This window comes from Primulina huaijiensis, chromosome 8, assembly GCF_012295235.1.
Source record: "Primulina huaijiensis isolate GDHJ02 chromosome 8, ASM1229523v2, whole genome shotgun sequence".
NCBI classification, from domain to species: Eukaryota; Viridiplantae; Streptophyta; class Magnoliopsida; order Lamiales; family Gesneriaceae; genus Primulina; species Primulina huaijiensis.
This window is the reverse complement of record NC_133313.1, coordinates 15,517,218-15,589,306: the sequence shown is the minus strand read 5'-3', so window position 1 is coordinate 15,589,306 and position 72,089 is coordinate 15,517,218. Positions and strand designations below refer to the sequence as shown.

The 72,089-nt window shown below is 35.8% G+C and overlaps 3 protein-coding genes and 2 long non-coding RNA genes across 7 annotated transcripts; 3 read left to right on the top strand and 2 right to left on the bottom strand.

Annotated features, from left to right (window-relative positions):
- Positions 1-22,272: 22,272 nt before the first annotated feature.
- LOC140982736 (DEAD-box ATP-dependent RNA helicase 15) lies at positions 22,273-27,216 on the bottom strand. Of its 3 annotated transcripts, XM_073449404.1 has the most exons (12): positions 27,069-27,216; positions 26,797-26,930; positions 26,320-26,420; positions 25,129-25,301; positions 24,805-25,036; positions 24,556-24,674; positions 23,942-23,998; positions 23,682-23,866; positions 23,366-23,510; positions 23,188-23,271; positions 23,009-23,072; positions 22,273-22,662 (listed from the first exon to the last, which is right to left on the bottom strand). In XM_073449404.1, the coding sequence occupies exons 2-12, from the start codon at positions 26,910-26,912 to the stop codon at positions 22,652-22,654; spliced, it is 1,287 nt and encodes a 428-aa protein (XP_073305505.1). In that variant the 5' UTR covers positions 26,913-26,930; positions 27,069-27,216; the 3' UTR covers positions 22,273-22,651. The 3 variants fall into 3 exon arrangements, with proteins under 3 accessions (XP_073305505.1, XP_073305502.1, XP_073305506.1); XM_073449401.1 differs by having other exon boundaries at positions 26,797-27,128; XM_073449405.1 differs by lacking the exon at positions 27,069-27,216 and having other exon boundaries at positions 25,129-25,404; positions 26,797-26,924.
- A 636-nt stretch (positions 27,217-27,852) lies between these two features.
- On the top strand, positions 27,853-31,792 carry LOC140983272 (uncharacterized). The gene is made up of 5 exons (XR_012176398.1): positions 27,853-28,357; positions 30,120-30,820; positions 30,901-31,046; positions 31,115-31,180; positions 31,260-31,792. It is a non-coding gene; the product is annotated as an uncharacterized lncRNA (long non-coding RNA).
- A 188-nt stretch (positions 31,793-31,980) lies between these two features.
- Positions 31,981-32,498, top strand: LOC140982552 (uncharacterized). Its single transcript, XR_012176303.1, has 3 exons — positions 31,981-32,067; positions 32,140-32,308; positions 32,398-32,498. It is a non-coding gene; the product is annotated as an uncharacterized lncRNA (long non-coding RNA).
- Positions 32,499-33,410: 912 nt separating this feature from the next.
- On the bottom strand, positions 33,411-34,449 carry LOC140982106 (uncharacterized). The gene is made up of 3 exons (XM_073448522.1): positions 34,325-34,449; positions 33,885-34,200; positions 33,411-33,785 (listed from the first exon to the last, which is right to left on the bottom strand). Exons 1-3 carry the CDS (start codon positions 34,447-34,449, stop codon positions 33,411-33,413), a joined length of 816 nt encoding a protein of 271 aa, XP_073304623.1.
- An 18,966-nt stretch (positions 34,450-53,415) lies between these two features.
- Positions 53,416-54,498, top strand: LOC140982105 (SPX domain-containing protein 1-like). The gene is made up of 2 exons (XM_073448521.1): positions 53,416-53,706; positions 54,067-54,498. Exons 1-2 carry the CDS (start codon positions 53,416-53,418, stop codon positions 54,496-54,498), a joined length of 723 nt encoding a protein of 240 aa, XP_073304622.1.
- Positions 54,499-72,089: the final 17,591 nt, after the last annotated feature.

The window sequence follows — 72,089 nt, the reverse complement described above, 5'->3', positions numbered from 1 at the left end:
CATCTGCTACGATTTCTGACATAGTATTCATCACAATGTCTTACAGCGTATCAATCCTCTTGGTGACTTTGTTTTCTAGAAAATCAAAACGTCTGCCAACTAATGCTTGAGTTTGAAAGTGAGATTCAATCGACAGTATGTCTTTCTTGATTTCATCCATCTGGAGAAGAAGATAAGACACCATTTGATTGATGAGATTGAGTCTATTTGTGGTAAACTCATTGTTGGAGTTTAGCTTCAAAGAATGTGCAAGTTGAGTTGACATTATATCAGAAATGGAATTCATCAAACTGACGATGTTGGCCTGAACATTCTGGATTTTTTCAAACAGAACATCAGTATCTGAGATATCAGGGGACATGACTCTGGAAGATTTTGGAATTGGCACCTTTTCTTGTTGAGTAAAGATGACCATAGTGCCGTCAGTTGCTTCTGTTTCATGCGTCACCATTTCTGAGATATTTGCAGTTGTAAGTTCCTGGGGAGGAGAAGAGACAAAAGAAGTAGAAGGTTCTTCAGTTTGTTGAATAACTGGCTCTTCAGTTGGTTGATGAACTAGCTCTTCAGGTGGCACTTCTTCAGTTGTAGCTGAGTGTAGCTGATCCTCTTCAGTTTATTCAAATATTGATTGTTCAGTCATAATAACTGACTGAACTGGCTGCTCGGTTTCTCCAAATATGACCTTTTTGGCAGGTTCTTCAGACAAAACAGCTTGAACAGCTGGTTCTTCAAAAATAGGATCTTTTGATTCCTCAGTTAAAATAACGTCTTCAACTGATCTGGATGTTTCTAGCTGAATATCAGAGGTGACTGATTTGATGACCTCGTCAAGATTGGCCAATGATAAATCAGTTTTGGAATAAAGCTTCCGATCAATAGTTGAAGAGGTAGGTGTTGAGGATGATGAAGATTGAGCAACTGAAGTGGAAGGGGCAGTTGCTTGTTGAGCAGTTTCAGCAACTTTGTCCTTGGGGGGTTCTTGAACTGATTCTTCAGCTGGATCTTCTGATGATAAATCTTGAGAGGCTTCTGGAATGACAAGTTCTTGATTCATTTCTCAATTTTTAATCTCCATCTGCAACAAGAGAAGATCCGAGTCCAGTTGGTCATGCACAGCTTCGTCGTTGTATGCAGTTGGACTAGTAGGATCATGGTTTAGTCGTAGTTGAGCAACTATAATCTGTAGCATCTTTGCTCTCAGCTGATTGAAGAAATAGTTCTTTCTCCCCAGTGCTTAAACAATTGTAGATGCCTTCACTACCTCCAAGAAAAAATTTTCGAGCTCAATAAATTTCTTCAGTTTGGACTTTCTCTGTAGCTCCTTGGCAAAAACGTATGTTCTGAACTTTACCCATTCATCGTAAGTCTTGAGCTTGTTGGCTGAAAATTCATTGATATTTTCCCAAATGAGATCAATGTGCGTTTGAATTGTATTGGTTGACCTGGGCTCTTCTTGTAATTTGCCCTTGCCTTTAAAGTCAGTCAGGGCATGAGGAATGCTCAACCCTGAAGTAGTCGCATCAATTTGTTCTTTGATCACTAGCCCCTTTGGTCTGGCAGGAGCTAGAGGGGTGTAGCCAGTGATAGTGATCAATGGAGCCTTAACTCCAGCAAGTTTCTTCTGATCACCTGATTTGGTGACCTTTTTCTTCGGTAGAACAGTAGATAAAGGTAACTGATCCTCAGTTGAGGATTCATTTGGAACATCTTTCAGAGGGATAGCCTTGATAGGCTGTTGAGCCTCTAACTGCATCAGTCTTTCAGTTGGTATTGTCCCAACAACACCAGCAGGTTTTGTCTTCAAAGTCCTTGGCTTCTTGAAGACCTTAGGAGATGAAGTCTTTTCAGAGTCAGTTTCACTGATGACCAACTTGCGTTTAAACATCTTCTTCTTAAAAATCTTTTGTTTCTGAACTGACTTGGAAGCCTCTTGTGTCCAAATCTCCTTTTTCACTTTCAAGAACTGCTCAAGAGATATGTCCAGTTTTTGATTTGGTGGCTGGACATTCTTAGCATTGAAGATTTTCTGTTTTGATGACTTTTCAGAGTTATCAGTCAATAGTCCTTTGACTTTCAGCAAATAGCTGAGCTGCACCGCAAAACCCCTTGATTGCTTGGACACTTGAAACATATTTCTGATGATGTTGAAAATAATGTTCTTCCAATTCATTCTCCACCCAGCCATGATTGTAGTCATAGCTTGAAACTTTTCAAGAGTTAGTGCAGCAAAGGATCCAGCTTTCACTTAAAGCCCTTTGGCAACAATATCTGCTAGCAGTTGGACTTCGGGTTTCGGCTTCTTCTTGGGATCGGAAACTTTGATTTTCCGACCATCAGCAGACAGAAGGTTTTGCATCTCCTCATATCATATGCCTTTACTTCAGCCAGATTAACTAGCCCGTCGAAAGGCAGTTGAAATAGGTTGCAAAAGAAATCCTCTTCAATGATCAGCAGCTGACCATTTACAGTTGCTGCGATACTGTCGGTTGTAGTGACGTAGCCGTTGGTATAGAGATCTTGAGTCTCTTTAGTGTAGATTTCTTGGGAAGATAATCCCAAAAACTGTTTCAGACCAGCTGCTTCTAGTTTGATGAAGATGTTCTTCACAGCTTCATCTGATACAGTCATAACCGAGTCAAAGTTGATTTCCATAGCGTTCATGACGTGAGCTGGGATCTGATTTGCCATTTGAATGAATGTTTTTCTGCGAGAAAGAAAACTTGAATTTGTTTTTGCTCTGTAAATTTGAAGAAAGCGTAAGGAGAAAAACTGAAGTGGAGCGGGTATAGTACTGATGTAGGTGACTGTTCAAATTATTGGACACATGTCAGTCTAGGAAAATTTGAATTAAAAGCGTGTGTGCGTGTGGAAAAAGCGTATGAGAAAATTTTATGGATTACGTGGGTCCACGTTCCAAGATACTATTAGTTGAAAGACAGCAATTAATGCGTACACAAACAGTCACATCACTTATTATGGAATATTTAAAGATTAATCAGTTAACTTACCAGAGAAGATCAGTTGGGTCAACAACTGAGTGATCATTTGTGAGCTGATTCAGTTCAGTTGAAGAATAACTGACGATTGTCTTCTCAGTTAACCTTTTAAATCCGATATTCCCCTCAATAAATGCATATAAATAAAAGATAGGGTAAGAAAAACTCAGTCTGGATAAGTCAAAAGCTTTCAGTTGACTTGAGTCTCTTCGTCTTTTTCTATTCTTCCGATAATAGCCTGACTATAAATATGAGTAAGAATATTAGATAACAATAAGTCAGCAAACATGTCTAGTGCAAGCAGTTCCAACTTACTGGTTTCTTCATCAACACTTCATCAAATAGAGATTTTGAAAGAAAGCATCGAAGAGAAAGTCTGGTTAGGTGTCATGTCTTCTTGGATTAAGGTGCATGAACTACAGAGTATACGTCTTCATGGAGAAGTCCCAACAGCCAGACAAAGAGCTATTTCTAGGAAGTATTTCTGGAGATTTGATGTCACCCATGTCTCACAGCTAGTTACTGATCAAGTTCTGATGCACATTATGTTGTCGAAGGAGTGGAACACGCTTGAGAAGATCACTTCTTCAGAATCTTATAAGAGATTGTACTGTCAAGATTTGAATAACTGGTTAACCCTCTGGCAAGATGCCGTAGAAAGGGAAATGGATCGTGTAGTTTGGTTTCGATTTTGTTCAAATTTACTGAAGTTTCGATTTATTATTGTCTCTTTACTTTTCTTCAATAATAACTGATATCAGTTGACAAATAGTTCATTTAACTGAATCAGTAATAACAAATAAAAGACTAATGGTTAAAAGTGAATATCAACTGATGCAATGATAACATAATTGATATCAGTCGTCAAACAATTCACTAACTGAATGAGTAGTAACATATAAATGACTAACTATTAAAAGTGAATAACAACTAATGTATCAGCAATAAACTTATTTAATTAAGATAAATCAATTAAACCAAGTATATTGCGAATGTGAGAAAACTTAGTCTCTGGTAATGGTTTGGTGAAGATGTCAGCAGCTTGTTGTTCAGTTGACACATATTCCAGTCTGATAGCTTTCTTCAAAGCATGATCTCTGATGAAGTGATGCCTGACATCAATTTGCTTGGTCTTTGAGTGAAGAACTGGGTTGTAAGTTATCGCAATCGTGCTTGTATTATCACAAAATATGGGAGATTCTTTAGCATCAACTACATAATCTTGCAGTTGTTGCTGAATCCAAAGCAGTTGGGCACAGCGGCTTCCAGCAGCAAGGTATTCAACTTCAGTTGTGGAAGTGGCTATGGATGTTTGCTTCTTGCTGAACCATGAGATCAGTCTGTCTCCTAGAAACTGACAAGATCCACTGGTGCTTTTACGATCTAGCTTACATCCTGCATAATCTGCATCTGAATATCAAACTAAATTGAAAGAAGAGTCTTTAGCGTACCATAATCCTACATTTTGAGTGCCTTTAAGATATTTTAAAATTCTTTTGGCAACTAAAAAATGCGATTGCTTAGGATTTGCTTGAAATCTAGCACACATGCAAACATCAAATACAATATCAGGATGACTAGAAGTTAGGTACAATAATTAACCTATTAAACCTCTGTAGAGTATCGTCTCAACTGATATTCTCCCTTGATCATTGTCCAGTTTGACTGATGAACTCATGGGAGTGCTAGCAGCTGAACATGTTTCCATGCCAAATTTCTTGAGCAATTCCTTCGTGTATTTGTTCTGACTGATAAAAATATCAGTTTCCAGTTGCTTCACTTGAAGTCCGAGAAAGAATGTCAGTTCATCCATCATACTCATTTCAAATTTGTCATGCATTAACTTGGCAAATTTATCACATAATTTGGGGTTAGTTGACCCAAATATAATATCATCAACATATATTTGCACAAGTAAAATGTGATCATTCTTAGAAAATTTGAAAAATGTCTTGTCAACTGATCCAACAGTAAAATCATGATCAGTTAAGAATTTTGAAATTGTCTCATACCAAGCTCTTGGAGCTTGTTTAAGACCATATAAAGCTTTGTTCAAATGATAGACATGATCAAGAAAAGAGTGATTGATAAAACCTGGTGGTTGTTCAACATAAACTTCTTCCTGCAACTGACCATTCAGAAATGCAATCTTTACGTCCATTTGGTAAACTTTAAAGTTCTTGAATGATGCATAGGCAAGGAACATTCTGATTGTTTCCAGTCTTGCAACTGGTGCATATGTTTCATTATAGTCAATTCCTTCTTCCTGCCTATATCCTTGTACTACAAGTCTTGCTTTGTTGCGTGCAACTGAACCATCTCCGTTCAGTTTATTTCTGAAAACCCATTTTGTACCTATAATTGTTTTACAAACTGGTCTTGGAACTATGTTCCAGACATAGTTATGGGTAAACTGATTTAGCTTCTCTTGCATTGCATTTATCCAGTTAGAATCAGCAAGAGCTTCGTCAGTCTTCTTTGGTTCCAGTTGTGAGACAAAACCAGAATGAATGAACAAATTAAACATTTGATTTCTTGTTCTTACCGGGTCAGATGGATTACCTATCACCAATTCTGGAGGATGTGATTTCTTCAATCTGGGTTCAGTATTTGTTGCTTCCATATCATCAAGTGTTTTTGATGGCAACTGAATGTTTTCTGTTTCAGTTGGAGCTGTATCAGTTGGTAACTGGATATCATCTGTTTGCTCCACCAACTGATTATCAGAAGTAGGTTCCTATTCAACTGATTAATCTAGTATTTCTGGTTCAGGTGTTTCAAGGATATTCCTTTTGATATGATTTTCTTCTTCATTATCATCCTCTAAACTGATCTCTGTAAAACGATCAACTAGCTCAACTGGATCAGTTGGCTTATCAGTTAGCACAGTTTCATCAAAAACAACATGGATAGATTCTTCAACATTTAAAGAGCTTTTATTAAAGACTCAATATGATTTGCTAACTGAAGAATACCCAAAAAATATTCCTTCTGCAGATTTAGCATCAAAGGCTTTTAAATGATTTTTGTCATTATCAAAAATAAAACATCTGCAGCCAAATATTTTGAAATAAGAAACCACACTTTTTCTTCCATGCCAGATCTCATATGGTGTTTTCACATGATTTTTATTAATCATCGATCTGTTCTAAGTGTAACACGCAGTGTTTACTGCTTCAGCCCAAAACCTTTGAGAAATACCAGAATCAGCAAGCATTGTTCTAGTAGCTTCTTTAAGGGTCCAATTTCTTCTCTCAGCTACACCATTTTGCTGAGGTGTTCTAGCTGCTGAGGTGTTCTAGCAAAACATTTTAATTGTAAAGTTACCATGGATAAGCTTACCCTTACCCACAGTTTTACCTTTGAAGTTGTCTCCAAAATTGATGTTTGGTCCAGTATATTTGATCAGTTGAGATAGCAAATTTGCATCTCCTGTCTTATGCCGCCAACACCCACTGTCTAGATACCAAGTTGATTCTTTGTTTAACCCTGTTACCTGCAATCACACATAGTATATAATTTTGGTACCCATATTCATTTGGGTCCTAAACAGATTAGTTCTTTGGGAACCCAGACTTAGACCAGTCTAACCGACTTCCTAGTTGCTGTGTTCCAAATGGTTTTTCTCGAATTCTTGGCAATATGTGTGTGGTGTGAGGATAAAACAGTATGATTTGTATCCTTCTTCAACTGACTATTCTTTTGATATCGTTTCTGAACTGGCTTACAGTTGTAGTAATTGTAATAGTCATTCCTTGAGTACTGATTTTTGCGACTGAATCGTTTAGGTGACTAGTTCCTTTCATCAGTTGAACTCTCAGAGCTATATCCAATTCCATACTGTTTGCCTTTGTTCTTACTTTCAGTCAATTGAGCAGCTGGTTTACTTGGTTCTGAGAATTCATTTACCACAGTTGAAATCTGGTCATTTCATAGCAGACTGCTCTCTTTAGCCAAAAGCACTTCATGTTTCTTTTTGAATGATTTCTTGTCATCCTTGGTCCTTCTTCTGTGCTCATATGACTTCTTTCCTTTTTCAGTTGATCATCGACTGTCCTTCTTTGGCTTAGGACAGTTTGCTATGAAATGACCAGATTTGCCACAGTTGTAGCAAGCATACGATTCTTCTTTGGACTGATTCTTCTGATATTGCTTCTGGAAGTTTCCTTGATTCTTCTTCACAAACCTTTCAAATTTCTTGACAAACAATGACATAGCATCATTGCTCAGTTGATCAGCAGATTTTTCAACTGAACCAGTTGGTTCCAGTCTGACAGCAGTTAAAGCAGTTGTGGCAGTTGGTGTTGAAGGTTCTCCTTCTCCGGTTTTCAGTTCAAACTCGAAATCCTTTAGATAAGCAAACAATTCATGAAGTTCGATCTTGTTAAGATCCTTTGACTCTCTCATTGCCATGGTCTTGACATCTCATTCCTTGGGAAGACCTCTGACAACCTTCAGTGTCACCTCTTTGTTCGAATATATTTTTTCAAGTGCATTCAGCTCATTGATAATACCACTGATCCTCTCATCATATTCGTGCATGGATTCTCCAGCCTTTATCTTGATGTTGTCAAATTTTTGAAATGCAACTGATAGCTTTTTCTCTTTTGTTTGCTCGTTTCCTTCACATAGCTGGATCAGTTTCTCCCATACCTCTTTGGCAGTTTTGAACATTTTGATTTTGCTGAAAGTGACTTTATCCAGTGTTTTGTATAAGATATCATTTGCCACATTGTCTAGGTTGACTTTCCTCTTGTCCTCAATTGTTCATTCCTCTCTGGGCTTTTCTATGCGATGAGGTGCCCCATCAGTAATGGCAACTGCTGTATTTGCTTTTAAGATCTTTATGGGACTTTCAGTAATGACATACCACATGTCGTCATCTTGTGCAGCTAAATGAGCCTGCATTCTGATTTTCCAGTCGTCAAAGTCTTCTCTCGAAAACATTGGTATTTTATTTAATGAAGACATGTTGATCAGTTTTGTAAATAAGAATATTCTGAGACAAGATTCAACAGCTCTAATACCACTTGTAAGGATCGGTTGATTGGTTGAGAAGTGTTTAGAATGAGGGGTTGAATAAACACTTACGATTTTACAATCTTTTCGAATGAAGTGTCAGTTCTGTGACAAACTGAAACTTATGAATCTCTTCGGTCAATGACAATCAATTTAACTGATAATAGTTGCAGAAGTAAACTGACTGAAAGATAGAAAAAATAACTGAAGTAAGAACACACAAAGATTTATTGATGTCCAGATGCTTCAAATGCTCCTACGTCACCCCTTCTATCACAAGGATAGGATATGCACTAAAAAATTTTGATCGATACAAAACTTGTACAGATCCACTTCATTTTGGACTTAACACTGCCAAAACTGAAACTCTTAGTTTATAAAAATTTCTCACAGTTCTTCGACTGATCTTAGCACAATTGATCTAGTTAAAGATCGAATAAACAACAAAACAGTTTGTGATAAGCTTGGAATGTAGCCTCAAATGCTACAAATAAATCTGATAAGTGTGAGCTTTTTGATTCTTGAATAAGAGCGATAAATTTAGAAGGGTAACAGTAAGCTTGAGAGAATAGATAGATCGATTAGATGTGTTATTTTTTTTCTCAACTGCTCTTCTCACCTATTTATAGGCTTCTCTTCAATGGTAACATTAAATATAATTTGAATTTTTATATCCGTTGATTGCCACGTCAAAATTCCTCTGACATTCGTACACTATAAGCTCTGAAATGCAGCGTTCCACTATGAGTTGCAGTCTGCTTTGTACTGTTGTCGGTTGGGTGTCTTTTTCTCCAACTGATGACATGTACAGCTGAATGATCAGCTGATAAGCAATCGCTGGTAAGCTCATAGCTGAATATTTCAACTGATTAGTTTCCAACTGATCAGTCGGTTGTCTTCGTGAGTTCAGTTCAGCTGGTTTCAGTTGCCTTCGATAAACTGCGCATTAATCTTGAGTTAGACAATTGTCAGTTGATTTAAGTAGTTCAGTTAGTTGATCAGTTTAGTCCAATTAAACACTTAGTTTGTCAAACAACCGAAATTAAGTTTCAAACACCTCGGCTATTTATAGTCTTTGCTTTCAACGGTAACATTGAATGCGTTTGAAACTTTTATATCTGTTAGACGCGTCAATATTCTTCTGACAACTAAACACTGTAGCTTTTCTGATATGCAGCGTTCTCACTATAAGTTGCAGTCTGCTCTTGTACAAATGTCGCTTAATAGCTACGTTCCTTAACTGATGACGTGTCTAGCTTATTTACCAGTTGACTCTTTATAGCCGATAGGATTAACTGATTGTTGTGCAACTGATCAGTCTTAACTGATCGTTCAGTTGACTACACAGCTTCAGTTAGCTTCGAACACTTCAGTTGCCTTTAATATTTTGCGCATTAACCTTCAGTTTAGGCAACTATCAGTTACACATTTTCAGTTCAGTTATCCTCAGTTGTCTTTATCAGTTCTTCAGTCTTTTCACGCTCAATTTGTCAAACTCCGAAATTATAATTCCAACAAAAACATTAGAAATATGGTACTAATATATTATATTTGAGTACCAATTGTTTTAGATATGGTAGTAACATATGATTTTTAGAACCCAAACATTAATTGCAAGTGTTGATATTAATTAAATTTATTCAAAATTTATACTCAAAATCTTATCTTTTGTATCACGTTTAAACTATTTATTGCTCAGATATCATATATTACTATCGTATTTTTAATGTTTTGTATCGATTTTAACCCGTGAAGATACATGTGGGTTCAGGAAGTGCAGAAACATTTTTTGTGGTTCAGTGAGTGCGAACACATATTTTTTTCTGACAGAAACTGAATACAAATTTGAGTTTGAGGATTTAAAAGAAATTTACCTTTGATATATTAAGTTCAATTTTTTTACATTATTATTATTTTTAAGTTGGATTTATTGTATAAGTTATACACAATAGTTGTACTTTTTTTTAGGTGGTGTTTGCAAAAAATTATTTTAAATATTTCATCGATTCGAACCAATGAAATATTTGAAAATTGAACATAGAAGCTAAAAAAACAAACATCACTAAATATTGTATTCCAAAAAAAAAAATAGTTTTATTGTTTCAAAATTCATGAGTTTTAAAAAATTTTCATCTATACCTAACGCCAACAATGATCATTTTTTTATTTGAGTAGCACGAGTCTTTAAATAATTAAGCATGCTCCAAACCAATTTTCGTGATTTCATAGATGTGTTTTCAATCATTATTGTAGCATTAAATAGAAATCCAATGAAAATTGTATTTTATTGATGTTATTAATATTTTATTATTTTATTTATTATGATATTTATTATTCCATTTACTGTAAATTTATGTCTTTTCATTTTCCAATATCTAGTTTTATTTTGTGTTGTTATATTCGTGTGATTGGCTCTATTTTTTCGTTATGTTATTTTTGTTCTTGCCCTTGTTTATGTTATACGGGGTCAGAAGTGGTCTTTTTTGTAGTGTGCGGATTGCAGTTTTTGTACTGACTACGATGATGTGTTTCAAGTTTTCTTTCTTTCTCTTTTTGTTTTTTTCATTTTCCCTTTCTATGTTTTGTTAAGTTGTCAATAAGAGGTCGTAAACTATCTATGTTGTGTTATTTAAATGGAAACATCATAAATTCATTTTACTGTTGTTAGAATATGTGCTCAGTGAATGGAATAGTCTGCGGTTATCACTTATCAAATGTAATAGTCTGCGGTTATGGTTGTACACCATTAGTCCTTTGACACGAGACAACGTAGAGACTCTACGTATTAGCATGCACTTTGATCCGTTTAACGCCTCCATTGAGGATCGTCAGGTGAAGAAGTTCGGTGTAATTTCAAAATACATAAGAGCCAATACATTGTAGTCATGAATTCATCATTCGCCTGCGGGCGAAGATATCCTATGTGATCTGATGAATTACTAGTATAATGAATCTCTGGTCAGACTAAGACATGAGCATTTTGGAAATGTGTTTCCTAAGTTGAACATATCATGTCACTGTTATTACTGAAAGATACATCACATCGTTATCGAATTTAAATGCAACTATCGGTATATGAATGATTGCAGATTCGATCGGACCGGGATATATAAGTTGAAAGGACCGTATTGTACGCTAATCATAACTTAAGGTTCTTACACACACTATCAGTGATACCTAAGCGATAATGATGCGATGATATTAGATTCTATTACCATGATCCAATGGGTGGAATCAGACTTGAGTTGTGACATTCTTGATCAAAAGGTTGATGAAAAAAATGAGGCTAATTAGGGTAAGCTCGAATAAGAATAAATGTTATTCTGAATCACAAGAAGTTGTGAACCCACAGGTAGATATATCCCTAAACCATTGAGTGTCACACAAGTATCAGATTCTGTGTTTCCGTTGAGATAGTCAAGTTCAAGGAATTGAATTTGGCGACTGTAGTTTGATAGAGATCAAACAAATTGCTTATAAATGAGTTTATAAGTGGATTCTATGTAATACAAGTTGTAGAAGTTAGCTTAACAGCTAATTAAGTTAGGAGAGTGAAGGGGTTCACAAAACTGATTGCTGCCAAAATAGATCAGTGAAAATTTTGATCTTCAAAATTGTTAATTGTTATTATATGAATGAGATTTCTACCCTCGATAAATCGACGCAATCTGATTGTCGATCGAGATTATAATGAGTTCACAATAATTTATTTAGTAAATTTAGAATCTATTAATTAAATAATAATGTTTCTACTGGTGAGAACTAAATGTACATAGTTCTCATGAAATATTCTACAGACGTCTAGAATTGATTAATTAATTAAAAATTAATAATGGTTATTTAATTTTACATATATATGTGTGTGTGTGTGTAAAATTAAATAACCATTTTTGTGAACTCATATTATCAACCTTCGATAACCATGTAAAATTAAATAACCATTATTATCAATCTTCGATAACCATGTAAAATTAAATAACCATTATTGTGAACTCATATTAGCAATCTTCGATAATATATATATATATATATTCTCCTCACTCACAAGAAAATTTTCGTCACCATAGGATATTTAGAGAAAAATTTTAGCCACTTCCCTCCAAAGTGCACTGCAGCTCGCCTGATTTTTGAAATTCAAACAATCTAATCTCGACGAAAATTTTGTTTAGATCTATAGTGTGATCTATTTGAAGAATCCAGTCTCTGATCGTAGACCTTATTTGACGATTCAAGAAGGAAGAAGAACCGTTCGTAGGGTTTTACAAGAAGGACCAACTCCGCTAATCCCGAACTAGTGTGATTTCCAACGTTGATATAACGATCATGGACCATTAGGCTGAACCAACATGAGCCTTAGCACATACTCATGCACCACCATGGGTCGTTAGGATGATTCGGAATGAGTCGTAGCTCATGCTCATGCACCGTAACTCATAGAATATGACACCCCTAAAAAGTGGTTTCTTTCGCCTTCCCCAACACTTGAACCCAAGACCTCCAGGCTTAAGTACCTATATTCTTAAAGTGTCGGTACCGCCAGAAAATCAGTTCACGTAGACCGCATGCAAGAAAATTTAATTGCTAAAATATTATAATTCAATGATTTTGGATACATGAATGATATATTTTGAGTGACTAAATGATTAATTGTGTAATTTTGCTCGATTTCATAATTTAAAGATTTTCAGGTGAATTTCGATGGTTGTCTAGGGACGGAGGATTGGAGACGATTAAGATGTTAAAGATTTAAAAGATAAAATTTTATTTTTAGTTAAGAAAATATTTATTTTAAATAATTTAAGAATTATGTCATTTTTAAGATCAAATTTAAATTAATTAGTGGGAGCAATGAAATTATATATTTTATAAGGGATTTTTTTGGAAATAGATATTTTGAAATCTTTTAATTTGAGGCCTAATAATTTTATGAATCTTAATTGGCCTAATTTATTAATTAAAAACTAGGGTTAGTTAAGTCCATTAATTAAATAATTCGAAAGCCTTTTGTTTTTTTAAAATAAGTAAACCCTAAACCTACACACACACACACACACCCCTACACACACACAAACACTCACGTAAGTTGCAAGTGACGACCGAAACTTGGAGCTCTTGGGCAAGTGAAGTTTCAAATTTTTTTCTCCTTTGTTCTTCGATTTTCTTCCCCATTCTTCCTTCCAGCATTGATCACCCAACTCCTTTGCATCCCAACGTGGATTTTCGATGGGTTTTGACAAGAAAAAAAGGGTAGAAAAAGGTAGAAATCGTTCTCCGTTCGTCACCGACGTTCCACCGCTTCGATATTCGTATTTCGAGCGTTTTAAACGTAAATACACGTTTCTAAATCTTTATTTTCCTCCATTCAAATCATAATATATCTGTTTTATGTTTGAAACCTGAAAATTATATTGATCAAATTATTTGACGATTGAATGAATATTTTCAAAGTTTTGATATTTTACACTTGTTTGAGTCATGTTATGAATTTTAAGGGACACACTGCCATTTAGAAATGTTAAAGGGTTGGAAAAAGAGTCGTCTAAGGGTTCCACGAGGTCTGGACGAAATCGAGACAAGGGTCATGCATGAGGCGGGTTCGGTTAGGGTTTTTATGTGTATACTTTTCATGGATCGATGGGGGCTGCACCAGGGCTCCACCAGGCGAGGTCAAAGCCCTGCGCAGGCTGTGCCCAAGGGCTAGGGAGAGGGATAGCAGGGCTGGACTCACTGATGGACAAAGGAAGGGAGTTGCAGCCACTAGGATGGAAGTTTAGGGCTCGGTTCTTTTGGGTGGCTAGGCGAGGAGGCAATGCACGGTTAGGGCTGGTCCAGTAGGGTCAGTAGGGTCCAGGAAGGTAGGCTAGGGTCTGGTCCAAGGTGACTCGAGGGTGGCTCGGGTTTTTGGAAAGGCGTGACTTAAGAATGGAAGAAGGGTTCGAAAATGGCTAAGAAAAGAGATGGGGCTGAAACTGTGGTTCACGGGGGATGGTTCATGGTTCACGGGGTAGTTTAGGGATGAAAAGTCTAAGCTTAAAATTTGGGAAGAAAACATTAAATTTTGAATTAATTCGGGTTCAAAACACTTTACGGTCTAGCTATTAAATAATTAAATCGAAAAGCTCGGGTTTACGTCTAAAAAAATATTAGAGGTCATATTTAAGCTTATATGATGCTTCAGGATAGGTTCGAGTCAATAAAGTAAGAAAAATTCAAAATTGAGAAGTTCGAGGTCCAGGGGTAAAATGATCATTTTACGTCTCGGGTAGTTCGAGAGGTCTGGCAGTGTCCCGAAAAATCATAATACATGCTATTGATATTTTAAAATGTTTATGATGAAAATATGATATTTTTATGATATATGCAAAGGTTGTACGATTTACCCGAAAAAAATGTTATTTTATGATTTTTGGAAGAAAACGATATTTTATCAATAAAAGGAGAGGAAAAATATTTCGAAGGAAGTTAATTGACTATGACACAGAGGATATGTGGGGATCTGTTTTAAGAAGAATCGGTGAACTTAAAAATGAGAATATCGTGAGGGAAGAGGCCCCAAAGGAAGCCCGTTTATGATAGAAGGCCTTAGAGGGAGCCCAACGATCGTATTTCCATATTTGACAACGGCCCAGGGACGAGAGTTGTTGATGACACGCCCCCAGGTACTTGGTGTATAGATTGATCAATTGATTAGAGGATGAATGATAAATGATAGTCACTTTCAAGGATCAAACTTCACACAAATGATATATGATAAGGAAATGATTTATGATGTTATATGCTAAAATGATTTACGTTGAGGAAGTTGAATGATATTTCGTGGTTAAATGATTTACGAAAATGATATATGCTTACGAGTTTTTTTACGCCAGCTTATTTTATTAAAAGATTTATTTTAAAGCACCAATGAGCCGTCTTGGACTAAGCATGAGGCTAAACCCGAGGACCGCCCATGTTTTTAAGAAATTATGCAATGTTTCAAATACTCTGATTTTCACGTTTTGTTTACGATGTTTAATCAAGTATTTTTCTTTAGAAAACTTTATTGAGGATCTCTTTTATTCCAAATATTTTGGATGAACAGTTGGTTGATGACCGAAATTTGAAAGTTTATTTTGTATTTAAGAAAATTTTTATTTTTTCGCAAATTTCAACTAGTTAAAAATTACGGTACGTTACAATTAATCTACCATATCTAAGGAAGACATTGATGCTGCTATGAAGAACTTCTCTGTTTCAGGAGAAGAAACTTTCGTCGTCTTGCTTCAAGAAGCTTTTGAATATGGAACTTAAAATTCTTGCGGGTATTGTTCCCAAAACCATTCTGGTCAAGGCAGTAACTTTTGATAGATTTACAAAAGAAAAGGTACAGGTGATGACGACTATCACGTCTGGAACCAAAGTGAATTGGACATCTGTTATTTTCAAATTTATGTCTGAAATGATTCTGAAGAAAAGCACTAGCTTACCTGTTCAGCTTAGTAAACTTCTGAAATATGCGGGATTTAGTTTTACAGGGAAAAAAAGATGGTACTTCTACCAGTATGGTCGATGCTGAAAACGTGGTTGCCCTTCGGCCAATCATCAGTGGCAGGCTCTAGCATTGTACATCTCTCTTTCCCACATCATCGAAGAGGAATGGTCATTCGAGATCCTCTTCTAGAATCAACTGACTACGGCATCAAAGTTCTCATTTCCACTTACGAAGGTAAAGGGAAATTGAAAGTAGTCTCTATGGAATTAGAAACAGTCCGACCCTTATCATCTATTCAAACTGCAATTAACCTACACATTGAGGAGTTTGAAAGATTTGTTTATGAAGAGATCACCTATTTTGATGAAGGGGTTCTTATTCGAACCACTCAACATCTCTCTTTTTTCAAGGAAAACGAGGATCTTATACTGTTTGATGAAAAGAAAAGTGTCTGATGAATCTCAAATTCATTCGGTGGTTGAAGCAATGAACATAAGGAATTACAGTCTTCTGAAAATCAAGATCCAGAAGCTAATTGCCGCTTTAGCTGTATTGAGATCTAATTATGATTTTCGAAGCCCGACATCATTTCATGATCATGCCATATTTCCTCAACTTTCAAATGATTTAAGGATTTTTGAGTGTTTTGTCTCCTCATCGAGCAAAATTTGAGATAGGATGCAGTTGTTGGGATTACTGAGCAATTCAAAGTTATGTTAGTTGAGGAACGGACCAAAACCCTTACCATGAATGAGGTATCTAGAACTCCTACACATTCATTGTACGTATTACTGCTGCTGTGAATCAACCTCAGCCCACTTCTTCTCTATCTTCTGTAAGAGATTATTCTGCAATAGAAGAAGTGATCAATTCCATTGCCTAGGAAGCTTTTGCCCAAGTAACTATTGTTGTTCCTGCTCCTACCGTGATTAGAACCCATTGTTCCACCCTCTTTCATTACTGCAAAAGATAATATTGTTGTTGCTACTCCCATTTCATCCATCCACGAATATGCGATTCCTGATCTTGAGATGTTCTCATTTGAAGATCAACAAGAAATGAAGGAAATTATTTATGCAGATCAACAATCCAGTCAATTTGTGACTATTGAAATTGTTCCAATATCTGTTGCAACAGAACCTCTTATTGATTCATCTTCTGCATTGGTTCCATTTACTGAGAATCCAGTAGAATCTCCTTCTACTGAGATTCAATCATTTTTAGAAATTGAAATTGAAGAAGTACAAGGTAGCTACACGAAGCTAACATAGATCACCAAAGCTATATCTTTTGAACAACCCGGTGCAAAAGCAGCTTTTGAACTATTTAAAGAATGTCTAATGAAAGAATTTGTTCGTATTTATGAGGATGTTTCTCGTATGTTTGTTCAGCTCACTTTCGCTTTTGTGTCTGGGACAGAGGCTTTGGAAACTTTGGATGCTCTATATGATGCAAATGTACATCAGTTTGTGTCATTAGAGGAAACACAAACTGAGGTTTTCTCCCCTCATTTTGATGAATGACTTAGGGTGGCTTTTTCCATGGTGAGAATGCTCGTTGGTCAACTCTTCTTCCATGATTCATTGTTTTAGTAGAGGAACTTTCACCAAGGTATTGGTTCACCGGCCTTTTGGTTATAGATCTTCCATCATACCTTGCATTCCTCCATCTATCAAATATATTTCCCCTAGAATATTAATGATCATTCCTCTGGAAACTTTCTGTTTTAGTGTCTCTAAATTCAGATATTATTTTCCTTGGCACCCAACATTTCCTTATAACACTTCTCGGCCTGACGGATTTATCTCCCACCACATTCTTACTCATTTCGTTGATAAAAAAAACACACAAATCTGTGTTGGCAGCTTATGATATGGAGGATAACCTGCCCCCGGGCATTAATCCCCGAATTGGGCGTTGACGTTTGTCATATTCCTCCAACTCATACATTCCAGGCAGCATATTAGGAGATGTCACATAAAAAACTTGATTAACCGTAAGTTTGTCATTATTGCGATTTTTGTGGCTTGTCCAATACCCATCATCTCTCTTGTGTGTAGGAGTATACTTGTCTTCCTCAGGAGAAACAAAAACCGGTGATTCCCCCAAGCGGAGAGCTTCGCCTGCTTGAGAATTCCCCGATCCTTGGCCTTGATCCATAAACTGCTTAGTCTCAGTGTTTTTGAGTTTTTCATCCACTGATGGTTTATTCCCCGCTTTTGGAGATATACTCCATTCTCTCATTTCTGTTGTCATAAATTTTGTCATAACAAAAGTAAAGGTATCAGTAATTCCTATGAGTTCACTGTTCATGTTTTTCTCCAGAGACGTCATAAAGTTCACGGGAATTTCCTGGCCAATGGAAGATGCAACTCCTTCTTTCATGGCTTCTTTTTGAACTCGTGTGCAAGTTGTTTGACTGATCTTCTCGCACCATCAATATCTTCTACCTATGAACGATAGTCCTTCCCCTGAGGCTGGGTAATTCTTTCATGCTTCAGAGTATGCTTTGGAGGCATTGGGTCCCACCGGGTGTGCAAAAATTTGTTTGCACAAAAAAATTGCGGGCGTGCCCTTGTCAAATATGAAATGATCTAACTTCTATTATCAAACATTGTGTGTCTTGATTGAAAAATTCGTTATAATTCTCTCAGTATGACTTCAAAGCTAATAATTTGGCTGAGAAATATAGTGAAATTGCAGAAAACGATCCATGAACATCATCAATTTTAATTATGCTATTATGAATTTGATTTACATTTCTACAAGAAAATTGGAGGAAGATATGTCGAAATTTAAAGAAACTAGACTACTGAAAATTGAAAATAAGCTAACTATTAATTGAGAAAATTATTACTCATGTTTGTTTTTGTTCCATTCTTCCCATCGGTTAGCCATCTTCCACGGACATCCACATGGATCGTGGGTAAACTTCCTTAGTCATGCACCTTCTAGAACCAACTGCAGCTCTAGTGGACTTTTATAGCATTTGGGTTTTCACATCTGATGAGCTTTTGTGGTCGATGGGTTTTTTGCATAATTTGGGTCCGACACACAACTATTTAAGAAACAATTAATACGAGTTTAGTAAAATCATATTTGTACTAATAGATGCATCATATTATTTTATCTAAAAACTTTATAGTCAAGTCTGAATCAATGTAGTTAAAAAAATATATTATTAATTACTTTTATTCTAGAAGAACATTATCATATGTGTACACTTTTAATTTATATTTAATGTTAGGAAACTTGTAGTGTAAACTATTTCTTTAGTTTGGAAAATCAACACAAAAAATCATAATATAAATGGAGAGAGTAGTATCATATGAACTGTTTAATCATAAAATTAGCTAGATGGTGCAACTTCTTATAATCTTTTTTCATGACGTGAGAACTCGCAGCCATTATCATTATTTGTGCATTGGGTAAATTCTCGNTGATGGTGAAATTTTGAAGAAGGAAATAAATGATTAAACACAATAACTGTATTCCATATTTGATTGCGTGGCATTCGGTGCTCTGAATTTGGACACCGCTCAACTTTTTTTCATTGGATTCTTAATCTTTATATACAGTTGCAAAATTAAAATATATACGATTTCAGTTATTTATATTCGTGAAACGGGTTGATCTGATTCATTTTTATAAAAAAATATATAATATTTTTGGTATAAAAAATAATATATTTTCATTAACTAATCGAATTAAAGATCTGACTCACAAAATTGAACATAAGAGTTTTTGTGACATACAAAAGAGTTTCAATCCTATCATGCTAGTAGAAATCATAGTATTTTTTTTTAGTTAGGGAGCGGTTTAATATAATTAAATCCTTAATTTGAAAATTCGTTCTAAATTTAGGATCTTGAAGTTGATCGAGCCGCACCGCATCGGTTTTTTCTTGATGCGATGGACACTTCATTTTTTTTTTTTTTAAATAAGCATAAACCATAGTTTTAAAGAAGGCTTTATGAAAGCAATTTTGAATATTTCGATCACTTTTATGAAGCTTAATATAATATTAAATGAATTAAATATTATATTTAAAATTTTAGTGGCTGGAGAATGGAATGGGATAAAACGTGTAGAATAAATAATTAAACAAAATGTTGACTTTTTTACAAAATTATTGAGACTTTTTCCAATATTTATTTGGTCTCCGTACAATGGCTCCCTTGTCCATCACATTTCAATTTTCTACAAAAACATCGACAAATAATGTTTGATTTTCAGACGCACTTTTATTTAATTTTTTTACACACTACAAATTAATTTTAGAGTAAAAAGAACATTTCACCCCATTTTAAAAGGTTAATAAATAATTGAGATGGATTCAATATTCATCGTCCATTACAAAAATGGATTAGCTTATCCTTGGAAGTAATTCTCTTCATATCCTAATATCATTATATTATGTGGATATATCACATTTTAATGAAAAATGACATCATATGTTGGTTATACAACGACTAAAATGTTGTCACATAATTTAGGAAAAAAAAATTTCAAATATAACATAGAAAAATCTCACAAAACTCGACAACTTTATCGACTCAATATATCTAGATCCAGAAGTCATCTATCAAATGCTAATTGATAATGTGTTTGGTCATCGAATCGAAATATCTATGTAGACATATTTGGTCGAGTAAAGGAAGATCATTGACTTTTGTTGGTTGAAAAAAAACTCAACTCAACCCGACCTACCATGATCTGCAAGTTGTCAGGCAGACCAACTCGTAAAAAATTGTGAAAATTGCTAAATAAAAAACTAGTTATACACATATTTTATAATACATATATTTTTTATTACATTTAATAAAATAATTCAACAATAAATATTGTTAACTTAAGAGTGCCTAAAATCTAATAAAAATAGGGCTCTATAATTGTTATGAACCATTATATTCTTTTTCATCTTTATGCTTTTTAAGTTCATCGTTAAGCTCTAGAATATTCGATTATTCAAGAGAAATTTTTGTTTTGATATTTGCAAATAAAATATACAAAGACAAATATAGTTAAAAACTAAATTATAAAAAAAAAATAATATATCAACTAAGTAAATAACATAAATTATGGGCTCACTCGACCCCACACATAACCCAAACAGGCTAACTTATTTTGACCCACTTTCAAATGGGTTGATAAAACCTTAACACAATCTGCCTTTTTATCATGGCTGGTGGGTTGGTCCGGCGGGTCAAAGCCAAATAATACATGGATAAGTGTGTAAAAGAACTCAATGAAGTTGAATACCAAGAAAATTTTAAGGTCCGAAATCGAGCTAGAATAAGTGTAATCGGGTTCGATTTAAAACTCAAAATCTTTAATATTTTTCGCACGGATTCGATTCAAATTGTAGCTGAAGTTCAAACTCCACTCGCATATTCAAGAGCTATTCAAACCAGTGTTCTAAAAAGCTCGTTTAAGCTTGAAGCTCGACAAAAACGCCTTGTTTCGGAAAAAAGCTAAAAAAAAAGGGTCAAACTAAACGCCTAGCTTCGGAAAAAAGCTAAAAAAAACGATCAAATTATAGTTTGATCAAATTAAACGTGATTAAGGCGTTTAATTAAGCGTACTTAAGCACAATTAATCTCATATGTTTATTTTTAAATTTTTTTATTTTGAAAGTATGTTTTTTTATTTTAAAATAATGAATTAGGTTTATAATTTATATGTTTATTTTTAAATTTTAATTATGATTAAGCGTGTCTGACAATGATTTGACAAATATTTAGGATTTTTTAATGTGATCTGGTTGTAAAAACAAATAAATATTATAATTTTGAGATTTTTATGTTTTTATAAATATGAGAATTAATGCACCAGATTTAAATTTATCATATTTATGTATTATTTTATCTATTTATTGGTTTGAGATAATTACAATTACACTAAAGATAAAAAAACGTTTTTCATGCTTAAGCTCATGTTAATCTCGCTTAAGCTTGAAAAGCTTTGAACTCGACATCCTCGCTTCGAGACGCTTCACGCTTTTTAAAACCTTGATTCAAACTACCACTTGCTTAAACCGACAAAATCTTTCAAATTCCACAATTAATCACAATTTTTTATAAATATTTTAGATTTTTTAAAATATATTAAATTTTATTTGTATATAAAATTCAAAATCATATGATATTACAAAAATTTTACATTTTAAAAATTATTTATTTTATAAATTATTTTTCCAGATATATTTTTTAACGTGATTTATATATTTATAAGAAAATTTTATTTTTATTAAATCTTATATAAATTTTCATGCCATAAACAAATAAATTAATTTTGATATAAAAAATTCAAAATTTAATAATAATTATATAACTACACAGTCAATTCAGCAGAATTGTTTGATCTTAAATGATAACGTAAATAATTAAAATAATAAATATCATGTAAGTTAAATATATTGTAATAATTTTTTTAAAAAAAAACAATCAATTCTTTTTCAAAAACTCAAACCACTCACCCGGCTAATTTTACATCACACCAACTTTGAAAATTTTCTAAAAAATAACTTTAAAATAGGCAAAAAAAAATCTCAAACAGTCCGTCAAGAACATGAATTCATATAATTGAGGAATATATATTATCATTTGACCTTAATAAATTATTACTTTTAAAAAACGAACTTTCGCATTGTATTTAAATACTACATTCGAGAAAGTATTTTTTAAACAAGTCTATTTTCCTAAACAGACCTATATTTGATGAGTATGTTACTAACTCCATTAAACATGTAGGCTAACATCACAAATTTTAGTGGCTAATGGCGCATGTAGCAAAATCTGATCAATCAGGAATGAAACATTTTCGAATCAAAATTCTATGACAAAAGTAACACTGCGAATGAAAACAACAAATCTAGGATATATAAGCACAAGGATTTAACCTACGTAAAGACCGAGTGGACTACAAAAGAAAAGGGCAAGCAAGATATCATAACTTGATCAGCATTCGAATTGAAAATTATCTACTCTTTCGGGATTGACACCAATTTATGTTTAAACGGTAACAATTGAAGGCCAAGACGAGAACTGCATCAACTTAACAGAGAAGCCAAATATGAAATATAAAAAGAGAACCAACACCTCCGTTGTCTCTCTTAGGCACAAACATCTGCATCATAGTCTCTCTCTTACAAGACCTTCATGCTTCAAGATGGCACTACAAAACGCAGTAAATTGAGAAGTTAAATAGCTAAATCATCATGTGACAGATTGACTGACACTTTTCTTGACAAACAAGAACAAATCTGTGATAACAGAAAGGCACTCAAAACAATATCAAATGCGTGACAAAGGCAGAAAAGTTTCGACCAAGGCACTACTACCTGAAGGGTTATAAGCTTACATCATATTATCGATCAAACCAATAATAAAAGCAAATATATAATAAAAAGTAACCATTCATAAATCCATTGTGAAATATATGGATGCAAACCCATATGTTCAAAACAAAAAAAAAGGCAGCTTATTTGTGTATTTTCTAGAAAAAGAAACAAACAACTCACTGTATGTAGATGTATCAATTTGCTCTGGTAGCTCTTTGATGTCAACTTCAAATCTCTCCTGAACCTGTATGCGCATAAAGGACATGTCATAAAATGCAAGCAGCCAGGACAAGTTCACAAATAATTCATCTACAACTTATGGCAAACTCACAGATAATTCATCTACAACTTATAAATACCTGATTAAGAACATCTGAATCGGATGCAGAAGAAACAAACGTGATGGCAAGTCCTTTGGTTCCGAACCGCCCAGCTCTACCCACCTAACATTTCGTAAATAATAAAAAACTAATTGAAGGCACTTGTTGAAGAACATCGTAAACATTAAAACTGAGGTTGAATGCCAGTAACTTATACCCGGTGGAGATAAGTGTCAGCTGAATCTGGCATATCATAGTTGATCACAATATTCACTCGTTCAATGTCTATTCCTCTTCCCACCAGATCTGTCGCAACGAGAATTCTCTTATGCCCTTCTTTGAATCCCTTGTAACGAGTCAATCTGCAAAACCCAAAATTCAGAATAACTTTCAGAAATTGGAGACCTGGCACACAAGAACTCGAGCGAATCAAACCCACCCGATTAATGCACTACTAACTGGGGACAACAAGCAGAACTTTTTCAAAAAAGAAACAAGAATATCAAAATAATAACAGTATAAGCGTCACAAACCTTTCTTCCTGGGACATGCCCGAGTGAATGCAAATAGATGGAAAATTACACTCCACAAGCAACTTGTTAAGCTCGGCAGCTCTACTGACGCTTTTGACAAAAATGACAACTTGATTGAAGTCCAATGCATCGAGGAGATCATTCAGCTTCCGGTTTTTCTCCAGCTCACTCAATTTGATGTAGTGCTGCCATAGTGTAAGTCAAATTTGTGAAACATTAACATGAAACAAACAAAACATTTAGCAATTTCAAGATCTAACCTGCACAAGACCATGGAGAGTCAATTTGGCCTCATCGTCCACATAGATTTCCATTGGCTGAAAGGAAGAAATGTCACAGTAAAGCATATTAGGAGAGTTCATGTGAAATTAACGGTATCCACTATGAAATGAATTGATGGATGAACACAGCCAGAATTGAGGTTGAGATCCATTTGAATTTTCTTCTTCCAGCTAACAATACCTCCAAGACCAACTTGTGTCACCACTGCCGATCAAAATAACTTCGATCTACGCTAACTGATTACATAAATAAATTAAATTTCCTTCCTATAATATCTTTCATTGACAATTCTCTCCTTAATAGAATAAAAAAACACACAACCCTGGAATGAACTTGACCAACCAAAATAAGGGGAAAACACTATCCCAAAATGAATAGAATTTCTATAGGACTACACAGACCCCTATGATCATGTTCCCCCAAGCTCCCTAAATTTAACCATCTAATGTCTCAGGTTGACAGACACAAGTGAAATAGCAGGCATAGATCGCTTCAATCACTGCATTAATAACAAAGACTTCCTGCAGAAGGCTGGAACGACGGAAACAAGGTAGACTTCGATATTCAAATAGGACTGGCCACAGGATATTACATCTTGCATGAATTTCTTGCAAACTGGTCGAATCTCCTTGCTGAGTGTGGCTGAGAACATCATAACTTGTTTATCATGAGGTGTCATCTTAAAGATCTCCTGAACATCTCTCCTCATATCTGGGGAGACAGCAACAGGTAATGAGTAAATTTAAAACAAATTTGGCCTCTCAGATGCAGTGAGGACTGTCATTGTGTTGTTTCTAGGATATAATGTAACTTAATATCACAGATATGTCAGCATGCATACCAAGGGACTCGAGCATCTTATCACATTCATCCAGAATAAAATGCCTCACATTCCTCAAAGAAAGATCCTTGTCTCTTGCGAGAGCAAGTATCCTTCCCGGTGTTCCCACGACAATGTGAGGACATTCATTCTTCAAGAGATCCTTGTGGATTTTAATGTTGACACCACCATAAAAAACAGCAACTTTGATATCAGGTAAATATGTACTGAACCGCTCAACCTCATGACAGATCTGCAATCGAGAGAAACATAAAAGGTACAGTAACCAGCAGATACGGATTCAAATAGACATAAAGCAAAGACAATTCGCTGTAGACTACATGCCTGGTAAGCCAATTCCCTTGTATGACACAGAACGAGAGCAGCAACTTGACCTGCAATAGGTTCAATCTGCTGCAATGTTGAGAGAACAAACACAGCAGTTTTCCCCATACCGGATTTTGCTTGGCAAATAACATCCATTCCCAAGATAGCTTGAGGTATGCATTCATGTTGCACTGATGAACCACAGAAATTTGATCCAAGGAAGCCTCAGTTTTCAATAAAAAAACGTTTTTTACCATTCAACTACTCCAAGGCAGAGCTTTAAAAGTGATTTACCTGAGAAACACAAGAATACAAACAGAGTTAGCTGAAGAATAACCATGCCAATTTCAGTAGAAGGTAAAAGGTACAAAACAAACATAAAAGAACTATACCAGTTAGTAAGTATTCAACAATGAGAGTGGATATTACTACATCGTGAGTTAAGTATGCCAGAAGTGAAGAGCAACATTCTACTCACCATATATTTCGATCCACAAAACCCAGTGTTCTAAAAATCGGCCAAGGCGCCGCCTAGGCGCTGGCCGACTGCAGCGAAAAAGTGCTAGTCCACGGCCCTAGGTGGCTAAAAATTACTTTTTGGGGGATTTTTTTGGGATTTTTTTAAAAGTTTTTTTGGGCTTTTAATTTTAAACTTTTTATATGCCTAACCCAAAGTCCAACAAAAAATGTGGTTTGTTGACTTGCCTTAGTACACAAAACTTCATCTTATTATCTTGGAATCCGCCTAGCGACGACCAGTCTCCTCCTAGGCGCTGGTCTGGCGCCCGACTACATCTTAGCGAATTTTAGAACCTTGGAAAAACCAAGTTTAATTGTCATAATAACACCACACCCCCCCCAAAAAAAAGAAAAATATATGTGTGTGTGTGTGTGTGTGTGTGTGTGTATATACATATATACCAAATATTTCAAGATTTGGCAGCATGGTGGCAAGAAGTCAGACAGCATAAATAAACTAAAACCACATAGAAGAATAATGTCAACACGGCTACAGAGCATTCGGTGCAGGCATACAAAAAAAGAAAAGTTACAGCGTCTCACACAGTACATGCATGCACCAATAACAATGCAAAACAATTGTAAGATTTAGTAAGTGGAAAGTAACTGCAATCGCTAAATCCTAGTATCCTACAAACTATGATGAAATGCACGAATGTATACACTACTCAACCAGAAAGAGTATGCTACCTTCTGACGGATGCTCAAATCCAGAATCCACAATAGCCCGTAAAAGCTCTGGCTTCAAGAGGAAATCTCTGAATCCTGAACTGTGAATGCCTACATAACCCCTGAAATTGAAGAGGCAGAATGCCACAAGTTATAACTGGGTGCGTAGATAACAGAGTAAAGTAAATAAAATCACTCATTTAGTTGCAAAATAGAAGATGTTTGCCCATTAATTACTCTAAAACGACAAATCCCACTACTCTATCAGTCCCTCGAAAGTTTTAAAAAAAGCCGAAAAAGCTGTGGGATTTGAACACTAAACCACAACTCTAAGATGAGGGAAAAAAATAGACCAGCCTTAAAATAACAGCATTACACAGAAATGCAGTCTAAAAGAGTAAACTGAGAACTAACAATCACATTGATAAAATAAGATTCCACGCGCCATAAAGTAGATCTTAAGCTAGCAATAATTATTAAAATATAACAGGGCCATACTTCTTGGCGGACTCGCCGTTGACTCTGGCGGTGACGGAGTCGGTGACCTTCTCGTCTTCCTCGTCGTAGTCGAGAAGCTCCTCTTCGTAAGCGTCGTTCTCCTTGGTCTCTCCCATTTGGAGTTGCTGAAGTTACTGCAGGAAAACAACAGATCAAGAAAATCGTTCCAAGTCCCTTCAAACCCCAAATCCAGGTCTAGGTTTAGCCAAGACAGGCACAATCTCGCAAAAACATGCAAGAGGAGCAACGGAATGGTTCCCCAAGGAATTCACCTGCTGAATCTGGAACAGAAGATGGATTGGTTTCAGAGTGGACGGACAGGCTGCAGTGCGGGAGTGAAATAGGAGGCGAAGGAGCTAGGGTTTTGATGTATAGAGACAGTAAATTATTGACGATTTTACCCTTGAAGGAACGTATTCGATTTCGCTTTCGCTAAGTGAGAATTGGGCTTGGGCCTTTTCAAAATCAGAATTTGAAAAATTTTAGCAAAATTTTTATATTTTAAATTAAATTATTTTATATTTTAACATTTATGAATGATCTTTTTATTTTGATGTCTAGAGCGATTAGAGACTTATAAATGGTTATTCTATGATTTTTTATTAGGGAGGATTGTTGAAAAATACCCATGAAAACTTAAAATGTGTGCTCAGTCTCCAATTAATAAAATCATATGCTGCACTCCCTAAATCCAATTTTATTTTGTTTTCACTCACTAAATCAATTATTAATTAAATTTCTCTTTAATTTTTTTTTCCAGCTAATATTTAAATAATATATGTAGACCTGACTTCTATCATTAGGATATTTTTTGGACCGGACTTCTCAATTATTTCTCTTCTATTCTCTCCTCTGTTCGTGTGATAAAATCCACCTTCCCCCAACCCACGAAATCGACGCTCGTCTGAGAAAACCCAGCCGCTTTATTCACTAATCGGAGAAACCCATCGGCCGAAAGGGTCTTCTGACAACGACAGAACAATTAGTAAGGCGCACGAGGTAACAAGCAGAATCAAGTGAGAAAAGACCGTGAGTTGCTCCTGTTTTTCATTTTTTCATTTTCGAAATTTTTTTATGTTTTTGTGGTTTTTTGTGGATCTTACAACGTTTGTTGTCAATTTTTTGTAGTTTATTCATTGGAGAACTTATTTTCATTGATCTTCGAAAACTGTGAGTTTTTCCATTTTTTTAAAAATTATTTTCGTGTTCTGTCGATTTGTATGAATGAGAAGAGTTTTTTTTGTTTAGACTGCTGTGAAGGAATTTTCCCTCGTTGCCTCATTCATCATCCTTTTCGCCGACTCTTGCAGGTATGTCTCTAAATTAGTGAAAATCCATTCATATTTTAAAAAAATATATGTTATTTACATAATCTAATGCTATAAATTAATCTATGCTTTGATTTTTGTTGGGGGAGTTTTCTCCCTTTCTTTATTAATGGATTATTTTTCTAGTTTAGTGGTTGATTTGTTTGGTGTGGATTTCAGATACAGAGGTACGTGTATCATGATGTTATAAGGCTGGGGATGCTGATAAATTAATGGATTGTGCTCAAGTGCAAGTAAAAATTGATATTTTCCGTAGTTTAATTCTCCATTTTACAATCTAATTTTGTGGATATAAATACAATGTTCTAAAAAGTGTAGTAAATTACTTTTATATTAGATATATCTCGTGGACCTCAAAGAAGTGGATGTATAAAGGTCAAAACAAAAATTATAAATGAATGCTTCAAGAAATAGGATGATTTTTTGTATTATTTTGGATGGCCTAGTTGGTTCCCTCTCGTCACAATAACCAAAAGGGATGTAAAAAATCTATGGTCATGTACAGAATTAGTGATTGGTATTTGTTGTAATTTGATTGTTTGAAAAAATATATGGTCATGTGTTGGAAACGAAATTCCGGCGTTCGACAAAATATGAACCAAATTCTAAATTCTGGAGTTTGACAAACTGATCAACCAACGGATACGAGCAATTATATTCAGCAACTGGACTTAATAACTGAAATCAGCAGATCTAATAAAGAAAACTGATCAGTTGTTGTTGGAAACGAAATTCCGGCGTTTGACATAATATGAACCAAACTATAAATTCTGGAGGTTGACAAACTGATCAACCAACTGATACGCACAATTATATTCAGCAAACTGGACTTAACAACTGAAATCAGCAGATCTAAACTGATCAGTTGGAAACCGATCAGTTGATATATTCAGCCGTATGCTTCCTTCAACTAAACATGTCTCGAGAAAGAACATTCAATAGACAAAGAGACATAGCAGATTGCAACTGAATATGAAACACCGCACTTCAGTCAATACAGCTTAGAACAACGCATTTCGGCTAAAGCAATTAAGACGCCGCATTACAATAAATGAAGCAAACAATGCCCAAGGAATGATGAAGTGGAAATCAACGGATACAAAGATTCAAACATATCTCAAGTTACCGTTGGAATTGAAGCTTATAAATATGACAGAAGAACAGCTGAAAAAAGAAGAGAAGACACAGATCACTCTATTCAAAGCTTGCTGTTACTCTGTCAAAATCTTAGCTCACTCTTACTTGATTTATTCGTAGTAGTCAAGGCTACAATTTGAGCTCACTAGCACTTTGTAATAATAGTTAAATTCGATAGTGCTAAGATCAGTTACGCACTGAGAACATTTTGTAATACTAAGAGTTTCAGTTTTTGGCAGTGATAAGTCCAAACTGAAGTGGGTTAGTACAAATCTTGTATTGGATCAAAGTCTTTTAGTGGAAATCCTATCCTTGAGATAGAAGGGGTGACGTAGGAGTAATTGACATCTCCGAACATCCAGAAACAATCCTTGTGTATTTTATTTCAGTTTTGTATTCTATCTTTCAGTCAGTTAATTTCCGCAACTACTTTAGTTTTACTGATTGTCATTGACCAGCAAGATTCCGAGAATCAGTTTCTCACCAAACTGAACTCAAAACACAAAAGATCAGTTTTAATTGTGAGTGTTTATTCAACCCCCCTTCTAAACACTCTTGTTACGTTAATCGATCCTATCATCATGTATACAAATATGATTTCAATTCCAAAATTAACTTTTATTGTATTTTCAAAATAAGTTATTTCGGTCGGTTGTACAACCATTATTTTTGTCGATCATGTATCACCATCTCCTTGTTTTTTCATCTTTTTTGATAGGAAGGTAGTGTTTCTGTTTTTGTTTGCCTTGTTTTTTATTTTACTAAATTTTATGGTACAAAATATGTGGACTAATTTTAGAAGTTTATGTTGTTTTTAATTCTGTATATTGATATTGTTACTTTTTTTCTTTTATGTAGAAATGGTTAGAAAAAAAGTTGATGAAAATGATGCTCATATGCAGAGCAGAAAAGATGCAATGTCACGATGTTCTTCTACTTATTTTAGAAAAGTAATAAACAAACTTGAACCAAAACTGAATGAGAGGCAACGAGCAAGGATCATTGGTATTCCTTTTGGTAAATGGTTGAAGATGCCTAAACTGTCTATCTACAGTACCCGAGTTGATGTCGTATTAAGGAGTTTCAACATTGACTCCCTCTATTTTATCTTTGGAAAGGTCATCGTCATCCCTTTCACATCATTCGAATTTTCTATCATCATTGGTCTACCTCATGGAGGCCAACCTGTAAACCAAGAGCTCGGAACAAAGTCGGATTTTTTGTCACCCTATTTTGCAGGAAAGCTTATCAAAGCCACGAGGAAGTCGATTTCTGAAAATCTGTTGTTGATAGCCGAATCAGATGATGACTCACATTTGGATGATTATGTTAGAATGTTTATTTTGTTTGCGTTTAATTGCATAGTATTTCCGCTGAGTACCTATTTGACTCCTCGGTTTGTATTTTCTTACATTGATGATTTGACCAATTTCTTTGGATATTCATGGGGAGACGCTGCGCATAGATTTTTATGCGATAAAATTTCTGGACATATTGTGAATTCGGAAGGAGCATCTAGAAGAAAAACATACTTGGATGGTTATGTTGTCGGAATGATGGTGAGTTTGTATTATTTTTTGTAACTACTTTTATATAAAAATTTTGTATCATAATTTTTATTTTATCATTATTTATGTAGGATTGGGTGTACGAAAAAGTTCCTTCCTTAGGAGTAGTATCCGGATCCCGCGTACATATCCCCGTTTGTTCAAGTGGTGTGAAAGCAAGATTCCGTTAAAAGTTGAAGAAGCGGAGGCTTTGCTCAAAAAAATCACTTGTTCGAAGGTATTTTGTCTTCAGATATTTTTTGAGTAATTCAAAGGTGATAATTTTTCTTTTTTATTATCTCAAAGGTGTTTGACATCATTCCATTTGGTGAGGAATTGGAACTATTTGATCAGAGGGAGGAAAATGTAAAGGTATACAAATATATTCACCAAATGAATTTTAGGATGTATTAAGAATAAGTGTTGATTTATTTAGGTGTTGAATTTTCAGGTGTCGTCTAAAATGAAGGATGCAGAAACAACGTACAAAATTAAGAGAATGGAAAAATTTGTTGGAGACCAATTCAACGAGATTCAAATGCTTAAACAATTGTGTTGTCAATCTGATGGAATGGTGACAAAGAATGTTGTTGGTGGTCGGGTAGATTGTGAGGTGAATGTTGGACAAAACACGATAAGAATGTTTCGTTTGAAGATTTTGACATCGATTTAGGTGGATACAATGGATTCCATGATGTTGATGTCGTTCAAAATGTGATTAAAGGCGATGGTGTTGGTTTAACTGAGGTGGATGTGGAAGTAAATAAGGTTCACACAGAAGAGTCTTCGAGAGAGATAATAGATAAAAGTAATGATGTTAATTGTGTATCTGGCTCACAAAAGGACACAGTTAGTAATGTTATATCTTCAATTGTGAAGAATGTACTTACAAGAACTAATCGTGTGAAAAAGAGAAAGCCAGACATGTTTGTCACTTCTCCAAGTTCCACCCCAAAACGCGAAACAAAGGCCATTGTAGAATGCAAAGAGTACACTGTACTTAGTGATGAGGTATCATGTATATTAATTGTTATGATTTTTGTTATGGTTTGTTTAGAATTATTTCATTTATTTTATATTTTGTTTCAATATTGTTGTTCCATATGGGGACACAAACATAGAAAACGAGAAGATATCAGCTGATAAAGACGAGCTAAAACTTAAAATTTTCAGGGTAGAGAAGATTTTTGTGGTTGCGAAGAAGTATCCGAGAAGGAAGGCAATTTAATAATGAACTATCTTACGGGGGAAAGATTAAGGTACAATTCAGAGTATTTTTCATATTTATTTATTATTTTTTATGATATTTAATCATAATCTTGTTTTTTTAGTGGCACCGTGTGGGAAGGAGAAAGATTCAAAATATTTGGCATTGATTTTTGTGATTTGCTTTTTGGTAATGCATTGAAAGGCAATATCATCGATTGCTATATGAAAATTGTGAGTGAGTATAATGTAAGAAATGGTTTTGAAATATTCTGCATGGATACGACAGTCCGGGTTCGTATTTTCTTACATAAAAATAGAGTGAATCTTTTGTTTGTATATATTCAATGTAAATGTAATGATTTGTTATTTTATATGCTTAGGATGAGGTATTGGGTGCGTTACAGAGATTGAACAGAAAACGGAAGTTGAATGATGATGGCTATCGTGATTTTTTATGAAATTTGACAAATGATTCGAGGGGAAAATAGAACAACTAAATAGAAAGTTGAAGGATCGCTGTAGATATTTGTTGTTCCCAATTAAAGTTAAATATCAATGGTTCTTACTTGTATACGTAACTGAGAAAAGAGTGTTTGAATTTAGAAACTCGATATACACATCCATGTCACTTGGAACAGCAAGATCTTATGTAAGTTCATATTTAAATGGTTATTTAATTACGAGCATGTTGTTCATATTAACTGCTTGTTTGTTGTTATTGTTAGGCTACTTTCTTAGTTGGGTATATGAGGATTATGTTCAATTACAGAATGGATAAAAAGGTGAACTTCTGCCGACAGCAAGGTGCTGATTTCAGTTGTGGTATTTACACATGTTTGTGGGCGGAGTACTATGCTCGTGATGACGATGAAGCTTGGAACTATGAAAAGGTATGTACAATTAACAGTGTCAGAGCACGTATTGCTGCAACCATTCTATATGACGATAATGGATCGTTCGGTAAAGATAAATGAGCATGTATCGCTGCGTTGGTATTTTGAGTAGATAATATTATCTTCTGATTTTGTATCTATAGCTTGTTCGTGTTTTGAATAGATAATATTATCTTGTTATTTTGTAACTTTACATTGAAGAAGGAATGTTTAATTAAATATTGAAGTTGTAGTTACATTGAAGCTATTTTGCCAAGTTCCAACAGTGGCTTGTTGTTTAAAACCATGATTCTTGGTTCTGCACAGCATTATAGATGCAGACTGCCATTTCTAGTACAAAAATGGTAAATTTCATCATATTTTGTATGAATTTCAGTCTTCATTGTATTAATTTGAGTACATATATGGTTAATTCGAGCATACTTCCTGAATGACAGTAGGATAAGATAAATGCAAACTTCCATGACAAATTGATGGCCGTGAGTTGGGAATCTATTTCCTTACAATGAATCTCGTCCACCCAACAATCGTTTTTGCATCACCATTGACGCTTCACATCTTCTGTGCATAATGTCCATAATTTGAATGCGGATCTGGTCCACCATGGCAACAATAGGAAGAAATCGTGCTGCTTTAACCCAATTGTTCCAACACTCGGCTATGTTATTATTTATAACACCCCACCGATTTCTCGGAAACCATGCATTTGCCCAACTTTCTGGAGACGATCTCACTATGAAGTCTCTAGCAATTGGCATTGAATTTATTATATTGTTAATATGTTGTTCAAACTCCTGTCTTGATGGGGCATATGCGGCTTTCTTGAAAACTGATGACCAATACTTCTTGTTGTGAAATGGGTATTTCCGCATGACCTACATTCAGATTACATAAAAAAAAATTATAAAACAGTACATATAGTAATATTTTTTAAAAAAAGTTTCATAACACAATTATACAATTACGTAACAAACCTTATTCACAAAATTATCTATCAAATGACCCAAACAGTAAGCATGATAACTACTTGGGAACATTAACTCAACAGCCTTGATTATCACGGTATGCCTATCTGAGAAAAAGGTGAACTGGTCAAATATGGTACAGTGATGCGAAAGCAAAGCACCTTTAAGTTGGAAACAAAACCACCCCCAATTATCATCATTTTTAGCATCCACGACTGAATATGCTAATGTGAAAAGATCATCGTTAGCATCCTTAGAAACAGCAACCAAAATATTTCCCTTGTATTTATTCTTTATGTGAGTGCCATCCAAGAAAACCAAGGGCCTACATCCACGGATAAAACCAGTTGCACATGCATTGAAATAGCCGTTTAAATTTATTACTGCAATGATCAATTTCACACTCAACAATACTTCCGAGATTAGTTTCTTTGATAGCACCACATTACCATCTCAGTCTATCATAAGACTCATCCTCTGCACCATGAATGCCATGCATAGCCAATTCCTTACCTTTCCAAACCTTGTGGTAATTGAGCTCGACCACATAGTCTCTTTGGATATCTTTCAACATCATACATGGTCGATATGATGGTTATCCCCTTAATCTCTCCATCACAACATTGGAAACCCATGCAGCATCATCTTTAGGATGTCCTCTACTACGAAGATTGTCATCACCACACGTATGTATTAGATTACATTTTCTGATTCCAAAAAGATTGTCAGATTTGTGTCTTGAAGCATAAATTCTCCAAGAACAACTGTTTGCACTACAGACTATAATAACCTTCTGACTATCATTCTTTTTATACAAAAAGAACCGTATCGTAGCAATTGCATAATTTTTAGCAAATGTTCGAAATTCTACAACATATTTGAAGATCTGACCAGCCCCACGGATGCAATTACTCCACCCGTCTATGGAATTTCTTGACAAACCAAATTCGAGACGAGCATCATTAATAGTTAGCGTACCATCTTCACATTCAACCCTATTATAATCAATAGAAAATTTTATTACAATTCATTTTTAACATAGTACAAAATTATTAATGTGGCACAAATGAATATACTCAGGTGATGTTTAACAATTCAAATGATTAATGATTTGAAAGATATAACTTACACATGATCAATATTCAAAAGAAACATACACACAAAAATGACTTAACCAACAGAACAAGGGCCTGCATAATAATTAACATCAACAAAATTCATAACGAAATCAAAATCAAGCCATAAGTTTTTACCTCTAGACATCGTAGGATCCCATTAGTTCTTTGATTATTGCCTTCATAGTAATTATAGTAAGTGTAACGTCCCGAAAATTTAAAGGTCCACGCGAACAACATGCATTTGAGTTATTAAATTCTCTTGTATTTTAATTAATGGTTTTAATTGCATGAATTAATTATGTTGTGCATATTTGCATTTTTAAAATATATTTTCTACACTATTGCATTAAAATGTATTTTTAAAAGGTTATTCGAGTTGCGATCGAGGAACGGAGACCGATGACTGAAAAATAGAAAATGTTTTTATTAAATAAACGTTTTTAATTATTTAAATTAAGGGTGATGCTTTTCTTATTTTTAAAAAAAATATGGGGTTTAGAGATGATTTTATACGTCGGGGCGTAATTTTTATCGGTGTTGGATTTTCATCAAAAACGCGAACGTTTTGCCAACCCGGCTAATAAACTCACAAACTTTTCTATACAAAATTATTTTAATATTTTAATTAAACACTAATGGGCTAATTGGGCCTAATTAATATGGTTAATGGGTCTAAGCTAGCAATTTGAGTTTAATTAGGATTCTAACCAATATTTAAAACTAAAAACCCACTCATTAAACCTACAACTACACGCCCCCTTCCCCAACAAATTCAGAATTCTCTCCCCCACAACAACATCACACGGCACACACTCAATAATTTGAAGAAAAAATTCAAAAGCTTCAAGGGAGTTAAAGCCATGATCGTTCGTCGTCGTTCTTCGATTCGTCAACGTATATTCGTGCGTTTAAAACGCAAAGGCACGTCATATTTCTTTCCTTCAAACATCTATCACACCATATATTATTTGAACATGTTTTGAAAGAAATTAAAGCACACAACTTGAAGATTTTCGTACATGCATATTCTATGATTTTTAAAACTTGTGTGTTGATTCAAAAACATGATTATTGTGTTGTCAAAGGGGCTGCCATGTATTAGAATGTTAAGGGATGGTTTTACACGAGATTTAGGTCCCTAATAACACACCAAAAACACGGCAACATACTAGAAAAGAAAGCTGGAACCACCATACTGTTATGGCAATTGAGGGGCACGGTTTAAGGGAATTAAAGGCTAGGCCTGGGATCGGTTGGGACCAGGGCATGGCTAGGGTCTATTATGGGTCAAGGGAAGAGTCCTAGCCACGCTAGGACTCAAAGACCAGGGGCTGGGAGGAGTCCTTGCCAACAAGGACTCCACCCGAGAGAAAGCCCAAGGGGCTGTGCAGATTTCAGAAGTTTGTGCAGGGAGGAGGGGCTCGGCCAGGGGGCTTGGGCTAGGCTAGGTTAGGTCCTTATGGTCCTAAAAAGGTGCACAAGGGGCTGGTTCAAGGTCTGGGGCGGTTGGTTAGGTCCTAGCAACAGAAACCAGAGTCCTTGTCAAAGTGGGTTCTTTGGGCTGTGGCAGGCAACTTATACTGGAGCTTCGGTTCTAAGCTTTGGTTTAGGTCCAATAGGTTCTGAGGGTCCAAGAGGGTGCCTAGAAGCAGTGGTCATGATATGGTGCAGGGTGGCTCGACATGGCTCGAGCCAAACACAAAAACGTGAGGGAAGCACCTTGGAGGCAGCATGTGCGCAGCTGGTGTTCTCTGATTCAGGTGCTTCGCTGCTGGGTGTTGGAGCTTGGGGTTGGTCTGGGCATGGTCCATGGGTGGTTAGGGACAGGTGGGCTCGGTGGTGGCTACGCTAGAAGTGCCCTAGTTGGATTAGGAGTCCTAGATTTGGCAAAAAGTCACACACACCACACATGCGAATTTGGGGTCATGTTTCAGGTGGGTTTGAGCGGCTTAGGGGCTTGTTCTTTGGGCTGGGCTTGGTCAGGAGGGTCCCTAGGTGGGTTGGCTAGGTTTTGGCTCAAGGTGGCTCGGGCGTGGCTCGAGTAAATCAGGAGATGGCTCGGTGTGTTCGATAAGGTGTCAATTTCAAATTTAATTAGACTAAAATTGATTCCATGGGTCCACGGGGGTGGCTCATGACTTGGAAGGGTATAATAAATCTTAAAAATGTTATTTTTAAAATTTGAGATCAAAATAACGAGTTTTGGATTTAATTGGGATTTAATCGCCGCACGAAACGCTAATTAACGAGTTAATTGAAACGCCTAGTTTTAAGCTTTATAAAATTATGAAAAATTAGGTTTAAGCTTAAATAATTATTATAAGTCTAAGTTTTTAATTTAGGAAATTTTATGTTGAGGTTTGGGATTTTTTGGGATTAAAACGCATTAATACGTCACATTTAAAGATTAATTTAAAAGTCCTCGATTTAAGCTAAATAAAAATATGAGAAAATTCATGTAAGCTTAAATAGTTATTTGGGACATGTTAGAGTCAAGAAATCAAGAAAAAAGTCAAAATCGTAAAATGTCAAGTCCAGGGGTAAAACGGTCTTTTTACACCAAGAAATTAGTAAACGTCATGGCAGTGCCCTAAATGCTATTTTTATGATATTATGATTATTTTTAAATGTTTATGAAATGTTCATGATTAAATTATGATTTTTAAATGTCTAAGGGATTTTTATGATTTAAGGAAGACATTTAAAAATACATGTTGCATGCTTGGTTTCAAAAAAAAGAAAAAAATGTAAAGGCTATTCATGATTTTTCTAAAGTAATGAGCATGAAAAATGTTAAAGGAAGTGAATTGATTGTGACTAATTCGTTAATGGTGGGGATATCGTGAGGGTTATGGTCCCAGTGGGAGCCCGACGATCGTATTTTCATCATTACGAATATGTGGTAACGGTTTTGTGGTAACGGTAAGAATGGAAATATCGTGAGGGGAAAAGGCCCCAGAGGGAACCCATTTATGGGAAAAGGCCCCCGAGGGAACCCCGACGATCGTATTTCTATTCGATCATGATAGGCCGGGGCCAGTTGACCGGTGAGAGTGTTGCTGGTGTCTCCCGCCGCCCAGTACTGTGGTTTTATGTAGACGGATCCATCGATCATGTCATGTCATGTCAGGAAAGTCACAATTAACGATCTGAATTCAACAAAGGAAAAGAAAAATGTTTATGATCATGATAAAATGTTTTATGTCATGTTTTGAGGAAAAGTAAAAGGTTAAGGTTTATGTTATGCATGTCATGAAAATGTTTATGTTTAAAGTTGATACATCATTATGAAAATGATTTTATGCATCATAAAAAGGTTTACGAAAATGTTCATGTTTGAAGTTTATGCATCTTCATGAAAACGATATTTTAAGTACAAGTATTTTTCACTATTGTTTGTGATTTTATACGTATTACTTGTTATCAAGAATATGACGTGTTGAGTCTTTAGACTCACTAGTTGTGATTGATGCAGGTGTTTATGATAAAAATGTTATGGGAGGTCTTGATGGTTGACCTGACTGGACTGAAGGTGCACACGATCCGAGGACCAGCGCTTCTAGCTTTCCGCAATTATGTTTATGATTTATGTTAAAAAATTTTACGTTTATATTTACGCTTTTGAGTGTTTTTTTTTTAGAGAATTATAGTATGGACTGTATTTCTCAAATATATAGTTGGTTGTTTTAATTTTAAAATGGTTCTAAAATATTTTTATGCAAATGTGTATGATTCGACCGATGATATGTAAGGGTTAAAAAAAAAATTCTAGTACTTTTAAAGCAATAAAAAGGGCAGGACGTTTCAGTAAGTTTCATAGAGACATGTAGATGAGTCATAATACGGACGTCATCATCTTCATTCAATGTCACATACTTCTTCATAAGAGGGGCTAGATACTGCAAGGTCACATTTTGTGGAGAAATTTCCTCACATTTTCTTCCAAGATTGAGAAACAGCTCCATTACACTGAAGCCATCAGAAATTGAAATCATATAGAGGTCATATTTATACTCGCAGCTACCCAGAAATGATAAATTTGTTGATCCAGATCCAGATTCCATTTCTACAAGAAATCGAACACAAAGTTATGTTACATGAGTGGTTGAAAATTATAATGAAAAATACGATTGTTGGGTGGACGAGATTCATTGTAAGGAAATAGATTCCCAACTCACACCCATCAATTTGTCATGACAGTTTGCATTTATCTTATCCTACTTTCATTCAGAAATTATGCTCGAATTAACCATATATGTACTCAAATTAATACAATGAAGGCTGAAATTCATACAAAATATGCTGAAATTTACCATTTTTGTAAGAAAATACAGTCTGCATTTATAATGATGTGCAGAACCGAGAATCGTGGTTTTAAACAACAAGCCACTGTTGGAACTTGGCAAAATAGCTTCGATGTAATTACAACTTCAATATTTAATTAAACATTCCTTCTTCAATGTAAAGTTACAAAATAACAAGGTAATATTATTATCTATTCAAAATACCAACAAGCTACAGATACAAAATCACAAGATAATATTATCTACTCAAAATACCAACGCAACGATACGTGCTCATTTATCTTTACTGATATATTTATTGTTGGGTGGTCGAAAAAGTACATAATCGAACCGCCAAACACCCCTTGTAAGCATGTTTAAATGTACCTTATCAATTTCTGCAGTGGAATTTTGTTTTCTTATACTTTCTCGCTCAATCTCTGCAATGGAATCTTGAACCCTTGTTTTTTTCGACTTTCTTCGGCTTTCTCGCTCAATTTATGCACTGGAATCTTGATTACGCAAAAAAAGGGTTTTGTTTCTTCGAAAATCGGGGATGGAACAAGAAGCTTCAAGAGATTGTTTCTTTGAAAATAGGTGGGTTTCTTTGACGTGAGTTTAGGATTTGAGTCAAGATGGCTGCCTCCGATCAATGAAGAAGTGTGAAGCTGGCGTCTTCATCGTTTACTTTAGGAATGGAGGTTTTGGGACATGACAGACGAGAACAGGAAATAAATTAAAAGTCAAATCACTACAACAAAAATCCTATTTAACAACACATCAAAGACAACGGTTTTAACAAAAACCGTTGTCTTTTTACTTTTAACAACGGTTTTAACAAAAACCATTGTCGTAGCCTAAAAAAATCCGCTCAAAGACAACAGTTTCTTTAAAACCGTTGTCTTTGATATATCAACGACAACGGTTTTTAAAAACCGTTGTCTATGAGCGTTTTTTTTGGCCTACGACAACGTTTTTTAACAACCGTTGTCTATGAGCGTTTTTTTTTGGACTACGACAACGGTTTTTAAACTGTTGTCGTATTAACGTTTTTCTTCAAGCTACGACAACGGTTTGTAAAAAACTGTTGTCTTTGAACTGGTTTTCTACAAATTTTGTTGTCAATATTAGATTTTGCGACGGCCGAAGTAAAATCTGTCGCTAAAATTAGCGACGGTTATACTATACCATCGCTAATTTAAATATTGCGACGGTTTAAGTATACCCGTCGCTAAAATTTGCGACAGTTTTACCAGTTTTAAGTAAAACTGTCGCCGATGTAGATATAGCGACTATTTTCCAAAAACCGTCGCTACATTTAGCGACCGTTTTGGTAAACCGTCGCCGATCTATAATGAGCGACGGTTTATATTTAACCGTCGCTAAATAAAGCGACAGTTCTTATAAAAGCGTCGCTAATTTTAAATCGGCGACAGTTGAAAAAATAACTATCGCTAATTGCGACGATTTAATCAAAACTGTCGCAAACTGTCTATAAATATCCCAACCCTCAGTCCATTTTCTACCCTACCACTTCACAACACTTAAAATTTTTCTCCCTTACGCAATTTTAATTTCGTTCTTCTCTTTAAAGATTAATAAATTTTTACCACTTCACAACACTTAAAATTTTTCTCCCTTACACAATTTTAATTTCGTTTTTTTTTTAAAGTTTAATAAATTTTTAAAATCAAGAATATAATATTTTCGACTGAAATTTTTTTTATTTTACTGACAAAAATAGCGACGGAAAGCATAAAACACCGTCGCTAATATTAGCGACGAAATTTAATAAATACCGTCGCTAAATTTAGCGACGGTGAATAAAACCGTCGCTCTTTAGCGACTATTTTAATTACGACCGTCGCTAATTTTAGCGACGGGTAACGATGATTTCCGTCGCAAATTAATTTGCGACGGTTGTTTAAAAACCGTCGCAAATTGTAACTACAACAACACTCTAGAACCGTTGTCTTTTAGCGAATTCTTTAACCACATGACCTTTAACAACGGTTTTGTATACCTACGACAACGGTTTTTCACCGTCATCTTTAGACGTCTACGACAACGGTTTTTCACCGTTGTCTTTGAGCATACCCTTTAACCACAGGGCTTCTAACAACGGTTTTAAAAGGCCTACAACAACGGGGAAAAACCGTTTTCGTAGGCCTTTTTTCTTGTAGTGAATGTTTTAATGATAGGAAATTCCAAAATATAAACCATAAAATGGGTCAAGAGTGAGCCGGGGAGTAATTAAAAAAATAGATTGGAGGGAGGGACTGCAGGATAAAATTTTATGAATGGGGTACTGATCACAAATTCAGTGTTTTAATTAGGTATTTATCACCAATTTACTCTTTTTATTATCGCGCTATAAAAAAATAGATATTATAGATGTAATATTGATAAATTATACTATTAGCTAAATAATTTAAGTAATAAAATTATATTATTCTAAAGTTTGAGACTATTTGAGAACCAATAGTCAATCTATCATAAGATAATATAACCATTCTTGTCCTTCATAAATACCTCATATGAAGCTAAAAAAGAAGAAAATTGTAGCTCTCCTTCTTCCCGTCTTCATAGTTATAGCTTATATAATGAATTTTATCTTGTTGATAGACATAATAAAAGTATTTTTAGTAGCTAGTTTAGTTATTGTTCAAAAATACATTAAGAGCTTGGTTGTATGATGATAGTTCTAGGAGTGGAGTCTTATCGAAGTGCTTTATTTCATTTTATATTACTCATGTTTATTCCAAAACACTATTATTTTTAAGGTCGTGATCTGTTATTCATTCTATTGAAACTTATATTGTTGTCTATTCTTTGAATAAAAGTCAGAATATGGTAATTATAGGTAGTTTAACAAATGATTTGTTTAATTTAACGTGAGACTCACATCTTTTGGACGTCAATCAAGTTCTTAGTCTCATCTTCTATATTATCCATCGTTTCTTTCTACAAATTTTTTTCCTATTACTCAATTCTATAGCAGGTTAACCATACATTTTTTTTTTTTAGAGAACATGAAATTCATTTCCGACATATTTTGTTAATAATTTGTTAATTTACTAGCATACGATTAATGAATTTGACATTAAAAACAAAATGATGCCTTCACGAGTTTGTTTATATTTGAAGTGTTATAATTTTTTTTTTCATGGTGGTGGTTTTTAAAAGGAAAATGATGACGGTGGAAAATTGATAAATTAACGAACAAAGAAAATCTGAAAGCTATATCGAGGTTGAAATATGAAGTATGTGAATAAAAATGAGATTGAATTGAAATTTATTTATTTAACACATATTTGTGATTAGATTCTTGGCTCAATATATTTTAAATAGTTGTTTCACGTGAAAATGTGAAAGAAAATTCAAATTATTTGTGACAATCAATAATTTGAATTACAAAGTATTGAATTGGAGTTCCATAAGTATGGATTAATGTTTTCATAATTGGACTGATGATCAAACCGATCTATATTAAAATAATGGTTTAACCAGTCAGACCGAAAGATTGTTATTATATAAAATAATAATAATATAATAAATAATATATTTTATATTCTAAAGATCTTGAATTTGAATATAAATAATAAAACATATATTTACAGAAGTTTGAAAAATAAAATTAATTCTATTATTACAAAAATAATATTTTAAACAAAATTCAAAATATAAATAATCATATACAATATATATATAACCAAAAAATAAATTCTAAAAAAAATTTAAAAAAAGTGGACCGATCCAACTAATTTTTTTAATTGGTTCACCGGTTAAATGTTGATTTGACCAGGTCTTGACGGTTGGTATTGTCCATATCGGACCCATGACCGGATCTCGATCGAACCGACTGGTCTAGTTCTAAAAACACTGGTGTGATCCGGCAGTCCAAGATGACCAGAATCTTTTGCTGCTTCATTGATCTAGCAGCGAGCAAGTATATAGTTTTGCAGATGAGTCTGATTTGGCAGTTGTAAAGAATTCAACAACAAAAAAGACGTTCAAATATAACTGCATAACATTGCAATGAAAGTTTCATTTGAGATGCGAGTTTTAAAATCTACCAAGACTTTTTGTTCAGTAAGATGTGTAGATGATACTTGTAATTGGAAAGTGCGCGTAGCACGACAAAATGGGTCATCCCATTTTTTAAATACGAACTTGTAGCAATAAGTACACTTGTGACATAGCTAATAGAAGAAAGAGGCAGTGGAAAGCGAGCACGACTATAGTAGCAAATATGCTTGTAGAAAATTTCAGAGGGCGGCAAAAAAATTCCTTCGTTAAAATCAATAAGAACAATGATGCATAAAATGGGTGCTGAGATTAGGTATTTCAAAGCATGGAAGGGTAAGCACCTTGCTATATATCAACTGAGGGGAGATCCGGTTGAAAGTTTTAAATTACTTCCCGCATGCTTGTACATTTTTAAGCAAGTAAATTAAGGGTGGTCAACAACATATTTAAAAGTCAACTCAGATGATAGCTTCGAATACATGTTTTTGGCATACTGAGCATGTATTACATGATTTAAATATATGAGAAAAGTGATACCAGTCGATGGTTCACATTTGACAAGTAAATACGGAGGTATTTTACTTGTAGCAACGACACAAGATGGAAATCATTATCAATATCAGTTGTTGACTCAGAAAGTGAAGCATCACGAACATGATTTTTTTTAAAAGTTGCATGTCTTGGTACCAGATGATGATGAAATAATTTATATTTCTGGTAGACATAAAAGAATCATCAATGATCTTGCTGTAGTATACAAGCGAGCACGACATGGGCAGTGCATGTGGAACCTTGGACAAAACATCAAGACAAGACTGAAATCCAAAGTAGGTGGACTTGTGTTGTTTATGCGTACTGCTAATGCTTGCGGACATACCGATTTTATTGAATTGTATGATGAGATGAGGAACACTTATTCAGGTATCACAATATATCTCGAGGCCAACATCTATCAAGAAAAATGCGTTAGGGCATACTTTCATAGTTCACGGTATAATAGCATGACAAAAAATAGATATGAGTCAATTAATGCATAGTTGGAATTTGCACGTGAACTTCCAGTTATTGCTTTGTTGGATGCAATTCAAAATCTTATCACGTCATTGTTTAATAGTCACCGCAAAGCTGCTACTCGTTCTGTTAGTTCTCCCACATCGGTTGGATAAAATAACTGGGAGTTTCATATATGAACTTAGACAATTCTCCCCCATGAGCTAGCTTTTGGGGTTGAGTTAGGTCTAAGTCTCAATTTTAACATGGTATCAGAGCTCAGGTTCCACCGTTATGTGTTGGACTGTCTATAGTTAGGCCACTCGTTCTGCTCGTAGTTGGGTTATTTGTAAACTCCACGCTCCAGATGTTCATTTCTGGGAGTGAGGGGGTGTGTTTGTTGTACGACATCGGTTGGATAAAATACCTGGTAGTTGCATATATGGATTTGGATAATCCTCCCCATTTGAGCTAACTTTTGGGGTTGAGTTAAGTCCAAGTCTCAATTTTAACACCTTCAACACGACACCTTACTCCACGGGCTGAGAAAACTGTGCGACCAAGATTTATAGAGTCACAAAAAATGGAAGTTGTGCAAATGAATGCTTTTGAATATCACGTCACTTGAGTTGGTAATGATATAGTTGTGGATTTAAATAGAAAACATGTGGTCGAGATTTTTTACATTGATAGACTCCCGTGTACACGTGTTAATGAAGTATGGACCTTGACTCATACAGAAACAATTTACCATGTGCCCCAATCCAATGAGTGGAGCATACTTTCTGAAACAATTTCATTCCTGGATTTTCCCCTCTCCAATTCGTATGAGCCTTGGGACATGTATGCCTACTTTCCAATGTCTTGATTTGAAATGTAAGGCCACTAAAACGTCTGTCTTATTCGTTTTCTTAAATCGTACTAGAAATTTTTTTTTTTCACACTTCACTTAGCATTCGACCGAACCATAAAATATTTTTGACATCCTTTTAAAATATTAAATCCAACTAGTATTTGAAAATCAAAGAAATAGTCAAATTGTCTAGCATTTTACCAACCTATAAAGCAATAAATTTGAAAAGTATCATCCTCTCAAAACCCCTCAAAAGCATAAATAAAAAGTTTTAAAATCTTTTAACGTAAATCATAAGCTTAAAATCCTGAGTGCGGAAAAGTAGAAGCGCTGGTCCTCGGGTTATGTGCACCTCCAGTCCAGTCAAATCAGGCATCCAAGCCTCCCTCCATGTTATTATCATACCCACCTGCATCAATCACACCTAGTGAGTCTAAAGACTCAACACGTCATATTCTTGCTACCAAATAATACGTATAAAACCACATGCAACCGTGAAAAATATTTATACGTAAAAATAACGTTTCCATGTCATGAATGAACTTTAAAACATAAACATTTTTTTCGTGAACATTTTCGTGATGCATACGCTTTTTAAACATATTTTCATATCATCTTCAACATATTCATATACATATTATCATCAACATATACGTATTCTTTTTTCTTTTCGTTGAATTCAGATCGTTAATTGTGACTTTCGNAAAACAAGCATGCAACATATCTTTTAACGTTATCGTTTCCTCATAAAAATCCATAAATATTTTAAAAGAAACCTTTCAACATATAAAAATCCATAAATCTTTTAAATAAACATTTCAACATCATAAACATTTAAAATACGCATTTAAATCTCAAACATTTAAAATAAACATTTTAACATATTAAATCATAACCTTATAAAATAACATTTTGACATAATAAATCGTAAACATTTAAAATCCATGTCATAAAAATTCATAAACATTTGAAATAATCATATTAGCACATAAAACAGCATTCTTGGCACTGCCATGACGTTTACTAATTTCTATGTGTGAAAAGACTGTTTTACCCCTGGACGTANCGAGGACTTTTAAATTAATCTTTAAATGTGACGTATTAATGCGTTTTAATCCCGAATTAAACCAAACCTTAATATAAAATTCCCAAATTCAAAACTTAGACTTATAATAATTATTTAAGCTTAAACCTAATTTTTCATAATTTTATGAAGCTTAAAACTATGCGTTTTAATTAACTCGTTAATTAACGTTTCGTGCGGCGATTAAATCCCGAATAAATCCAAAACTCGTTATTTTGATCCCAAATTTTTAAAATAACCTTTTTATGATTTATTCTACCCTTCCAAATCATGAGCCACACCCGTGGACCCATGGATTCATTTTTTAGTTCTTAAAACTCGTTTTTGACCCTTAACCAAACACACCGAGCCATCTCCTAATTTACTCGAGCCACGCCCGAGCCACCTTGAACCAAAACCTAGCCAACTCATCTAGGGACCCTACTGACAAAGCCCAGCCCGAAACACAAGCCCTGGCCCGTTCAAAACCTACTGAAACTGAACCCCATAATCTGCATGTTTCATATGTGTCTCATACCACCTCACCAAGTCTCCTAGCCAACTAGGACTCCTCTAGCCACCTAACCAACGATCAACTAGGACCCTCACCGACCCTGGGCCACGCCCAGACCAAGCCCAGACCAGCCCAAGCCCTGGACACGAGCACCGACCCATCTGCACAAGACAGCAGCCTCGCGTCCACTTTGATTCCTCACGGTTCCCTCCTTTTTCTTCGAGCCAGCAGCAAGCCAGCCGCACCAGGCCCTAGCCCAACCCCTGATCATGACCCTAGGACCCTGATGAACCTACCCTGAGCCACCTAGCCCCAGCAGCAACCCCGCCTTGGCTGCTGTCACAGATCACGCACACAATTTTGGGGGAGAGTCCCGCATCACGTGGACTCTTCCCCAGCCCATGGCTCGAGCCACCCTCGAGTCCCAACCTTCCTTACCCCTCTGGAACAGCCTGAACCACAGCCTAGACTTCCTAGTCCAGCCCTCTCTCGAGCCACCCTCACAAATCTCTCGGTCACCCTCAAGTATGCCTCGGAAGAGCCCTTTCACGTGGGGACTCTTCCCCAGCCCCTTAGCGCAAGCCCTGGCCATGCAAGGGACCTTTCTAGGACCTAACCACATCCCAACCGAACTCTCCTCAAGACCAGGTCGAGCCCCTAAGCCCCATGCAAGGAAATCGAACCCATGAAGACAACACAACTCTCGGCCCTTCTTTCTGGTTTCAGCCCACGATTCCAGCTTGATCTAATCTTGTGTGCAGCTTATTTGTGTGATTAGGACTCTTNATGGCGTGCCTTTGCGTATTTTACGCACGAGAAACCGTTGGCGATTGAAGAACGGCGACGAACGACCTTGGCTTGAAATTCTCTTGAAACCTTCAACTTTTTCCTTCAAATATGGTGTGTGTGTGCCGTGACTTTGGAAAATTTTGGTGTGTGCACGAAGCCAAAAGTGGCGTGTGATTTGTGGTGTAGGGTTTTAGGTGTGTTTTATACAATATATACTAATTAAACACTAATCAAGGCTTTAGGCCTATTAAGCCAACAATTAGGCCCATTAGTCATAATTAGGATTTAATTAAAATATTAAAATAGTTTTGGTAAAAATAAGTTTGTGAATTTAATAGCCGGGTTGCTAAAAAAGTTCGTATTTTTGTTGAAAATCCTTCACCGATAAAAATTACGTCCAGGCGTATAACATCACCTAAAAACCCCATATTTTCAAAAAAATAATAAAAAGCATCACCCATATTTTAAATAATTAAAAACAATTATTTAATAAAAATATTTTCTATTTTTCAGCCATCGGTCTCCGTTCCTCAATCGCAACTCGAATAACCTTTAAAATACAGCTTTATGCATAATGACAATAAAATCATATTTAACATATAATCATGCATGTCACATAATCAATTAAACAATTAAAATCAAATAATTAGCCATTTTTCAGAATTCCTAGATTTGCATGCAGTTGGATTACGTTGTCTTAATTTTGGACCTTACATCCACCCATCACTATAGAGGCATGAAACCTCCAACCACACGTCTCCTTACACTCGGTTGTGATTCATCAGTCAGAACATCGGTATATTGCTTGGCATCTTTAAATCTCAGTCCTACAACCCATTTAAAATCACTCATGTCTTGGCCCTCTCTAAAGATTGGATGTCTAGGACCTTTCTCATTCGAGCATTAATGAATTAGAATATCATCCTCACCATCCCACCAACCACCCGTATCACCCTGCTCGTTAGTACTGGTATCTCCCAGGTCCTCACTATTGCCTTCACCCAACACATCACCATCATCCAATAACAAATCATTGGGAACATCATATTCTTCTCCATCTTCTCTTGATCAGATGAGTCATCAAATTCACTACAATCTCTTAGATTAAACTTGATTTGCTATAGAACATCTTTGGATTGTAGTGTCAGGCACCATGTCATGTTGTGCATCGACACTTGTACCTACTTGACTTGTATCAGGCGGTGATTCGTCATTAGTGTGTTCAACACGCTCACTATGCTCAGGTTGGGATGCATCATTTCCATCTATGTCATTCGCCTGTGAGGGACCTCCCTCTCTCTCTCTCTCTTCAATCCACAATGTAAAGTTCTTTTCATTCTTATAATGGTGTTATAGTAACTCAATCTCAACATCTGACTTAATTTCTATTAGCCTTTCTCTGATAACCATTTGTGGGATCCTAAACATAAACCTTACACATACATTATTCACACCACAGAGCTAGCCTATAGATTTCAAATAATTCATCCAAATTCAAAGTATCTAGACTAACCCTCTTAAATGGTGCATATCCCCCCCATATCATGCAAGTTAGGTTCAGCCTCAAACCTACCACCGTACAAACATCCAAATCTAAACAAACATCCATGCATTAGCACTTACCAGGCAACAAAGAAACGAAGGAACGGAGACTACGGGTGAGCTCATGCCCTGTGAATTTATGTCATCTTCAAGTCTGTCAATATCTTCATTTTAATGTCATACATAAATTAAATAATAGTCCAGGGAAATGTAGTAAAATCTCAACCACTTTGACCGTGTATTTGGTCCTGAGCTGTAACATCCGAAAAACCAACCAACGTAAACCACATGCATGCAAAATTGTTTTAATTGCTTAATCGTTTTATTTAATTGTTTTTAAACTCTTGCATGATATTTATTATATGATTAAATATATGATTGCATGATTAAATGATTATGCGACATGTTTTCATGAAATTCCCGAATATCGATTATAGGCAGGGGAAAGGAGACCGGGGACGACCAAGACAAGAATATGTATTTTTATTTAAAAAATGGCAAGGCTTCTTAATACGATTAAAAATGATTTAATTTTTCTAAAAATGTTAGAGTTCAAATTATTTTACGAGTCGAGCTCGATTTTTCTCGGGAAACCGGTTTTGGACAAATAAAGAGTTTTAAAAGATCAAAAATATTATTTTATGGAAATTAATTTATAAACTTTTATTATTAAATTAATTTAAGTGTTATTGGGCCCAATTTAATTAATTTAAGTAGGTCCAATTACCCTTAAGCATACAAGCCCAAAACCAAAGCCTGTTTAATTTGTTAATTAAATCTATAAATAATAAATTAGGTCTTCTAAACCTTATTTTTCACACACCATCAGCCGTGAACACCTTGCACACACTCACAAGTATTTTCAAAAATTTGGGAAGGAGAGAAGCTTGTGTTCTTCGTCGTCCGGTCGTCCAACGTCGCACCCTCGACAAAGATCGTATATTCGAGCGTTATAAACGCAAAGGCACGTTTCCTAAACTCTTTTAACATCATACAAATCATAATATGCTTGATTTAATTGTTTATGAATGAAAAATATGATTGTTCGATTATTTTTACGGTAGATCGTATAATTTCAAAAGCGCGACTATTTTATGTTTATTTGAAAAATGTTTTGAATCCAACGGACACGCTGCCAACACATGTTAAATTATGATTGAAATATGGCCAAAATATGACAGAATAATAGGAATTAACAAGATGGAATAACCGAGTGAAATTAAGAAGGGCCGTGAGTTTCTTTGTGAAGGTTTGTGTACTTGTGTGGTTCAAGTGGCTCGTTACTTTGCATGGTCCCTTGGGGCTTGTCCAGGGCTGGCTGGGGCTTGAGGAGGGTCAGGGGTGAAGGCTGGGTAGAGTCCTAGTGGGCTAGGGCTCGCGCAGCAGGGCATGGGAGGAGTCCACGCTGGATGGGCCTCTTCTCGAGAGGTTATCTAGTGCAAGAGGGAGTTACAGAGGGTGGCTCGGTTTGGGGCTGGGCTAGGTGGTCCATCAGGGTCTTAGAGTGATGGGCAACGGCTGGGCTCGCTGCTAGCTCGAGAAGACGTGGGAGAACATGGAGGTGCGCGGGTTGCTGCTGCGCGTTGAGGCTGGTCGCGTGGCTTGCTACGTGGGGTAGGGGCTTGGTGGTGGTCCAGGTAGGTCCTATAGGGTCTAAGGATGATGGTAAAAAGCTGGGACAGTGGCTGGGCTGGCCGCTGGTTCGTGAGAGCGTGAAGGGCAGTAGCGCGCGGGAGTGTTGTTCTTGGTTCAGAAGCTTTGTGCGTGGGTTATAGGGTAAGGGCTGGTCTGGGACGAGGCTGGGCATGGTTTAGGGTCAATAAGGGTCGATAGGGGTCGATGGTTTAACAGCTGGAAGAGTCCTAGTTGGGTTAAGAGTCCTAGAGATGCAAGGAGTCTCACCCTCACACACGTGCAGAAATTGGTCTTCTTTCCAGGAGAGCTTGATCGACTTAGGGGCTGGTTTTAGGGGCTAGGCTTGGTCAGTAGGGTGCCTAGGTGGTTTGGCTCGGGTTTGGCTCGATGTGGCTTGGGCATGGCTCTAGTATTTTAGGAGATGACTCGGTGTGTCCTCATATATGTCAATTTCAAAAATTAAAGAACAAAAATTGAATCCATGGGTCCACGGGTGTGGCTCATGACTTAGAAGGGTAGAATAAATACTAAAAATATTATGTTTAAAATTTGGGATCAAAATAATGAGTTTTGGATTTTTTCGGGATTTAATCGCCTCACGAAACGCTAATTTAAAAATTAATTTAAAAGCCTAGTTTTAAGCTTTATAAAATTATGAAAAATTATATTTAAGCTTAAATAATTATTTAGAATAATCTTATTTCATTAAAAGTGAGCAAAAGATAAATTCGAGAATTTTTACGTCCAATAGCAAAACGATCTTTTTACACTTAGGAAAATACGAAAACGCTTGGCACGTCCCGAAAGATCATAAAGCATGTTAAATGATATTATATGATTTAAAATGATGATTTTGATGATAATATTTATTTTTACGATTTATGGTTAAGCTGTGCAATTTTTACTGTTTAAAATGCTATTTTTGGAAAGTTATGTTATTTTATGATTTTAAAAGAAAAGGAAAAATATTTTGAAGGATGTGAATTGACTGTGACAAATGATATGATATATGATTTTGTGGAGATGACGTGAGGGTCAAAACCAAGAGAGAACTCATATTCGGGCCAAGGCTCCAGAGGGACCCCGTTTACGGGCCAAGGCCCACGAGGCATCCCGTCTATGGGAAAAGGCCCCCGAGAGATCCCGACGATCGTATTTCTACGGTGGAGTCTATTGCATACCCCCATGGACCATATGGAGCCAAGACCGCAATCGACCGAAGGATAAAAGCCAGTCACTTTCAAGGATCAAACTTTATCCAAAATGATAAATGGTTGAAAGCTTATGATTAAAATGATTTTATGATATATGATTTATGATGATTATTAAAATTATTGTTAAAATGATTTGTTTATGCTTAAAGCTTATTTTAAATTATTTTTAAAGGATTTATTTATGCTTAAAGTTATTTTAAAATGATTTTACGATTTATGATTTAATTATGTTTAATTGATTTTTAAATGATTTTAAATGATTTATTTATTTTCAAAAGCTATTTTAAATAAAAATATGATTTTTAAATGCATGTAAGTGTATATGAATTATTTGCTATTTATGTTTAGAGCGTGCTGAGTCTTTAGACTCACTAGGTTTGTATGATGCAGGATTTGATGATTTTTGAGGCGGTGACGATTGAGTCGATCGAGTGCAGCAGTACACACCCGAGGACCGTTATGTTTCCGCACTAGCTAGAAAGATTTATGATTTAAAAATTTATGTTAAGGATTTTATTTAGAGATATTTTTATGCTTTATTTTTATTGTTAGTTGATCTTTTCAAATGTCAATTTAGAAGTTTGGTTAGTCGATGCTTTAGGATTTTATTTTATGAACTTGAGATTTAAATTGTTAAATTATTATGATCCATGGTTATGTTAAATTATTTTATTTAGAAATTTAGAATTTATGATTTAAGATTAAAAAAAAAATCGAGGTCGTTTTATGAGCACTATGCAAATTTTATAAAAAAATCAAGGGTTGAGCCGCCTATTAAATTTTCATGAAGTGATTAGTGCAATAAAAACTCCTCAATAAAATATAGTGAAATTTGCGTACAAGATGTGGAAAAAAATTGTGCTCTATCATACAAAGATTTAAGAATAAAATTTAAAAATTTCTCTTTGGGTCTATCTTTTACTTGGATTTCATGTGTCGAAATTAAAATTTTGATCATTGAATTCCAATATCAGGATATTGCTCTTATATTAACAAGAACTCAACCCGATTATACAAAATTTGAGTTACATTGGCTCATAGAATCAATTTTAGTCAATAATTTGGTGTAAAATTTTTTTGGATAACTGTTTATTAACATGTTAATTAAAAATTATTTGTTTAGGAACTGAGAGACAGGCACAGGGACAGAAGGATTAAAATTTTGAACAAACCTTGCTGTCTGTCTCTCTTAATTCAACGCAAAAAATATTATTTGATCATTTCGTTTTGGCCACGAACAATGCTAAAATGATATATGCTCAGTGAAAATCAAGACGCAACTATACAAGAATCGGATGCCTCCAATGGCCAAAAAAACAAGGCACAAACCGACAAGGAAATCAGCAGATTTGGTCAAAACCAAAAGAATATCTGCATGCATAAAAGTATAATCCTCTTCCAATAATCATTTTATTAATAATATCCCTATGATTTGTTCCGACCAATATATATATAAGATTGTTAATCCTTCGTATGTTAACATATATATACGCATTCTTGATCAGTCGTCATGAAGTTTTGGAAGATTTTGAGAAATCTAATCAACCAGACGTTGCCTGATTGGCAGGACAAGTTTTTATCCTACAAAGAATTGAAGCAGCATCTGAATCTCAAGTATCTCAGTAAGGAAAACAACATTCTTGGAAAGGAGAGGCCAAACAAGCAGTCCCGAATGAGCCGCGAGCACGCTAGGCAGACGCCGGAAGCCATAAATGAGTTTACGAATCTTCTGCATGCGGAGATCAACAAGTTTAACAAATTTGTGATGAACAAAGAGGAAATGTACATTATCAGATTTCAGGTATACATACATATATATACATGGGTGTAGTTAGGATTTTAAAATAGGGGGAGTTGGCCGGATATGAAAATTTTAAGCACTTTTTAATATGTTTTTATTTGATTTTTCTTACAATATAAAAAATAAATTTCTCATTTGAATTGCAAATATTTTACAAATACTCTCTATCTTTAACTGAAATAATGTAATATTTTTTTTTGACTTTTTAATTCACCTATAAATACAAAATTTAATCAATATTTTATTTTACCTATAAACAAAATATTGATGAGAAAAAAATACTCAAATATTACAGGATTGACNATATATACCATCATGGGTTTTTATGGTGATCAGAATTAATATAGCTATGATCATCAGATGCTGAAAGACAATGTCGTCAAGGTCCAGTGTTCGACGGTGGAGCTGATGAAAATAGGTAGGAGGATGGTGGATTTTCATGGTGAGATGATTCTGTTTGAGAATTACAGTGCTCTATACTACGTAGGACTGGTGAAGAACTTGAAGAAGCACGACAAGAGAAGCAGCGAGGATCATAGGATTCGACCGGCTTTCGTCCCAATAATCGTGCAACAACCATTCCTGAGGACGGAGATGATAAAAGATTTGGTCAAGAAATGTGAGTCGATAATCATTTACCACATCTTCTTAGCTCACCAACACCAGGAACCAACCTCGAGTATGCGCAGAGAGCATGGCGGCTATGTAGAAGATATCTCGGATGAAGAGCTTGGTGAGATAGAAAACATGTACTTGAGGCTTACTGAAACGTCTGTCCTTTTTATTGCTTAAAAAGTACTAGAATTTTTTTTAAACTCAATTTTCGGCCATATACATATACTACATAAAAATATTTTTATAAAATATTTTACTCATTAAATAAAACATCAACCAACTAGTATTTTAAAAATCAAGTGAAATACACATAACATAAAATCATCAAATGTTTTACCAAACCTAAAAAACAATAAATTTTAAAAGTATAGCATATACTAAACCTCTCAAAATCTCTCAAAAACATAAATAAATAGTCTTAAAATCTTTAACGTGAATCATGAATCATAAATCATAAATGCGAAAAAAGTAGAATAAATGCGGAAAAAGTAGAAGCGCAGGTCCTCGGGTTGTGTGCACCTTCAGTCATGTCAGATCATCCATCAAGACCTCCAACAAACTCACCTGCATCCATCACACCTAGTGAGTCTAAAGACTCAACACACCATAATCTTTGTAACAAATAATACGTATAAAACCACAAGCAACAGTAAAACATACTTCTACGTAAAATTAACATTTTCATGACATGCAAACATAAACCTTAATTTTTTTCCTTTTTTCCTCAACATGACATAACATAAAACCTTTTATCATGTTATCATGATCATAAACATTTTCATTCCTTTATTGAATTCAGATCGTTAATTGTGACTTTCCTCAAATCTCAAAAAGTCGATGGATCCATCTACATGAAACCGTAGTACTGGGCGACGGGGATACCAACAATACTCTCACCGATCAACTGGGCCCTGGCCTATCCTCATCGAATAGAAATACGATCGTCGGACTCCCTCTGGGGCTTTTTCCCATAAATGGGCTCCCTCTGGGCCTTTCCCTCACGATCTTCTCATTCTTACCTCAAACCTCAGACCTCAATAGTCACAATTACTTCACTTCCTTCAATATTTTACATTCTCATTATTTTATAAAAATCATGCATAACATAACCTTTTTGTTTTTGAAACCAAACATGCAACACATCTTTTAAATGTCTTCGTTAAATCATAAAAATCCAATAGACATTTAAAACTCATAATTTAATCATGTAAAATTTCATAAACATTTAGCAATAATCATAATATCATACAAACAGCATTTAGAGCACTGCCATGACGTTTACTAATTTTTAGATGTAAAAAGACCGTTTTACCCCTGGACGTGACATTTTACGTTTTTGACTTTTTCTTGATTTCATTGACTCTAACATGTCCCAAATAATTATTTAATGGTGTTTTGATCCCAAACGAGACTTTTTAATTTACTTTTAATTAATCGTTTAACGGTGTTTTGATCCCAAAAAATCCCAAACTTTAAAATAAAATTCCTAAACATAAAACTTAGAATTTTTGTATTATTTTAGCCCTTGTGAACCATGACTTGACCCCCGTGAGCCATGATTCGAATTATTTTCTAATTAGAAAACCCTAAGCTCTTCGAACAAGCCCGGCCCCTTCGATCCACCTTGGTGTTTCATCGAGCCAAGCTCGAGCTGACCTGGGCCAAGATCGAGCCAAGCTTTCCCTAGACCCTGCTTGATCCTAAGAACTAACGGAACTTGACCCTAGCCTCAACCGCAAGCCACAGCCCCTACTGCAAGCCACGGTCAAGACCCCTCCAAGACAAGGACTCCTCGCTCAAGCGCCTAGGACCTATCCATCGCCCCAGCCCATGAACCAGCATGCCGTGCACTCACCTAAGACCCTTAACCCTTGACCTAACCCGTGCCAAGCCCCTTAAACCAGCCCCTGACTCACAGCGTGCTGATGCACAAAAATCGTGCAGCCCTCTCATATCGGTGGGAGTCCTAGCAAGCTAGGACTCCTTCCCGAGCCCTGTACTCGAGTCCTAGCTTGGCTAAGACTCTCTCTCTGACTCTCATACAACCTTGGCAAGTCCTGGTCCTAGCCGAACCAAGCCACGCCCCTAATACATGAAAACCGAACCTATGATCTCCATGACAACAACTTGCTTCCTGCTGGTGTTTGTGATCGTGTGTGCAGCGTTTGGTAGCGACTTAGGACTCCCTAACTTGTATAAAAACATCTTTTGATCATAGCCTAGGTCATGACAGCCTCTTAAACACAAGAAAACGTGAGTTTGGATCATGGAGTCATATGTTTATCCCATGTGCATGACATAATCCGAAAATATTAAAAAAATCTCAAGCTTTTTCATACAAACATAATTTAACAATAATACGATGTGATAGACGAGAAAGGGAGATATATGGCGTGCTTTTGCGTTTTAAACGCACAATTATCCGTTGACGATGAAGGACGGCGACGAGGAGGGCCTAGGCTTTGTTAAACCCTTGAAGTTTTTTTTTTTTGATTGTTCTTCCCACTTGAGGTGTGTGTCGTGTATAGTGTGGGAAGAGTTTTTGTGTGAGCCGAAATCTGAATTGGGGCGTGAGTTATGTGTGTTGGGGAAGGAGTTTTAACATATTATATAGTAAATTATTCTTCTAATAGGGCTTAGGCCATTAAGCCATAAAATTAAGCCCAATAATCTTTAATTAAATAACAAAAATTATTTTGTTTAGGATAGTTTGTGAATTTATTAGCCGAGTTGCAATTAAGTTCGCATTTTTGTTGAAAAATCAACACCGATAACATTGACGTCCCGGCGTATAAAATCACCTCAAAACTCCTTATTTTCAAAAATATGAAAAACCATTAACCATACTTTAAATAATTAAAATCAATTATTTAATAAAAACTTTTTACGTTTTTCAGCCCTCGGTCTCCGTTCCTCGATCGCAACTCGAATAATCCTTAAAAACACAGTTCTATGCATAATGACAATAAAATCCTATTTAAACATATAATCATGCATGTCACATAATCAATTAAGTAATTAAATCAATTAATTACCCATTTTTCATATTCTCTAGATTTGCATGCAGTTTGGATTACGTCGTCTTAATTTTGGACCTTACAATTCCTCCCCCCTTAAACAAAATTTCGTCCTCGAAATTAGAACTTACTGAATAGTTCTGGATAGCGAGTTTTCAAGTCTCTTTCGGTTTCCCAAGTAGCTTCTTCTTCCGAGTGATTCAGCCACTTGACATTGACCATTGGAATGACTTTGTTTCGCAATATCCTTTCTTGTCTTGCTAAGATTTGGACAAGTCTTTCTTCATAAGTCATATTTGGAGTTAATTGTAAAGGTTCATAATTTAGCACATGTGATGGGTTCGACATGTACTTCCGCAGCATCGAAATATGGAACACATTGTGAACTCCAGAAAGCATCGGTGGCAATGCCACTCTATAAGCTAGTGTTCCAATCCTCTCCAAAATCTCAAACGGACCAATAAATCTTGGACTAAGCTTGCATTTCTTGCCAAAACGCATAACACCTTTCATAGGTGCTATTTTCACAAATTCATGGTCGTCCACTGCAAACTCTAAGTCTCTTCGTCTTTTGTCCGCATAACTCTTTTGTCTGATTTGCGCAGTCTTCATTCTCTCACGAATTTTGACTACAAGCTCGGCGGTCTCGATCTTCAATCACATCCGGACCAATATCTCTTCTTTTCCCAACCTCGTCCCAATGAATAGGAGATCTAAATTTCCTTCCATAAAGTGCCTCAAAAGGAGCCATCTCGATAGATGATTGGAAACTATTGTTGTAGGTGAACTCCACTAGAGGTAATTTTGGTTCCCAACTTCCTTGGAAATCAATAACGCATGCTCTCAGTAGATCTTCCAAAATTTGAATAACACTTTCTGACTGACCATCTGTTTGAGGATGAAATGCTGTACTGAATAATAATTTGGTCCCATTGTTGCATGCAGACTCTTCCAAAAAGATGACGTAAATCTCGGATCTCTGTCAGAAACAATATACATTGGAATCCCATGCAGACGAACTATATCCCGAATATATAACTCTGCATACTGAATCATGGTGAATGTCGTCTTAATAGGTAGAAAATGTGCTGATTTCGTAAGATGATCCACTATCACCCATATGGCATTTAATCCCTTAACAGTCTTTGGCAATCCCACAAAAAAGTCCATAGTGATATTTTCCCATTTCCACTCGGGAATAGGGAGTGGCTTCAATTTCCTTGCTGGTCTTTGATGTTCTACTTTAACTTGCTGACAAGTCAAACACTCGGAAACAAATCTCAAAATGTCCCTCTTCATGCCTGGCCACCAATATAACAACTGTAAATCTTTGTACATCTTCGTACTTCTCGGATGGACGGAGTAAGGGATGTCATGGGCTTCTTTCATAATAAGATCTCTCAAAGAATCGTCACTAGGAACCCATAACCGATTTCGATAACTAACTATACTGAAACGTCTGCCCTTTTTATTGCTTTTAAAGTACTAGAATTTTTTTTCTAAACACTCAATTTTCGACCATGCACATTTAACACATGAAAATATTTTAATAAAATATTTTACCCTTTTAAAATAAAACATCATTCATCTAGCATTTTAAAAATCAAGTGCAATAGTCATAAAAATGAAATTGTCAACTGTTTTACCAAACCTAAAAAGCAATAAGTTTGAAAAGTATAGCTCATACTAGACCTCTCAAAAATCTCTCAAAAGCATGAATAAATAGTCTTAAAATCTTTAACATAAATCATGATTCATAAATCGTAAATGCGGAAATAGTAGAAGCGCGGGTCCTCGGGTTGTGCGCGCCTTCAATCCAGTCAAATCATCCGTCAAGACCTCCCTCAACCTCACCTGCATCCATCACACCTAGTGAGTCTAAAGACTCAACAAACCATAATCTTTATAACAAAAATACGTATAAAAACACATGCAACAGTGAAAATACTTTTACGTAAGCATAACTTTTCATGACATACAAACATAAACTTTAGCATTTTCCTTTTTCCTCAACTTGACATAAAACCTTTAACATGATCATAAACATTTTTCCTTTTTCCTTTTTCTTTTTCCTTTTTTCTTTGTTGAATTCAGATCGTTAATTGTGACTTTCCTCAAACCTCAAAAGTCGATGGATCCATCTACATGAAACCGCAGTACTGGGCGGCGGGGGACACCAGCAACACTCTCACCGGTCAACTGATCCCTGGCCTATCCTCTTTCGAATAGAAATACGATTGTCGGGGTTCCCTCTGGGGGTTTTTGCCATAAATGGGCTCCCTCGGGGGCCTTTTCCCCTCACGATATTCCACTCTTACCGTTACCACATACCGTTACCTCAATAGCCACAATTACTTCACTTCCTTTAACGTTTTAACATCCTCATCACTTTATAAAATCATGTATGAAATAACATTTTTCTTTTGAAACAAAGCATGCATTATGTATTTTAAATGTCAACCTTACATCATAAAAATTCCATGGACATTTAAAATCATAATTTAATCATGAACATTTCATAAACATTTAATCATAATATCATAAAAATAACATTTAGAGCACTGCCATGACGTTTTCTAATTTTTGATGTAAAAAGACCGTTTTACCCCTGGACTTGACATTTTACGTTTTTGACTATTTTCTTTCTTGACTCTAACATGTCCCAAATAATTATTTAAGCTTACATGATTTTTTCCATAATTTTATTTAGCTTAAATGTTAGACTTTTTCATTTATCTTTAATCAATTGTTTTGACGGTGTTTTAATCCCGAATAATTCCAAACTTTAATAAAAAATTCTTAAATTCTAAATTTAGTCTTTTTATATTATTTTAGCCCTTATGAACCATGACTCGACCCCCGTGAGCCGTTTTTCAATTTTTATTAGTTAAAAACCCTATTTTGACACCTAAACTTCGACCCCGAGCCAACTTTCGATTTTCACGAGTCACCCCCAAACCATGTTGATCCAAAACTTGACCAACATCCTAGAGTACTCTACTGGACCCTTAGTTTACTAAGAAACCCAAGCCCAACCCAAAAACGTGGCCCCTCCAATGACCCTCATGCTGGCCGAGAGTTTGATGAAGCTTGGACTCTAAGTTTGGTGCATTCAAGAACCTAGCCGACGCCTCTAGCCACAAACCAGCATACCTTGCACTCACCTAGGACCCTTAACCCCCGACCTATCCCATGCTAAGCCCTTAAACCAACCCCGATCAAAATTCTTCAAAAATTCAGCAACGGTCGAGTCTCCCTGGCGGAGGATCATAAACTCCCTCATCAGACGCCTTCTAACATCAGCAGTAAAGTATTTTTCATAGAACATTTCCTTGAAACGAGCCCAAGTAATAGTAGCAAGATTTACATTGTGCTCGGCTCCTTCCCACCATAAAGAAGAATCATCCCTAAATAGATAGGTAGTACACCTCACACGGTCCGCATCCCCCATATCCAAATAACGAAAGTGTACCTCAAGTGAACGGATCCAACTCTCAACAGTAAAGTGATCGGTGGTTCCAGAAAATTCCTTTGGCCCTAACCTCCGGAACTGATCATATAAGTCATGTTGTGGCCTAGGTGCCTGTTGCAACTACTGCTGCTGCATCTGTTGTAACTGTTGATGTTGTAACTGATGCTGTTGTTTCTGTTGCTCGAAGAGACGAGCCATTCCATCTAAAGCACGAGTAGCAGCATCCCCTGGTGGTGGTACATTCCCTTGACGATTCACGTTGTTTTCTTCTTGATTCTCAATAACAGGGGCACGTCTATGAGGCATTTTATCTGAACGTTTCCCAAATTCTAACGTAACCAACATGCATTTAAATCTAAGTCCTCTAATCATGTGACATATGTTAGAGTAGGTGCCCGTCGAGCCAAGTGTTGGCCGAGTGTTCACAATGAAACTCTATGTATAAACGATCTTTATTTTAATAATATTTGAAATTATTGTTTTGGCACATCTTTATCTATATACCCATGCTAGTTGCATAGATATAGTCCTTGAATATACAAATAGTAGAAAGAATATGAGATGCTCATATGATGAGTATCATGAAACTCATATTTGGAATACTGTATATTCTAAACAGTTCTTAGTCGATTCAGCCGCCGCTAAGAAAGATATAGGCCACTCGAGTTTGAGACTAGTATCTGCGATGTAAGTACCATGTTTCATTGATAGGGGACATTGTGATGTCCAAGCATGCAGATAGGTGCTCCTGGTAGAGTGCACTGAACAACCCTCCATAAAGGACTTTCCAAGTGGTTCTCACTTATCGAGTGGAAACGTCCTAGTTTATGGTTGTACACCATTAGTCCTTATGACCCGGGACAACATTGAGACTCTATGTACTAGCATTGTACTTTGACTTGTTTACCGACTCATATGGCGTCATCAGGTGGCAAGGTTGGGTGTTTTGTTGAAATATATAGGAGTCGATGCATTGTAGTCGGGGATTCACTGCTTACCTTCGGGTATGGATATCCTATGTCTATGTAGTATGAAATCTCTTATCAGAGTGTTGGTGGTAATTATGAAAGGGGTTTCATAGATTACACCATCGATGCAACTACGACATGACACATAGTATCGATTCTTTGACAGCTCTCGATATACCAATAGTTGTCGAATCGGTCGGGATATATGAGTTGAAGGGACCGTACTGTACGCTAACCATAATTGAATGGTTCTTGGAGGCACTATCATTTGATATCTAGAGAATCATGTAAGCGATGCTGCTAGGCGTTTAACATGATTGGTTGGGTACTATCAGACGTGAGTTCTGATGTTCTTATTATCAAGGAGTTGATAAGTAAGAATGGAGCAATTGGGGTATGCTCATATAAGGACATGTTTAGTCCCGAATCACATGGAGATGTGAACCCACGGCTAGTTGTATCAATGAACCATTGAGGGTCACACAAGTACTAGCTTTCTAGATCCCGTTGAGAAGTAAAATAGTTCAATGTGTTGAACGGCTTATAAAGGAGTTTATAAGCGTAAAGAAAAATAGAAGTACGACTTTTATGAGGGGAATGTAACTTTTAATTTGTGGAAGTATTCCTAAATTAAAAGTTGACCAAATAAATAATGTATTTGAAAATTGTGATTTTCATAAACATTATTATGGACTAAGTTAAATTAATTCAAGTGTTGAATTAATTAAATACTAGTGGGCCTAGTAGAGTCCAAATAATTAAATTAATTCAAGTGTTGAATTAATTAAATAATATTGGGTCTTGTAGAGCCCAATAGGAAATAATTATTCAACTAGTGGGCTTGAGTAAAATCAAGTAAAGTTTAAATGATCTCAAATGGGTTTGAGATATTTAAATAAAAGTCCATGGGCTTTGTAATTGTTACGAGTCCAAGTAGAAAGCATGCATGGGAGGTGAAGGGTTGGGAGACTACTTTTTCAATATCCAAGGCATGGCATGCACATGCTTAACTTAACTTTTTCCACAACCAAAAAAGTTCTCTCCTCCTTTTTCTCTCACCATTTGGCCAAAATTTTTGTGCTATTTCTCTCCAATTTTTCTTCTTCAATTGTTGAGGAAAGAAAAGTCTTCTCAAAGAAAAATCCTCTAATTTTTCTAGTGCAAAATTAGAGGGGATCTACCTAGTTGGTGGTAGACTTAATTTTTGAGCAAGAAGTTCTCAAAAGAGAAGCTTGTAGAGTGTCTTCCTTCAAGAGCTAAGTTGTTTACAACTTAGTTAAAGCCAAACATCAATCTTTTAAGATTGATAGGTAAAAATTCTAAACACCCTGTGAATGTCATATTGTGTTTTGCTTATTTGCTAAACTACTTTGTGGGGTGCTCGATTTTTGTTCTTGTTGAAAATTTTTTTTAAAAACTTCCGTTGAGCAACCGGGCACCGTAACCGATCCTCTTTCAAGTGGTATTAGAGCTATGGTTACAATTTTGGTGTAGCAAAATTTTGATATTATGTTGAGGTCTATTTCTAACCGCATGAGACAATCAAAACAACAAATAGATGGTCGGTTTTTGGGTGATTTTTGGGCAGCAAGTTGCTGTCCATTTTGGGCACCTCGGGCTGCCCGAAACTGGCACAGCAAGGGCAGCCCAAGCAACCCCATGTTTTAAATAAAAAAAATTTTGTTGGCCGGAATCCGGCGACGGAGCTCCGGCTACGGCGATAACGACTAGGGTTTCCAAAAGTGTTTTGGAATATCAAAGTGTCATGGGCCTTGAAGTTGTTGGGCCATTAGATGGCTAACACAATTTGTGAATTTAAATGGGCCAAAATGTTTTTGGTGAAAAATGATTTTTTGGGCCCTTAATTTTAAATCCACAAAAGTTGTACATATTATCTCATAAAATAAATAATTGAAGTTTGACTTTAATTATTTATAGTAAATGGTGATTTACAAGAAATTCGGTTATAAATAAATTAATTAGAAAGTAGACAAAAGAGTTTGTATACTTTGTTAATTTAGTTTATAATTGTGGCGGTTAGTGATTGGATCAAGATATATAATATTGGATCAATTGATTATTGTGATAATTAATTGATGGTGTATGATATGTGATATTATGCATGAAGGATGATCAAAAGCCCAAGCCCAATTTGCTAGATGTATGCTAGGATATTTTGTGTTGAATGATTGTAATAATTATCAAATTTTAAGTGGGCTTGGTTTATGGCTCATTCCCACCCCATGAGATGTATCCCTATTTGCCATGGATATTTATTTGTAAATATTAGTATAGTGGAAGATCATGATTGGAAGATGGTGGCCTTGATGATTATGAAGATCGAAGACATGTAAATATTGGAAGCTTATGTAAAAGTTGCATTTGCATCCTATGCATTTCCATAGGATTGGACCTAGGCCCGTGCTTAGCTCACACGGGCCATTAGTATTGGGGCAATTGATCATCCTTGTTTTGTTTACTGTTTATAATATATGCATGATATGTTATAAATAATGAGTATGTGCGTTATTATTATGATAATAACAAAGTTGCATGAATCCGGCAAACATACGATCAAACATGGCGAGCTTTTAAATAAAATTAATGATGAGACCTTTCAAAATTAAAAATCCTCATTTTGAATAAGATTCAAAATTAATATCAAGCCCGAAAAGGGGAATTATAAAGGTGTTTATAATTTCCATGTCTTCCATTGACAATGAGTGCATGATGAACGCTATCCGTGTTTGGGGCTCGGCTCATATTATTGGGGGGGCCCTGGACACCGGAAAGCTGTGACATCCATTGACATGGTGATGTGAACTACATGGAACTCCCATGATTTCGGCTCATATTATTGAGGGAACTCATGGCGACCGTCCATTAAGGTTCAACATCGATGGGTATGGCTTAACACGTAAAGATGAACGACGTCATATTATTGGGTCCTAATCAAACGTGAGACAAAAATTTACGTAGAGGGTTGCATGGTGATGCAATTGGGAACTACCTTTTAGGAATTATGATTGACTGATATTATTCGGGATCATAATTCGCTAATTGGACCTTACGTACCTACTGAGAAAAAAAGTTTCCCGTTTTTACTAGAGGGTAGTGAAAGATGTCAAAATAGTGGGAACGAATATTTATGAAGTAAAAGTCTATACTTCATATCTTACTAAATATTTTAAAATAGTCATTAACATTTATCTATTTTACTTTCAGTACAAATTTTGACAATGTCTTCGATTCGCAATCCATTATCTGCAATACTCGAAAAACACATATTAACTGGACCTAATTACCTCACTTGGCTAAGAAACCTGAAAATCATCTTGAATTCGGAAAGGATTGCATATACACTTACTGAGTCGCCTATTGTTGAGGCTCCGACTGGCTGCACTCCTGAGGCATTGCAGACTTACAAGGATTGGTGTGACCATGACTTGAAAGCCAAGTGTTATATGCAGGCTTCTATGAATGATGAGCTGCAGAGGCGTTTTGAGGATGCAAAGAGTGCTGTTGAAATTCATTTGCATCTCAAGGAGCTCTTTGGTGAGCATACTCGACCTCTTAGGCATGCTACCGTCAAGGAGCTGATCACTTTGCGCATGCGAGATGGGGCCTCGGTCCATGAGCATGGCCTAAAGATGATTGGGCTCGTGGACAAGCTTGTTGGCATGGATCTGATGTTGCCTTCGGAGTTAACCACCGACGTGTTACTCTTATCGCTGCCTAGCTCATTTGATCCTTTTGTGATGAATTTCAACATGAACAAGTTAAAGCCTACCCTTGAGGAGTTGGTGAATATGCTTGTTACGTTTGAAGCCACCATCAAGAAAGAGAAGTCGGTTGTTTATGTGGGTTCTTCATCTGGTACGAAGATTGATCCACGTGGGAAGGGAAAGGAGCGTACTTTCCAACGTCCCAAGAAGAATGTGCCCTTGAAGAGGCAAGCTCCGAATCTCGTTGTTGCAGCCACACCAGTAAAGGCTGACAAGACTGCTGATGTTTGTCATCACTGCAAAAAGCCTGGACATTGGAGGCGTAACTTCAGAGAATATCTTGCCCAGAAAGGTTCTGGAAACGGTATGTTCTATATCGAAGTAAATATTTCAATTAACTCTACTTCTTGGGTATTAGATACCGGCTGTGGCTCACATCTCTGTAATGAGTTGCATGTGATGGGGAGAAGTAAGAGACTAAGGGAAGGTGAGACCTTCTTGAGGATGGGCAATGGAGCAAGAGTCGCTGCCAAGGCCGTGGGAGATGTTTATTTGTTATTGAACAATGATTTTAAGTTGATTTTGAGATATGTTTTGTTTGTACCTGAGTTGGTGAAAAACATTGTTTCCATTTCTATGCTTGATAAAGATGAATATTCTTGTTTATTTAGCAAAGGTGTTTGCAACATTTACAAGAATGAATGTTTAATAGGTACTGGAGAACTTGAAAACGATCTCTATAACTTAAAATTGAAAGATATTCCACTAAACAATGTCCAAGAAACAACAACAACAAACAAGCGAAAGCAAGATACTCTTAATTTAACACAATTATGACATGCTCGATTAGGACATATTTCCCTAAGAAGGATGAACAAGCTAGTGGGAGTAGGCTTGTTTGATATGTCTGATATTAATTCTCTCACGACTTGTGAATCTTGTATGAAAGGAAAGATGACCAAAATTCCCTTTAAGGGCCATGTGGAGCGAGCCAAAGGGTTATTGGATTTGATCCATACCGATGTGTGCGGTCCGCTTAGCATCACCACTAAGCATGGACATGCCTACTTCATCACCTTTACCGAAGACTTTTCGAGGTATGGGTATGTGTATTTGATGAAATACAAGTCTGAAGCCTTTGAAAGGTTCAAAGAATTCAGAAGTGAAGTAGAGAAACAGTTTGGACGAAGCATCAAGTCACTTCGATCGGATCGAGGTGGTGAGTATTTGAGTGCCGAGTTCCAAGAGTATCTTAGGGAGAATGAGATTCTCTCGCAGTGGACTCCGCCCGCTACACCGCAGTTGAATGGTGTTTCGGAGCGTCGTAACTGGACTTTGATGGATTAGTTCGGTCTATGATGGGATTCACGGAGTTGCCGCCATCATTTTGGGGATATGCACTTGAGACTACGACACTGTTGTTGAACAATGTCCATTCAAAAGCAGTTGATAAGACACTATATGAGATATGGATGGGTAAGCCTCTCAAATATTCTTATCTTAGAATATGGGGATGCCCTGCTTATTTGAAGCAGGCAGTGGGAGATAAATTGGATAGTCGATCCATTTTATGTTACTTTGTGGGATATCCAAGAAATTCAGTTGGATATTATTTCTATCATCCCCAAGAAACAAAGGTGTTTGTCTCTAGGAATGCAACCTTTTTGGAAAAAGAATTTCTATTGGATAGAAAATGAGAGATGATAGAACTAGAAGAGGTTCTAGAGACACCCACAATTGAAGAACCCATACCCGAAGAGCCAAGAGAGGAGATACAAGCTCCTAGAAGATCAAAGAGAGTCTCGAGACCACCTATGAGGTATGGTCTGCTTCATGAAGAGGGCCATGATGAGCCTAACCATGGATGTGATCCAAGGACCTTCAAGGAAGCGTTATCTGATGCCGATTCATCCAAGTGGCTTGAAGCAATGGAATCTGAGATGAATTCCATGCATTCGAACCAAGTGTGGAATCTTGTGGATCAACCTGAGGGAACTGTTCCCATAGGGTGTAAATGGATTTACAAGAGGAAACGTGGGGCTGATGGGAAGGTATTGACCTTCAAGGCACGATTGGTGGCAAAAGGAGATACTCAAAGACAAGGCGTTGACTTTGAGGAAACCTTTTCTCCAGTTGCAATGTTCAAGTCTATAAGGATATTGCTAGACATAGCTGCATGGTTTGACTATGAGATATGGCAGATGGATGTCAAGACAGCCTTTCTTAATGGGGATATTAAGGAAGAGATTTACATGTCTCAACCTGAAGGGTTTACATCTATCGGAAGTGAGCATATGGTATGCAAACTTCAGAGATCTATTTATGGTCTAAAGCAGGCATCTAGGAGTTGGAACCTCAGATTCGATAGTACAATCAAAGAGTTTGGTTTTACTAAGAATCCTGAGGAACCCTGTATGTATAGGAAGGTCAGTGGGAGTACTGTGACATTCCTGGTGCTTTATGTTGATGACATTCTACTCATTGGGAATTATGCAGGGATGTTGCAATCAACTAAAATATGGTTAGCAAGTAAGTTTTCGATGCAGGACTTGGGTGAAGCATCTTTTGTATTGGGAATACAGATCTATAGAGATAGATCAAGAAGATTGCTTGGTCCCACCCAGTCCACATACATTGATACCATCGTGAAGCGGTTCTCGATGGATGAGTCCAAGAGAGGACATCTACCAATGTGTCATGGCGTGTCCCTATCCAAGTCTATGTCGCCCAAGACTGATGCAGAGATAGCGACGATGACAAGCATTCCTTATGCATCTGCAATTGGTAGCATCATGTATGTGATGATATCTACACGTCCTGACGTGGCTTTTGCACTAAGTGTAGCGAGTAGATATCAATCGAACCCTGGTCTCCCACACTAGAAAGCTGTGAAAGACATCCTCAAGTATTTGAGAAGGACCAATAAGTTGTTCTTGGTCTATGGGGGTGGAAAAATGAAATTGGAAGGCTATATTTACTCTAGCTTCCAAAGCGATATTGATGACTCGAAGTCGACCTCTGGATTCGTATTTATGCTCAATGGTGCTGCTGTCTCTTGGAAGAGTTTCAAGCAAGACAGTACTGCGGATTCCACCACTGAGGCCGAATACATTGCTGCATCAGATGCAGCAAAGGAGGCTGTTTGGATAAGGAATTTCGTCCAAGAGTTGGGCGTCATTCCTAATGAAGTTGCTCATGTCCCGGTGTTTTGTGACAACACGGGAGCTATAGCTCAAGAAAAGGATCCCAGGTCTCATCAGAAATCCAAACACGTATTCTAAACAGTTCCTAGTCGATTCAGCCGCCGCTAAGAAGGATATAGGTCGCTCGAGTTTGAGACTAGTATTTGCGATGTGAGTATCATATTTCATTGGTAGGGGACATTGTGATGTCCAAGCATGCAGATAGGTGCTCTTGGTAGAGTGCACTGGTTCTCACTTATCGAGTGAAAACGTCCTAGTTTATGGTTGTACACCATTAGTCCTTATGACCCGAGACAACATTGAGACTCTATGTGCTAGCATTGCACTTTGACTTGTTTACCGACTCATATGGGGTCATCAGGTGGAAAGGTTGGGTGTTTTGTCGAAACATATAATAGTCGATGCATTGTAGTCGGGGATTCACCGCTTACCTTCGGGTATGGATATCTTATGTCTATGTAGTATGAAATCTCTTATCAGAGTGTTGGTGGTAATTATGAAAGGGGTTTCATATATTACACCATCGATGCAACTACGACATGACACATAGTATCGATTCTTTGGCAGCTCTCGATATACCAATAGTTGTCGAATCGGTCGGGATATATGAGTTGAAAGAACCGTACTGTATGCTAACCATAATTGAATGGTTCTTGCAAGCACTATCATTTGATACCTAGGGAATCATGTAAGCGATGCTGCTAGGCGTTTAACATGATTGATTGGGTACTATCAGACTTGAGTTCTGACGTTCTTATTATCAAGGAGTTGATAAGTAAGAATGAAACAATTGGGATATGCTCATATAAGGACATGTTTAGTCCCGAATCACATGGAGATGTGAACCCACGGCTAGTTGTATCAATGAACTATTGAGGGCCACATAAGCACTAGCTTTTTAGATCCCGTTGTGAAGTAAAATAGTTCAATGTGTTGAACGGCTTATAAAAGAGTTTATAAGCGTAAAGAAAAATAGAAGTACGACTTCTATGAGGGGAATGTAACTTTTAATTTGTGGAAGTGTTCCTTAATTAAAAGTTGGTCAAATAAATAATGTATTTGAAAATTGTGATTTTTATAAACATTATTATGGACTAAATTAAATTAATTCAAGTGTTGAATTAATTAAACACTAGTGGGCCTAGTAGTGTTCAAATAATTAAATTAATTCAAGTGTTGAATTAATTAAATTATATTGGGTCTTGTAGAGCCCAATAGGAAATAATTATTCAACTAGTGGGCTTGAGTAAAATCAAGTAAAGTTTAAATAGTCTCAAATGGGTTTGAGATATTTAAATAAAAGTTCATGGGCTTTGTAATTGTTACGAGCGCAAGTAGAAAGCATGCATGGGAAGTGAAGGGTTGGGAGACTACTTTTTCAATATCCAAGGCATGGCATGCACATGCTTAACTTAACTTTTTCAACAACCAAAAAAGTTCTCTCCTCCCTTTTCTCTCACCATTTGGCCGAAATTTTTGTGCTCTTTCTCTCCAATTTTTCTTCTTCAATTGTTGAGGAAAGAAAAGTCTTCTCAAAGAAAAATCCTCTATTTTTTCTAGTGTAAAATTAGAGGGGATCTACCTAGTTTGTGGTGGGATTAATTTTTTAGCAAGGAGTTTTCAAAGGAGAAGCTTGTAGATTGTCTTCCTTCAAGAGCTAAGTTGTTTACAATTTAGTTGGAGCCAAACATCAATCTTTGAAGATTGATAGGTAAAAATTCTAAACACCCTATGAATGTCATATTGTGTTTTGCTTATTTGCTACACTACTTTATGGGGTGCTCGGTTTTTGTTCTTGTTGAAACAAATTTTTAAAAACTTCCATTGCGCAACCGTGCACCGTAACCGATCCCCTTTCAACATATCCTAACTCATTTAGCAATTTAAGCATGCAAAGCATAAATACTCAAAAAGCTCGTAAACATGTAACGTAAACATAATATTCATGCCATCATGCAGGTAACACCATAAAATCATACAAAGCACGTAAAAACTTACAATTTTGAGGCATTACGACTGATCTTTCTGGCGCTGATGGTGGCACAACCTTTTACAGGACTTTTGCTCTGATACCAACTGAAACGTCTGCACTTTTTATTGCTTAAAAAGTACTACAATTTTTTTTACACTCAATTTTCGGCCATATACATATACTACATAAAAATATTTTTATAAAATATTTTACCCATTAAATAAAACATCAACCAACTAGTATTTTAAAAATCAAGTGAAATAGACATAATCGTCAAATGTTTTACCAAACCTAAAAAGCAATAAATTTGAAAAGTATAGCCCATACTAAACCTCTCAAAATCTCTCAAAAACATAAATAAATAGTCTTAAAATCTTTAACGTGAATCATGAATCATAAATCACAAATGCGGAAAAAGTAGAAGCGCTGGTCCTCGGGTTGTGTGCACCTTCAGTCCAGTCAGATCATCCATCAAGACCTCCAACAAACTCACATGCATCCATCACACCTAGTGAGTCTAAAGACTCAACACACCATAATCTTTTTAACAAATAATACGTATAAAACCACAAGCAACAGTGAAACATACTGGTACGTAAAAATAATATTTTCATGACATGCAAACATAAACCTTAATTTTTTTCATTTTTTCCTCAACATGACATAACATAAAACCTTTTCTCATGATCATAAACATTTTTCTTTTCCTTTATTGAATTCAGATCGTTAATTATGACTTTCCTCAAACCTCAAAAAGTCGATGGATCCATCTGCATGAAACCGCAGTACTGGGCGGCGGGAGACACCAGCAAGACTCTCACCGGTCAAATGGGCTCTGGCCTATCCTCATCGAATAGAAATACAATCGTCAGGCTCCCTCTGGGGCTTTTTCCCATAAATGGGCTCCCTATGGGGCCTTTCCTTCATGATATTTCCATTTTTACCTCATACCTCATACTTCAATAGTCACAATTACTTCACTTCCTTTAATGTTTTACATTTTCATTACTTTATAAAAATCATGCATAACATAACCTTTTTGTTTTTGAAATCAAGCATGCAACACATCTTTTAAATGTCTTCATTAAATCATAAAAATCCAATAGACATTTAAAACTCATAATTTAATCATGTATGGTGTGCTGTCGTTGTGCCATCAAACTTAAATTCCTACTCTCTAAATAAAATTAGTGTAATGGTGAGCAGGGTCGAATCCATAGGGAACGGAAGATGATTTCTTTCGAGTAAAATGTAAATACAAGGGGGATTTTGGGATATGAATTTAATAAAATACTAAACTAAATTTATCCAAGAAAGGAAATTAATAAATTAAAATGATAATTAACCAACTTGGATAAAATGAAGATTATGAGAAAGATCTGATTCAAGGGAGTTCAACTATTTAATTAAA

Excerpts from the sequence above, each read along its gene's own strand:
- LOC140982736 (XM_073449404.1), bottom strand. The coding sequence starts at position 26,912 with ATGGGAGAGACCAAGGAGAACGACGCTTACGAAGAGGAGCTTCTCGAC. Across the intron at positions 23,867-23,941 it reads CTCTCCATGGTCTTGTGCAG|CACTACATCAAATTGAGTGA; the intron begins GTTAGATCTTGA and ends ACACTATGGCAG. Across the intron at positions 23,073-23,187 it reads ATTCAGATGTTCTTAATCAG|GTTCAGGAGAGATTTGAAGT; the intron begins GTATTTATAAGT and ends ATGCGCATACAG.
- LOC140982105 (XM_073448521.1), top strand. The coding sequence starts at position 53,416 with ATGAAGTTTTGGAAGATTTTGAGAAATCTAATCAACCAGACGTTGCCT. Across the intron at positions 53,707-54,066 it reads TGTACATTATCAGATTTCAG|ATGCTGAAAGACAATGTCGT; the intron begins GTATACATACAT and ends TATGATCATCAG.
- LOC140982106 (XM_073448522.1), bottom strand. The coding sequence starts at position 34,449 with ATGTTGAAAGATATCCAAAGAGACTATGTGGTCGAGCTCAATTACCAC. Across the intron at positions 34,201-34,324 it reads TCTTATGATAGACTGAGATG|GCCCTTGGTTTTCTTGGATG; the intron begins GTAATGTGGTGC and ends CCGTGGATGTAG. Across the intron at positions 33,786-33,884 it reads TAGATAATTTTGTGAATAAG|GTCATGCGGAAATACCCATT; the intron begins GTTTGTTACGTA and ends ATCTGAATGTAG.